The sequence below is a fragment of the Triticum dicoccoides genome, chromosome 5B (assembly GCF_002162155.2).
Source record: "Triticum dicoccoides isolate Atlit2015 ecotype Zavitan chromosome 5B, WEW_v2.0, whole genome shotgun sequence".
In the NCBI taxonomy this organism is placed as follows: Eukaryota; Viridiplantae; Streptophyta; class Magnoliopsida; order Poales; family Poaceae; genus Triticum; species Triticum dicoccoides.
Window position 1 is genome coordinate 652,723,443 of NC_041389.1, and position 69,105 is coordinate 652,792,547.

General features: G+C 45.2%; 3 protein-coding genes and 2 non-coding genes across 5 annotated transcripts; all 5 read left to right on the top strand.

Moving 5' to 3' along the window:
* Positions 1 to 28,259: 28,259 nt before the first annotated feature.
* LOC119313492 lies at positions 28,260 to 28,479 on the top strand. Its single transcript, XR_005151772.1, has one exon. It is a non-coding gene; the product is annotated as a small nucleolar RNA U3 (small nucleolar RNA).
* Positions 28,480 to 31,728: 3,249 nt separating this feature from the next.
* LOC119313489 lies at positions 31,729 to 31,948 on the top strand. Its single transcript, XR_005151768.1, has one exon. It is a non-coding gene; the product is annotated as a small nucleolar RNA U3 (small nucleolar RNA).
* A 7,111-nt stretch (positions 31,949 to 39,059) lies between these two features.
* Positions 39,060 to 40,428, top strand: LOC119306513 (putative D-cysteine desulfhydrase 1, mitochondrial). The gene has a single exon (XM_037582710.1). It carries the CDS (start codon positions 39,124 to 39,126, stop codon positions 40,327 to 40,329), a length of 1,206 nt encoding a protein of 401 aa, XP_037438607.1. The 5' UTR covers positions 39,060 to 39,123; the 3' UTR covers positions 40,330 to 40,428.
* A 10,871-nt stretch (positions 40,429 to 51,299) lies between these two features.
* LOC119306514 lies at positions 51,300 to 52,177 on the top strand. Its single transcript, XM_037582711.1, has 2 exons — positions 51,300 to 51,475; positions 51,633 to 52,177. The coding sequence occupies exons 1-2, from the start codon at positions 51,403 to 51,405 to the stop codon at positions 51,752 to 51,754; spliced, it is 195 nt and encodes a 64-aa protein (XP_037438608.1). The 5' UTR covers positions 51,300 to 51,402; the 3' UTR covers positions 51,755 to 52,177.
* Positions 52,178 to 54,709: 2,532 nt separating this feature from the next.
* On the top strand, positions 54,710 to 57,471 carry LOC119312360 (cytochrome b-c1 complex subunit 7-like). Its single transcript, XM_037588085.1, has 4 exons — positions 54,710 to 54,913; positions 55,018 to 55,175; positions 56,025 to 56,072; positions 57,090 to 57,471. The coding sequence occupies exons 1-4, from the start codon at positions 54,808 to 54,810 to the stop codon at positions 57,156 to 57,158; spliced, it is 381 nt and encodes a 126-aa protein (XP_037443982.1). The 5' UTR covers positions 54,710 to 54,807; the 3' UTR covers positions 57,159 to 57,471.
* The last annotated feature ends 11,634 nt before the right edge of the window (positions 57,472 to 69,105 follow it).

Consider the following 69,105-nt stretch of genomic DNA (forward strand, 5'->3'; position numbering starts at 1 on the left):
TATTTCAAAATTTTCTACGCATCACCAAGATCAATCTATGGAGATTCTAGCAACAAGAGAGGGATAAGATGAGTTGATCTTCGTACCCTTGAGGATCGCGATGCGGAAGCGTTACAAGAACACTGTTGGTGGAGTCGTACACGCAGCGATTCAGATCGCGGTCGATTCTGATCTAAGCGCCGAACGGACGGCGCCTCCGCGTTCAACACACATACAGCCCGGGGATGTCTCCTCCTTCCTGATCCAGCAAGGGGAGAGGGGAAGTTGAGGGAGAACTCCGACAACACGATGGCATGGTGGTGGTGGAGCTTGTGGTATTCCTGCAGGGCTTCGCCAAGCACTAGGAGGAGGGGGAAGAGTTGGAGGAGGGAGAGGCTGCGCCCAAAGCAAGGTCGTGGCAGCCCTCCCACCCCTCTAATATATATAGGGGAAAGGGTAGAGGGGGAGGCGCCCTAGGGTTTCCCCTAGGGGGCGGCGGCCAAGCAGATTGGATCTCCCTAGGGAAAATCCTAGGGAGACTTGCCCCCCAAGCCAAGCAGGTGGAGGATTGCCTCCCAAGCCAGGTGGAGGCGCCCCACCTCCCCAAATAACATGGGAAAGGGTGTGTGGGGGTGCACCACCCCTTAGTGGGCTGGTTTTCCCCTTCCCCTTTGTCCCATGAGGCCCTCCAACACTTGTCGGGGCTCCCGAAACACCTTTCGGTCATGCTGGCCATAGCCTGGTACCCCCGGAACACTTCTGGACTCCAATTCCCTTCGTCCAATATATCAATCTTCAGCGCCGGACCATTCCTGAACTCCTCGTGACGTCTGGGATCACATCCGGGACTCCGAACTACCTTCGGTAACCACTTACTATTTCCCATAACAACTCTAGCGTCACCGAACCTTAAGTGTGTAGACCCTACGGGTTCGGGAACAATGCAGACATGACTGAGACACCTCTCTGGCCAATAACCAATAGCAAGATCTGGATACCCATATTGGCTCCCACATGTTCCACGATGATCTCATCGGATGAACCACGATGTCGGGGATTCAATCAATCCTGTATACAATTCCCTTTGTCTATCGGTATGTTACTTGCCCGAGATTCGATCGTCGGTATCCCAATACCTCATTCAATCTCGTTACCGGCAAGTCACTTTACTCGTTCTGTAATGCATGATCCCATGACTAACTACTTAGTCACATTGAGCTCATTATGATGATGCATCACCGAGTGAGCCCAGAGATACCTCTTCGTCATACGGAGTGACAAATCCCAGTCTCGATTCGTGCCAACCCAACAGACACTTTTAGATATACATGTAGTGCACCTTTATAGCCACCGAGTTACGTTGTGACGTTTGGTACACCCAAAGCATTCCTACGGTATCCGGGAGTTGCACAATCTCATGGTCTAAGGAAATGATACTTGACATTAGAAAAGCTCTTAGCAAACGAACTATACGATCTTGTGCTATGCTTAGGATTGGGTCTTGTCCATCACATCATTCTCCTAATGATGTGATCCCGTTATCAATGACATCCAATGTCCATGGTCAGGAAACCATAACCATCTATTGATCAACGAGCTAGTCAACTAGAGGCTCACTAGGGACATGTTGTGGTCTATGTATTCACACATGTATTACGGTTTCCAGTTAATACAATTATAGCATGAACAATAGACAATTATCATGAACAAGGAAATTGCCTCTAGAGCATATTTCCAACAGTCTCCCACTTGCACTAGAGTCAATAATCTAGTCCACATCACTATGTGATTGTAACGAGTCCAACACCCATTGGGTTCGATCATATCTCGCTTGTGAGAGAGGTTATTAGTCAACGGGTCTGAATCATTCAGATACGTGTTTGCTTTACAAATCTCTATGTCATCTCCTAGATGCAACTACCACGCTCTATTTGGAGCTATTCCAAATAACTGTTCTACTATACGAATCCGGTTTACTACTCAAAATAATTCGGATTAGTTTCAAAGTTTGCATCGGCGTAACCCCTTACGACGAACTCTTTTACCACCTCCATAATCAAGGAAATTTCTTAGTCCACTAGTTACTAAGGATAACTTTGACCGCTGTCCTGTGATCCATTCCTGGATCACTCTTGTACCCCTTGACTGACTCATGGCAAGGCACACTTCAGGTGCGGTACACAGCATAGCATACTGTAGAGCCTACATCTAAAGCATAGGGGACGACTTTCGTCCTTTCTCTCTCTTCTGTCATGGTCAGGTCTTGAGTCTTACCTAATACCCACACCTTATAACACAGCCAAAAACTCCTTCTTTGCCGATCTATTTTGAACTCCTTCAAAATCTTGTTACGGTATGTGTTCATTTGAAAGTACTATTAAGCATTTTTTATCTATCCTTATAGATCTTGATGCTCAATGTTCAAGTAGCTTAATCCAGGGTTTCCATTGAAAAACAATTTTCAAATAACCCTTTATGCTTTCCAGAAATTCTACATCATTTCCGATCAACAACATATACTCATCAGAAATGCTATAGTGCTCCCACTCACTTCTTTGGAAATACAAGTTTCTCATAAACTTTGTATAAACCCAAAATCTTTGATCATCTCATCAAAGCGTATATTCCAACTTCGAGATGCTTACTCCAGTCCTTAGAAGGATTGCTGGTGTTGGGGAACGTAGCAGAAATTCAAAATTTTCCTACGAGTCACCAAGATCTATCTATGGAGAAACCAGCAACGAGGGGAAGGAGAGTGCATTTACATACCCTTGTAGATCGCTAAGCGGAAGCGTTCAAGAGAACGGGGTTGAAGGAGTCGTACTCGTCGTGATCCAAATCACCAGAGATCCTAGTGCCGAACGGACGGCACCTCCGTGTTCAACACACGTACAGCCCGGTGACGTCTCCTATGCCTTGATCCATCAAGGAGAGAGGGAGAGGTTGAGGAAGACTCCATACAGCAGCAGCACAATGGCGTGGTGGTGGTGGAGGAGCGTGGCAATCCTGCAGGGCTTCGCCAAGCACCTGCGGGAGAGGAGGAGGTGTCACGGGAGGGAGGGAGGCGCCAGGGCTTCAGGTGCGGCTGCCCTCCCTCCCCTCCACTATATATAGGGGCAAGGGAGAGGGGGGTGCAGCCTTGGCCCTTCCTCCAAGGAAGGGTGCGGCTAGGGAGGAGTCCATCCTCCCCAAGGCACCTAGGAGGTGCCTTCCCCCTTTAGGACTCTCCCTTTCCCTTATCTCTTGGCGCATGGGCCTCTTGGGCCTGGTGCCCTTGGCCCATATAGGCCAAGGCGCACACCCCTACAGCCCATGTGCCCCCCGGGGCAGGTGGACCCCTGGTGGACCCCCCGACCCCTTTCGGCACTCCCGGTACAATACCGATAATGCGCGAAACTTTTCCGGCGACCAAAACAAGACTTCCCATATATAAATCTTTACCTCCGGACAATTCCGGAACTCCTCGTGACGTCCGGGATCTCATCCGGGACTCCGAACAACATTCGGTAACCACATACAAACTTCCTTTATAACCCTAGCATCATCGAACCTTAAGTGTGTAGACCCTACGGGTTCGGGAACCATCCAGACATGACCGAGACGTTCTCCGGTCAATAACCAACAGCGGGATCTGGATACCCATGTTGGCTCCCACATGTTCCACGATGATCTCATCGGATGAACCACGATGTCAAGGACTCAATCGATCCCGTATACAATTCCCTTTGTCTAGCAGTATTGTACTTGCCCGAGATTCGATCGTCGGTATGCCGATACCTTGTTCAATCCCGTTACCGGCAAGTCTCTTTACTCGTTCCGTAACACATCATCTCGTGATCAACCCCTTGGTCACATTGTGCACATTATGATGATGTCCTACCGAGTGGGCCCAGAGATACCTCTCTGTCAACCGGAGTGACAAATCCCAGTCTCGATCCGTGCCAACCCAACAGACACTTTCGGAGATACCTGTAGTGCACCTTTATAGCCACCCAGTTACGTTGTTACGTTTGGTACACCCAAAGCATTCCTACGGTATCCGGGAGTTGCACAATCTCATGGTCTAAGGAAATGATACTTGACATTAGAAAAGCTTTAGCATACGAACTACGATCTTTGTGCTAGGCTTAGGATTGGGTCTTGTCCATCACATCATTCCCTAATGATGTGATCCCGTTATCAACGACATCCAATGTCCATGGTCAGGAAACCGTAACCATCTATTGATCAACGAGCTTGTCAACTAGAGGCTTACTAGGGACATGGTGTTGTCTATGTATCCACACATGTATCTGAGTTTCCTTTCAATACAATTATAGCATGGATAATAAACGATTATCATGAACAAGGAAATATAATAATAACCAATTTATTATTGCCTCTAGGGCATATTTCCAACAGTCTCCCACTTGCACTAGAGTCAATAATCTAGTTCACATCGCTATGTGATTAACACTGATAGGTCACATCGCCATGTGACCAACATCCAAAGAGTTTACTAGTGTCTAAACTAGTTCACATCACCATGTGATTAAGTCTCAATGAGTTCTGGGGTTTGATCTTGTTTTGCTTGTGAGAGAGGTTTTAGTCAACGGGTCTGCTACATTCAGATCCGTATGTACTTCGCAATTCTCTATGTCATATTGTAAATGCTGCTTCCACGCTCCACTTGAAGCTATTCCAAATGGTTGCTCCACTATACGTATCCGGTTTGCTACTCAGAGTCATTCGGATAGGTGTTAAAGCTTGCATCGATGTAACCCTTTACGCCGAACTCTTTATCACCTCCATAATCGAGAAACATTTCCTTATTCCTCTAAGGATAATTTTGACCGCTGTCCAATGATCCGTTCCTGGATCACTCTTGTACCCCTTGACTGACTCATGGCAAGGCACACTTCCGGTGTGGTACACAGCATAGCATACTATAGAGCCTACGTCTGAAGCATAGGGGACGGCCTTCATCCTTTGTCTCTCTTCTGCCGTGGTCGAGCTTTAACTCTTAACTTCATACCTTACAACTCAGGCAAGAACTCCTTCTTTGACTGATCCATCTTGAACACCTTCAAGATCATGTCAAGGTATGTGCTCATTTGAAAGTATTATTAAGCATTTTGATCTATCTTATAGATCTTGATGCTTATTGTTCAAGTAGCCCAATTCAGGTTTTTCTATTGAAAAACACTTTTCAAATAACCCTATATGCTTTCCAGAAATTCTACATCATTTCTGATCAACAATATGTCAACAACATATACTCATCAGAAATTCTATAGCGCTCCCACTCACTTCTTTGGAAATACAAGTTCCTCATAAACTTTTGTATAAACCCAAAATCTTTGATCATCTCATCAAAGCATACATTCCAACTCCGAGATGCTTACTCCAGTCCTTAGAAGGATTGCTGGAGTTTTGCATATTTGTTAGCGTTCTTCAGGATTGTCAAAACCTTCTGGTTGTATCACATACAACCTTTCCTCAAGAAAACTGTCGAGGAAACAATGTTTTTTGACATTCTATCTGCAAGATTTCATAAATAATGCAGTAACTGCTAATCCATTTCCAGCAGACTCTTAGCATCGCTACGAGTGAGAAAGCCTCACCGTAGTCAACTCCTTGAACTTCTTGGAAAACATCTTAACGACAAGTCGAGCTTTCTTAATGGTGATTCTTACCATCATTGTCTGTCTTCCTTTCTAAAATCCATCTGTACCCAACGGCCTTACGACCATCAAGTATTTCTTCCAAAGTCATGGATCATTTCTCGGATTTTATGGCCTCGAGCCATTCGTCAGAATTTGGGCCCACCATCGCTTCTCCATAGCTTGTAGATTCATTGTTGTCTAGCAACATGACCTTCAAGACAGGATTACTGTACCACTCTGAAATAGTAAGCATCCTTGTCACCCTACGAGGTACGGTAGTGACTTGATCCGAAACTTCATGATCACTATCATAAGCTTCTACTTCAATTGTGTAGGCGCCATAGGAACAACTTCCTGTGCCCTGCTACACACTTGTTGAAGTGATGGTTGAATAACCTCATCAAGTCTCCACCATCCTCCCACTCAATTCTCGAGACAAACCTTTCCTCGAGAAAGGACCCGATTCAAGAAATAATCCCTATTGCTTTCGGATCTGAATTAGGAGGTATACCCAACTATTTTGGGTGTCCTATGAAGATGCATTTTATCTGCTTTGGGTTCGAGCTTATCAACCTGAAACTTTTCACATAAGCGTCGCAGCCCCAAACTTTTAAGAAACGACAACTTAGGTTTCTCCAAACCATAGTTCAAACGGTGTCGTCTCAACGGAGTTACGTGGTGCCCTATTAAAGTGAGTGCGGTTGTCTCTAATGCCTAACCCATGAACGATAGTGGTAATTCGATAAGAGACATCATGGTATGCACCATATCTAATAGGGTGCAACTATGATGTTCGGACACACCATCACACTATGGTGTTCCAGGCGGTATTAATTGTGAAACATTTCCACAATGTCTTAATTGCTTGCCAAAGCTCGTAACTCAGATACTCATCTCTATGATCATATCATAGACATTTTATCCTCTTGTCACAATGATCTTCAACTTCACTCTGAAATTACTTGAACCATTCAATAATTCAAACTTGTGTTTCATCAAGTAAATATACTCAACATCTACTCGAATCATCTGTGAAGTAAGAACATAACGATATTCACTGCATGCCTCAGCACTCATTGGACTGCACACATCAAAATGTGTTACTTCCAACAAGTTGCTATCTTGTTCCATCTTACTGAAAACGAGGCTTTTCAGTCATCTTGCCCATGTGGTATGATTTGCATATCTCAAGTGATTCAAAATCAAGTGAGTCCAAACGATCCATCTGCATGGAGTTTCTTCATGCGTATACACCAATAGACATGGTTCGCATGTCTCAATCTTTTCAAAAATGAGTGAGTCCAAATATCCATCAACATGGAGCTTCTTCATGCGTTTTATACCAATATGACTTACATGGCAGTGCCACAAGTAAGTGGTACTATCATTACTATCTTATATCTTTTGGCATGATAATGTGTATCACTACGATCGAGATTCAATAAACCATTCCTTTAGGTGCAAAACTATTGAAGGTATTATTCAAATAAATAGAGTAACCATTATTCTCCTTAAATGAATAACCGTGTTGCGATAGACATAATCCAATCATGTCTATGCTCAACGCAAACACCAAATGACAATTATTCAGGTTTAATACTAATCTTGATGGTAGAGGGAGCATGCGATGTTTGATCACATCAAACTTGGAAGCACTTCCAACACATATCGTCAGCTCACCTTTAGCTAGTCTCCGTTTATTCCGTAGCCTTTTATTTCGAGTTACTAACACTTAGCAACCGAACCGATATCTAATACCCTGGTGCTACTAGGAGTACTAGTAAAGTACACATTAACATAATCTATATCCAATATACTTCTATCGACCTTGCCATCCTTCTTATCTACCAAGTATCTAGGGTAATTCTGCTCCAGTGGCTGTTCCCCTTATTACAGAAGCACTTAGTCTCAGGTTTGGGTTCAACCTTGGGTTTCTTCACTGGAGCAGCAACTGATTTGCCATTCCATGAAGTGCCCCTTCTTGCCCTTGCCCTTCTTGAAACTAGTGGTTTCACTAACCATCAACAATTGATGCTCCTTCTTGATTTCTACTTTTGCGGTGTCAAACATCGTGAATATCTCAAGGATCATCATATCTATCCCTGATTTCTTATAGTTCATCACGAAGCTCTAGCAGCTTGGTGGCAATGACTTTGGAGAAACATCACTATCTCATCTGGAAGATCAACTCCCACTCGATTCAAGTGATTGTTGCACTCAGACAATTTGAGCACAAGCTCAACGATTGAGCTTTTCTCCCTTAGTTTGCAGGCTAAGAAAATCGTCGGAGGTCTTATACCTCTTGACGTGGGCACGAGCCTGAAATCCCAATTTCAGCCCTCGAAACATCTCATATGTTTCGCGACGTTTCGAAAACATCTTTGGTGCCTCAACTCTAAATCGTTTAACTGAACTATCACGTAGTTATCAAAACGTGTATGTCCGATGTTTGCAACATCCACAAACGATGTTTTGGGGTTCTGCACACTGAGCGGTGCATTAAGGACATAATCTCTCTACTGATCACATAATCTCTACTGTCAACTTTCAACTATATTTTCTCTAGGAACATATCTAAAACAGTAGAACTAAAGCGCGAGCTATGACATAATTTGCAAAGGGCTTTTGACTATGTTCAGGATAATTAAGTTCATCTAATGAACTCCCACTCAGATAGACATCCCTCTAGTCATCTAAGTGATTACATGATCCGAGTCAACTAGGCCGTGTCCGATCATCACGTGAGACGGACTAGTCATCATCGGTGAACATCTTTATGTTGATCGTATCTACTATACGACTCATGCTCGACCTTTCGGTCTCTTGTGTTCTGAGGCCATGTCTGTACATGCTAGGCTCGTCAAGTTAACCTAAGTGTTTTGTGTGTGTAAATCTGGCTTACACCCGTTGTATGTGAACGTAAGAATCTATCACACCCGATCATCACGTGGTGCTTCGAAACGACGAACTTTCGCAATGGTGCACAGTTAGGAGGAACACTTTCTTGAAAATTTAATGAGGGATCATCTTATTTACTATCGTCATTATAAGCAAATAAGATGTATAAACATGATAAACATCACATGCAATCAAATAGTGACATGATATGGCCAATATCATTTTGCTCCTTTTGATCTCCATCTTCGGGGCTCCATGATCATCATCGTCACCGGCATGACACCATGATCTCCATCATCATGATCTCCATCATCGTGTCTTCATGAAGTTGTCTCGCCAACTATTACTTCTACTACTATGGTTACCGGTTAGCAATAAAGTAAAGTAATTACATGGCGTTGTATAATGACACGCAGGTCATACAATAAATAAAGACAACTCCTATGGCTCCTGCCAGTTGTCATACTCATCGACATGCAAGTCGTGATTACTATTACAAGAACATGATCAATCTCATACATCACATATATTCATCACATTCTTCTTGGCCATATCACATCACATAGCATACCCTGCAAAAACAAGTTAGACATCCTCTAATTGTTGTTTGCATGTTTTACGTGGTTGTTATGGGTTTCTAGTAAGAACGTTTCTTACCTACGCAAAACCACAACGTGATATGCCAATTGCTATTTACCCTTCATAAGGACCTTTTTCATCGAATTCATTCCGACTAAAGTGGGAGAGACTGGCACCCGCTAGCCACCTTATGCATCAAGTGCATGTCAGTCAGTGGAACCTGTCTCACGTAAGAGTACGTGTAAGGTCGGTCCGGGCTGCTTCATCCCACAATACCGTCGAAACAAGATTGGACTAGTAACGGTAAGCATATTGAACAAAATCAACGCCCACAACTACTTTGTGTTCTACTCATGCAAAGAATCTACGCAATAGACCTAGCTCATGATGCCACTGTTGGGGAACGTAGCAGAAATTCAAAATTTTCCTACGAGTCACCAAGATCTATCTATGGAGAAACCAGCAACGAGGGGAAGGAGAGTGCATATATATACCCTTGTAGATCGCTAAGCGGAAGCGTTCAAGAGAACGGGGTTGAAGGAGTCGTACTCGTCGTGATCCAAATCACCGGAGATCCTAGTGCCGAACGGACGGCACCTCCGCGTTCAACACACGTACAGCCCGGTGACGTCTCCCATGCCTTGATCTAGCAAGGAGAGAGGGAGAGGTTGAGGAAGACTCCATCCAGCAGCAGCACAATGGCGTGGTGGTGGTGGAGGAGCGTGGCAATCCTGCAGGGCTTCGCCAAGCACCTGCGGGAGAGGAGGAGGTGTCACGGGAGGGAGGGAGGCGCCAGGGCTTCAGGTGCGGCTGCCCTCCCTCCCCTCCACTATATATAGGGGCAAGGGAGAGGGGGAGTGCAGCCTTGGCCCTTCCTCCAAGGAAGGGTGCGGCTAGGGAGGAGTCCATCCTCCCCAAGGCACCTAGGAGGTGCCTTCCCCCTTTAGGACTCTCCCTTTCCCTTATCTCTTGGCGCATGGGCCTCTTGGGGCTGGTGCCCTTGGCCCATATAGGCCAAGGCGCACACCCATACAGCCCATGTGTCCCCCCCGGGGCAGGTGGACCCCTGGTGGACCCCCGGACCCCTTTTGGCACTCCCGATACAATACCGATAATGCGCAAAACTTTTCCGGCGACCAAAACAAGACTTCCCATATATAAATCTTTACCTCCGGACCATTCCGGAACTCCTCGTGACGTCTGGGATCTCATCCGGGACTTCGAACAACATTCGGTAACTGAGGGAGTCCCGAATTAGGGGGTGTCTGGATAGCCGGACTACCATCATCGGCCAAACTATCATCGGCCGGACTATCATCGTCATCGACCGGACTCCAAGACTATGAAGATACAAGATTGAAGACTTCATCACGTGTCCGGATGGGACTTTCCTTGGCATGGAAGGCAAGCTTGGCGATACGGATACATAGATCTCCTACTATTGTAACCGACTCTATGTAACCCTAGCCCTCTCCGGTGTCTATATAAACCGGATGGCTCTAGTCCGTAGGACAACAACAACAACCATTACAATCATACCATAGGCTAGCTTCTAGGGTTTAGCCTCCTTGATCTCGTGGTAGATCCACTCTTGTAAACATCCACAATATCAATATCAATCAAGCAGGACGTAGGGTTTTACCTCCATCAAGAGGGCCCGAACCTGGGTAAAACATCGTGTCCCTTGTCTCCTGTTACCATCCGCCTAGACGCACAGTTCGGGACCCCCTACCCGAGATCCGCCGGTTTTGACACCGACATTGGTGCTTTCATTGAGAGTTCCTCTGTGTCGTCACCGATAGGCTTGATGGCCTCTTCAATCGACAACGACGCAGTCCTGGGTGAGACTTTTCTCCCCGGACAGATCTTCGTATTCGGCGGCTTCGCACTGCGGGCCAACTCACTTGGCCATCTGGAGCAGATCGAAAGCTACGCCCCTGGTCGTCAGGTCAGGTTTGGAAGCCTAAACTTCACGGCCGATATCCATGGGGACTTGATCTTCGATGGATCTGAGCCACAGCCGAGCGTGCTGCGCTGTCACGATGGGCACGACCTAACTCTGCCGCCGAACAGCACCTTGGAGGCCGCACACGAATCCGCCCCGACCCATAGTCCAGAGTCGATTGCTCAGATCGAGGACGGATGGCTGGACACCGCCTCGGGAGCTGCAACTTCTACGGTGATGGAGCCGAACACTTACCTTGTCCCGCATAAAGCTCATGACTCCGAGGTGCCGGACTCTCTGCTGGACTCCGAACCTCCAGCGCCCCTGCCAGTCGAATCCGACTGGGCGCCGATCATGGAATTCACCGCTGCGGACATCTTTCAGCACTCATCCTTCGGCGATATCTTAAATTCGCTGAAGCATCTCTCGCTATCCGGAGAGCCCTGGCCGAACTACGGCCAGGATGGTCGGGACGCGGACAATGAAGAAATTCAGGGCCCACCCACCACCCACTTCGTAGCCACCGTCGACGATCTAACCGACGTGCTAAACCACGACTCCGAAGACATCAACGGTATGGACGATGATGCCGAAGACAATCAAGAACCAGCGCCTACAGGGCACTGGAAGGCCACCTCGTCACATGACATACATATGGTGGACACCCCAAAGGGAAGCGATAACAAGGAACAACGGGACGCGGCAGAGGATAATCCCGCCGATAAACAACCAAAACGGCGACATAGACGCCGCCCTAAGTCCCGCCTCGATCAAAGCAGCATTCCTAACGACCCAGTGATAGAGCAGGGCAAACCAGCGAACGACGAACATACAACCAAGCAACCATCCGAACAAGACGAACCGGATAATCAACCACTTCACGGAGCAATCAACAGTCCGGACACAACACCGGAGCATAAGAACCTTCACAAAAGACTCGTCGCCACTGCAAGAAGTTTGAAGAAGGGAAAAGGGAAGCTCGAAAAAGCGGAAGACATACTCAGAATGAAGTGGAGCAAAGTAATCAAGACCGCAGACAAATATGGCAATGGCCATCAAACAAAGAGCTACCCGAAGCGCAAGTTGCTGCCAGAATTTGACGAGGAAGCCGTAGAACCCTCACAGTCAAAAAATAAAGAGGCCGCCTGGCCGGATAGACGGCCAGATGACAGGCCAAAAGCGACAAGCGGCGCCGCACACAAACCGACTTATGATCCTGGGAAAACAGACGGCCCAACTAGGTCCATCTACGGGCCAAAAAAAGGGGCCCCAGGAAGTAACACAACACGACAAGTGTTCGAAGACAGGGGCACACCCAAATACAGGGGCGCCGCACACCCGCTATGTTTTACCGATGAGGTGTTGGATCATGAATTTCTAGCAGGGTTCAAACCCATAAACATAGAGGCATACGACGGCACAACAGACCCCGGAGTCTGGATAGAAGATTACATACTACACATACACATGGCTAGAGGAGATGATCTCCACGCCATAAAATACCTACCCCTCAAGCTCAAAGGGCCAGCTCGGCATTGGCTCAAAAGCCTCCCAGAAAACACTGTTGGAAGTTGGGAAGAGCTTGAGGACGCGTTTAGAGCAAATTTTCAAGGGACTTATGTCCGCCCTCCGGATGCAGATGATCTGAGTCATAACCCAACAGCCCGGAGAGTCAGCGCGCAAATTCTGGAACAGGTTCCTTACCAAAAAGAACCAAATAGTCGACTGTCCAGACGCGGAAGCCTTAGCAGCTTTTAAACACAACGTCCGAGACGAATGGCTCGCCAGACACCTCGGCCAAGAGAAGCCAAGAACAATGGCCGCGCTAACAAGCCTCATGACGCGCTTTTGCGCAGGAGAAGACAGCTGGCTAGCAAGATGCAGCACCAGCGACCCGAGTACATCCGAGATCAGAGATGGAGACGGAAAATCACAGCGCAGGAAAGATCAGCGTCGGAATAAAGAACAAAGCCCAAAGGGCATGGCGGTCAACGCCGGATTCAAAAGCTCGGGGCCAAACAATAAAACACTCCCTCTTAAGGACAACAGCGACGAGCTATCAAATTTAAACAAAATCTTAGATCGGATATGTCAAATCCACAATACCTCCGGAAGGCCTGCAAACCATACCAACCGAAATTGTTGGGTTTTTAAACAGTCCGGCAGACTCAACGCCGGACACAAGGGGCTCGATGCGCCAAGCGGGGACGATGATGAACCCCACCAGCAGAGCTCCGGAAGTCAAAAGACTTTCCCACAAGAAGTCAAAATAGTAAACTCGCTTCATGTGATAGTATGGAAAACCAACACGGCACTCGCCAAGACAAGTGTCGCACGGTCCACCCCAGCGGAACACCGAGATTGGATGTCAAAACCAATCACTTTCGACCATTTGGATTAGTCCAGAAGTATACGAAATGCAGGATAGACTGCCCTGATATTGGATCCCATAATAGACGGACTGCAATTCATGCAGGTTTTGATGGACGGCGGCAGTAACTCAAACCTGCTATATCCGGACGCAATCCGCAAGTTGGGATAGACCCTACTACAATTCGGCATAGCCGCACTTCCCTCAAAGGAGTGGCGCCAGGCCCTTACGCCAGGTGCACAGGTCCATTATTACTAGAAGTTGTGTTCGGGTCACCTAACAACTTCCGACGAGAAAAGCTAACCTTTCATGTCGCCCCATTTAAAAGTAGCTATCAAGCATCACTGGGACGGGAAGCTTTCGTCCGCTTCAATGCAATACCACATTACGCGTCTCTTACGCTTAAAATGCCTGGTCCACGTGGCATCATTTCATTAAAAGGTCGCCTGAGACCCCGGACACGGCAGGACGAGTCCGGAACAAATAAGCTAGGGGCTACCTAGCCGCACACCCCTTCACAAGGGTTTGTACATATAAGCCATAATGAGCTAGCATAGGCTCAACTTTATTAATCTATATTTCAATTTTTTATGCACTTTCTCGCACGGTTTCTTTTCAAACTAAGTTCCTCTCCTTTTACAGATGAACAGCGTGCACACCCGTCCAAGATACGGCACAACGGAGACACAGGCGCAGACGTGCAGTAGGGACCCGTTGCGAGGACTCTTTTCAGACTAAGACCCTACGTAAACCTTTCTTACTGTCTCTTGTTGCTATAATCCCCTGGTTTCTCATTATAACCAGAGTGGAGCCTGGCGTTTTGGCATCGGCCGCGCCAGAAGAACTTGCCCGTACCTGGACACAAGGGGCTTAGGGCATTGTTTTGCCCGCTATTGTAAAGACCGAACACCTTCGGGAGTGTTCGGCGTCTTGAGTTAGGCCTTATATGCATCAGCTTCGAATCATGTCTTTGGTCAAATGTTGGGTTTGCCCGGCTCCTGTGTTTTGCTGCCTTACGTTCCGTATCACCGGCTAACGCGGCACCAGGAGAACTACTGCGATTGTGCCCCAGTTCGGCTGGGCGAGCGCCTCAGTAGAGAAAGCCGAAAACTGACTGTCATGATACAGCGAGAGACTGGTCAACCACTCGATCGACCATGGGAATGTTTAGAATTCCTCCGCTTTGACGAAGGGCCGTTTCCCGGTCAGGCACATACGCGCCCCAAATTCGGAGAGCGCGGTGCCCCCAGGGGCTATGTCGTAGCCCCACCCTCGAACTCCATGGCTAAGTGAAAGTGATAAAGCATTATAGTCCGGTTGCCTCGTTTGCTATGCTACCACCTCCTTTACAGGACCGAGACGTCGGATTAAGTGTGAAAACGTGCTTTTTTGCGAACACCCCCGCACCTTGTGCGTGGGGGCTGAAGCCGACAACTGCCATCTTTCAGGTTATACACACGTATACATGAACGGCCGCATAGGAGATATTTTATTACTTGAACGCACAAGTATAAAAGGCGCTTACATCATAAATATTGTTTTACATCATAAAAACGTTCATTCGAACGTAACATTTTTTGAGCAGTGCGACTCTATTACACGAGCACCACACAGCACTTCGCCAAAATAGTGCTCGGTGGGTAACCGGTTATCGTCCGAACCCGGGGTCGCAACAGCGGTGGCATCCATCTCTGTCCAATGTGTCTTCACACGGGCGAGTGCCATCCGCGCACCCTCTATGTAGGCCGACCGCTTCATCGCCTTGATATGCGGCACCGCCCTAAGAAATTGCTGCAATAAGCCAAAGTAACTCTTCGGCTCGGGCCTCTCCGGCCAGACATGGGTCACTATATCCGTCATAGCAAGCCCGGACAACCTATTTAGCTCAGCCCACTTGGCCAAACGGTCGGTCAGCGGAAGTGAACACTCCGGACTATGGAATTGAGACCAAAACAGCTCTTCCGTCTTGTGATCCTTCTGGCTTCGAAAATGCACAACGGCATCCGCCGCACTCGCTGCTAAGTCCATATAAGGGTCCTCTGGACCCCACAGTTGGCCCAGCTGAGCATACTTTGGATCCGTAAACCTTCGGCGCAGCAGAAAAGGCTTGCCAGCTACAATATCTCTGGCCTGGCGCAGCTCTTCCTTTATAGCCCGCATTGCAGAGCGGGCATCCTTGGCTTTGGCGGTGGCCTTCCCCAGGTCTTCTTGCCCCGCTAGGCGCTCCTTCCCAAGAGCCTCATTGCGGTCGGTAGCATCTTTTAACTTAACGGCCATTTCGGCCATCTCTTCCCTGCTCCGGCAGTGTGCGACCCTTTCGGCTGCTAACTCCTCGGCCGCCCTCGAGGCCACCGCATTACTCCTTCTGGCCTGCTCCTTGGCTTGAGAAAGTTCGGTCCGAAGGCTCTCCACAGCAGCGGCACTATCTGCATTTCACACACATGTTGTAAGGAGCTGGCTTCGGCTCCCTTACCAAGTGACCGCATTGAAACACTTACCTTGCGACTCATCAAGTCGCCTGTTGACCAGCGTGATGTCCGCATCCGCAACAGCGAGTTGCCACTTTAGTTCAGCAACTCCATCAGTCCGGCTGGCCCCCGGACGACCCGCCACCTGCATCGGCATGGCGGAAATTTATACCTGCGATTTTGATCCTCGGCACGCTGTCGATTTCGACAACCTACCGAGTCTCAGGGGCTACTATCTATACAGGGCGCATTCTATATGCAAAACTGTTAAAAGGTGTGTCATTTTTACGTACCTCAAACCCCGCCAGCAAACTCCTGACGGCATTATGCAACCCGCCTTCGGCGGACGAAATCCTTTCAATCACCATGCTCATCAATGCGTGGTGATCTTCTGAGATAGACGCCTTCTTAAGCAGATCCTTCAGCCGTACACCAGTTGGCGCCGCACTATCCAGCTTTGCCAAACCAGGGGGCTCCCTCCGTGATGACACTTCAGGCTTGTCCTCCCTATCCGACGGCGCCCCGGACGGAGCCGTCTCGCTCTCCATCATCTCCGGACAAAGGTCCCCCGAAGACGAGCTCATTTGCAAAGGACGGAGATCCGAACTACAAGGTAAAAACTTTAGTTATCCTCAGAAGCACAAATAGGGATGTCCCTTATTATAAAACTCCTTTCTTTCTACTTACGGCTCGTTGGAGGGCTGATTCTTTAAGGGAGATTGTGCGGCCGGGGCCTCCCCGGACGCAGGACCCTCTGGCGAAGATTTCTTCCCCCGTTTAGGGGCTTTTGCCCCCGGGTCCTCGGAGGCAGTCCTCTTCTCCCCTTGGAGGGAGGGATTCTCGATCCCCCCTCTTTCAAGAGCCTCCTTAGGCAAGGCAGTAGCTTTCCTGCTTTACCCTTCGCCTTCCTCTGGAGGCGCAACCTCAAGCATCCGGACCAGCACGGAATCCGGCGCGGTCTCGGGGAGGGGGGCCGGACACCATATCAATTTTGCTTCCGCTATCCACTCCTGTTTAGAAGGAAGTTGATCATAAGGCGAATCATCGAAAGGCAAACAAACGGTATGTCCGGACTTGGAACTACTTACTTGAGTATCCAGGCGATTGCAGCTTAGGCCAGCATCCTCGGTCAATTCCGGACGCGCCTCTTGCGATCCGAAGAATAATTTGTACATCTCCAGGGGTGTCATACCCATGAAGTGTTGAAGAATCCATGGGCCCTCCGGATTGAACTCCCACAGCCGGAGAGGGCGGCGTTTGCAGGGCGGGAGACGCCTAATCAGCATAACCTGCGTTACCACCACCATATCAACCTCCCTCGTTTGGAGATCTCGAATCCGGCCATGTAGTAGGGGCACGTCCTTTAACGGCCCCCAGTTGAGCCCTTGGTTGATCCACGACATCAACCGTCATGGAGGTCCCGGGCGGAATAAGGGCGGCGGCTTTTGTCTGCGGCCCCTCGGAACGGTAATATAGAACCACTCTTGCTGCCACGGGCCGAGCTCCTCTTGGAAGGAGCCAGCGGGCCACGGGGCATCGGCCCTCCTACTTATGGCCGCCCCGCCGCACTCCGCTTGACGCCCCCCGATCATCTTCAGCGCCACATTGAAGGTCTTCAGCCACAGGCCGAAGTGAGGGGTGACGCGGAGGAAGGCTTCGCAGACGACAATAAATGCGGAAATATGGAGGATGGACTCTGGAGCCAAATCGTGGAATTCCAACCCATAGTAAAACATGAGCCCTCTCACAAAAGGATCCATCGGGAAGCCTAAACCCCGACGGAGGTGGGATACAAAAATGACATACTCGCCGGGCTCGGGGGTGGGGATGGCCTGCCCTTCGGTAGGCAACCTGTGCGAAATCTCACAAGCCAGGTACTTGGCCTCCCGCAGCTTTAGCACGTCCTCCTCCGTGACGAAGGAGGGCATCCACCGGCCCTGGAGGTCAGAACCGGACATCGTTGAAGGTCCGAAGCGCTCGAATCTGGAGCTCTAGGTGCTGGAACTTGGAGCGGGGAGAGGATTCGATGGAGGATTGAAGAAAAGAAACGAGCCTTGGTCCCGTTATAAAGAGGGAGAATACCGAGAGCCGTCTCTGTGACCGTTTGGAACTCACCTTTGATAGAGGGGGCGTGGCGACGGGCGCGGTTGGGTTACCCACGTCCGTATTGATGAGAATCCTGGATTAAGGGGGAACATGATCTCTGCTTCGACAAGACGTGCCAAGGAAACCGCTTCGCTAAATGCGCTGAGGTGGTAGAGTAAAAAATGATTCAAGTAATGGCTTGGTAGTGGCGTGACATCATGCCGCAAAAAACGTCAGCAGATTGAACTTGTGTATATATTATTCTCTCTACGGTGCAATGTGGAATTTATTTTGCAGAGCCGGACACTATCCTGGTGTTCACAATCTTCTATCATTCGGAGGAGGAACCCGCCTTGCAATGCCAAGCAATATACGCGCCGGACTTATCGTCATTGAAGCCTGGTTCAGGGGCTACTGAGGGAGTCCCGGATTAGGGGGTGTCCGGATAGCCGGACTACCATCATCGGCCGAACTATCATCGGCCGGACTATCATCATCATCGACCGGACTCCAAGACTATGAAGATACAAGATTGAAGACTTCGTCCCGTGTCCGGATGGGACTTTCCTTGGCATGGAAGGCAAGCTTGGCGATACGGATACGTAGATCTCCTACTATTGTAACCGACTCTATGTAACCCTAGCCCTCTCCAGTGTCTATATAAACCGGATGGCTCCGTAGGACAACAACAACAACAATTACAATCATACCATAGGCTAGCTTCTAGGGTTTAGCCTCCTTGATCTCGTGGTAGATCCACTCTTGTAAACATCCACAATATCAATATCAATCAAGCAGGACGTAGGGTTTTACCTCCATCAAGAGGGCCCAAACCTGGGTAAAACATCGTGTCCCTTGTCTCCTGTTACCATCCGCCTAGACGCACAGTTCGGGACCCCCTACCCGAGATCCGCCGGTTTTGACACCGACAGTAACCACATACAAACTTCCTTTATAACCCTAGCGTCATCGAACCTTAAGTGTGTAGACCCTACGGGTTCGGGAACCATGCAGACATGACCGAGACGTTCTCCGGTCAATAACCAACAGCGGGATCTGGATACCCATGTTGGCTCCCACATGTTCCACGATGATCTCATCGGATGAACCACGATGTCAAGGACTCAATCGATCCCATATACAATTCCCTTTGTCTTGTACTTGCCTGAGATTCGATCGTCGGTATGCTGATACCTTGTTCAATCTCGTTACCGGCAAGTCTCTTTACTCATTCCTTAACACATCATCCCGTGATCAACCCCTTGGTCACATTGTGCACATTATGATGATGTCTTACCGAGTGGGCCCAGAGATACCTCTCCGTCAACCGGAGTGACAAATCCCAGTCTCGATTTGTGCCAACCCAACAGACACTTTCGGAGATACCTGTAGTGCACCTTTATAGCCACCCAGTTACGTTGTGACGTTTGGTACACCCAAAGCATTCCTACGGTATCCGGGAGTTGCACAATCTCATGGTCTAAGGAAATGATACTTGACATTAGAAAAGCTTTAGCATACGAACTACGATCTTTGTGCTAGGCTTAGGACTGGGTCTTGTCCATCACATCATTCCCTAATGATGTGATCCCGTTATCAACGACATCCAATGTCCATGGTCAGGAAACCGTAACCATCCATTGATCAACGAGCTAGTCAACTAGAGGCTTACTAGGGACATGGTGTTGTCTATGTATCCACACATGTATCTGAGTTTCCTTTCAATACAATTATAGCATGGATAATAAACGATTATCATGAACAAGGAAATATAATAATAACCAATTTATTATTGCCTCTAGGGCATATTTCCAACAGCTGGAGCTTTGCATAGTTGTTAGCATCTTTCAGGATTAACAAAAGCTTCTGGTTGTATCACATACAACCTTTCCTCAAGAATATCATCGAGGAAACAATGGTTTTTGACATCCTATCTACAAGATTTCATAAATGATGCAGTAACTGCTGATACAATTCCAACAGACTCATAACATCGCTATGAGTGAGAAAGTCTCATCGTAGTCAACTCCTTGAACTTGTCAGAAAACATCTTAGCGACAAGTCGAGCTTTCTTAATGGTGACACTTACCATCATTGTCCGTCTTCCTTTTAAAATCCATCTGTACCCAATAGCCTTACGACCATCAAGTAGTTCTTCCAAAGTCTACACTTTGTTTTATACATGGATCCTCTCTTGGATTTTATGGCCTCGGGCCATTTGTCAGAATCCGGGCCCACCATCGCTTCTCCACGGCTCGTAGGTTCATTGTTGTCTAGAAACATGACCTCCAAGACAGGATTGCCGTACCACTCCGAAGCAGTACGTGTCCTTGTCGACCTACGAGGTTTGGTAGTGACTTGATCTGAAGTTTCATGATCACTATCATCAGCTTCCACTTCAACTGGTGTAGGCGCCACAGGAACAACTTCTTGTGCCCTGCTACAGATTGGTTGAAGTGATGGTTCAATAACCTCATAAAGTCTCCACCATCCTCCCACTCAATTCTTTCAAGAGAAACTTTTCCTCGAGAAAGGACCCGTTTCTAGAAACAATCACTTTTGCTTCCGGATCTGAAATAGGAGGTATACCCAACTATTTTGGGTGTCCTATGAAGATGCATTTATCCGCTTTGGGTTTGAGCTTATCAGGCTAAAACTTTTCCACATAAGCTTCGCAGCCCCAAACTTTTAAGAAATGACAGCTTAAGTTTCTCTAAACCACAATTCATACGTTGTCATCTCAACGGAATTACGTGGTGCCCTATTTGAAGTGAATGTGGCTGTCTCTAATGCCTAACCCATAAACGATAGTGGTAATTCGATAAGAGACATCATGGTATGCCCCATATTCAATAGGGTGCATCTATGATGTCGAACACACCATCACACCATGGTGTTCCAGGCGGTATTAGTTATGAAACAATTTCCACAATGTCTTAATTGTGTACCAAACTCGCAACTCAGATATTCATCTATATGATCATATCATAGACATTTTATTCTCTTGTCACGACGATCTTCAACTTCACTCTGAAATTACTTGAACCTTTCAATAATTCAGACTTGTGTTTCATCAAGTAAATATACTCAGTATCTACTTCAAGTCATCTCTGAAGTAAGAACATAACGATATCCACTGTGTGCCTCAGCACTCATTGGATTGCACACATCAAATGTATTACTTCCAACAAGTTGCTTTCTTGTTCCATCTTACTGAAAAATGAGGCTTTTCAGTCATCTTGCCCATGTGGTATGATTTGCATGTCTCAAGTGATTCAAAATCAAGTGAGTCCAAATGATCCATCTGCATGGAGTTTTTTCATGCGTACATACCAATAGATATGGTTCGCATGTCTCAAACTTTTCAAAAACGAGTGAGTCCAAAGATTCATCAACATGGAGCTTCTTCATGCGTTTTATACCAATATGACTTACATGGCAATGCCACAAGTAGGTGGTACTATCATTATTATCTTATATCTTTTGGCATGAACATGTGTATCACTACGATCGAGATTCAATAAACCATTCATTTTAGGTGTAAGACCATTGAAGGTATTATTCAAATAAACAGAGTAACAATTATTCTCCTTAAATGAATAACCGTATTGCGATAGACATAATCCAATCATGTCTATGCTCAACTAAATAACAATTATTTAGGTTTAACACCGATCCCGATGGTAGAGGGAGCGTGCGATGTTTGATCACATCAACCTTGGAAATACTTCCAACACATATTGTCACCTCGCCTTTAGCTAGTCTCCGTTTATTCCGTAGCCTTTTATTTCGAGTTACTAACACTTAGCAACTGAACCGGTATTTATTACCATGGTGCTACTAGGAGTACTAGTAAAGTACACATTAATATAATGTATATCCAATATACTTCTGTCGACCTTGCCAGCCTTCTCATCTACGAAGTATCTAGGGTGGTTCTGCTTCAGTGACCGTTCCCCTCATTACAGAAGCACTTCGTCTCGGGTTTGGGTTCAACCTTGGGTTTCTTCACTAGAGCAGCAACTAATTTGTCGTTTCATGAAGTATCCCTTCTTGCCCTTGCCCTTATTGAAACTAATGGTTTTACTAACCATCAACAATTGATGCTCCTTATTGATTTCTACTTTCGCGGTGTCAAACATCGCAAATAGCTCAAGGATCATCATATCTATCCCTGATATGTTATAGTTCATCACGAAGCTCTAGTAGCTTGGTGGCAATCACTTTGGAGAACCATCACTATCTCTTAAGGAATATTAACTCCCACTTGATTCAAGTGATTGTAGTACTCAGACAATCTGAGCACATGCTCAATGATTGAGCTTTTCTCCCTTAGTTTGCAGGCTTTAAGAAACTCGTCAGAGGTCTCATACCTCTTGACATGGGCACGAGCCTGAAATCCCAATTTCAGCCCTCGGAACATCTCCTATGTTCCGCGACGTTTCAAAAACCGTCTTCGGCGCCTCAATTCTAAACCGTTTAATACTACTGAACTATCACGTAGTCATCAAAACGTGTATGTCAGATGTTCACAACATCCACAGACGACGTTCGAGGTTCAGTACACCAAGCGGTGCATTAAGGAGATAAGCCTTCTGCGCAGCAATGAGGACAATCCTCAGTTTACGGACCCAGTCCGCATAATTGCTACTATTAACTTTCAACTAAATTTTCTCTAGGAACATATCTAAAACAGTAGAACTAAAATGCAAGCTATGACATAATTTGCAAAGACCTTTTGACTATGTTCAGGATAATTAATTCATCTAATGAACTCCCACTCAGATAGACATCCCTCTAGTCATCTAAGTGATACATGATCCGGGTCAACTAGGTCGTGTACGATCATCACGTGAGACAGACTAGTCATCATCGATGAACATCTTCATGTTGATCGCATCTACTATACGACTCATGTTCGACCTTCCGGTCTCTTGTGTTCCGAGACCATGTCTGTACATGCTAGGCTCATCAAGTCAACCTAAGTGTTTCGCGTGTGTAAATCTGGCTTACACCTATTGTATGTGAACGTTAGAATCTATCACACCTGATCATCACGTGGTGCTTCGAAACAACGAACTTTCACAACGGTGCACAGTTAGGGGAACACTTTCTTGAAATTTTAGTGAGGGATCATCTTATTTATGCTACCGTCGTTCTAAGCAAATAAGATGTAAACACATGATAAACATCTCATGCAATCAAATAGTGACATGATATGGCCAATATCATTTTGCTCCTTTGATCTCCATCTTCGGGGCGCCATGATCATCATCGTCACCGGCATGACACCATGATCTCCATCATCATGATCTCCATCATCATGATCTCCATCATCGTGTCTTCATGAAGTTGTCTCGCCAACTATTACTTCTACTACTATGGCTAATGGCTTAGCAATAAAGTAAAGTAATTACATGGTGTCATTCAATGACACGCAGGTCATACAATAAATTAAGACAACTCCTATGGCTCCTGCCGGTTGTCATACTCATCGACATGCAAGTCGTGATTCCTATTACAAGAACATGATCAATCTCATACATCATATATCATTCATCACATTCTTTTGGCCATATCGCATCACATAGCATACCCTGCAAAAACAAGTTAGACGTCCTCTAATTGTTGTTGCATGTTTTACGTGGCTGCTATGGGTTTCTAGCAAGAACGTTTCTTACCTCGCAAAAGCCACAACAGTGATATGCCAATTGCTATTTACCCTTCATAAGGACCCTTTTCATCGAATCCGATCCGACTAAAGTGGGAGAGACAGACACCCGCTAGCCACCTTATGCAACTAGTGCATGTCAGTCGGTGGAACCTGTCTCACGTAAGCGTACGTGTAAGGTCGGTCCGGGCCGCTTCATCCCACAATACCGCCGAAACAAGATAAGACTAGTAATGGTAAGCAAATTGCACAAACCAACACCGACAAGTACTTGTGTTCTACTCGTGCATAGAATCTACGCAATAGACCTAGCTCATGATGCCACTGTTGGGGAACGTAGCAATAATTCAAAATTTTCTACGCATCACCAAGATCAATCTATGGAGATTCTAGCAACAAGAGAGGGAGAGGATGAGTTGATCTTCGTACCCTTGAAGATCGCGATGCGGAAGTGTTACAAGAACGCGGTTGGTGGAGTCGTACACGCAGCGATTCAGATCGCGGTCGATTTCGATCTAAGCATCGAACGGACAGCGCCTTCGCGTTCAACACATGTACAGCCCGGGGACGTCTCCTCCTTGATCCAGCAAGGGGAGAGGAGAAGTTGAGGGAGAACTCCGACAGTAGGGCTGGACTAACGAGCAGCTCGGCTCGTTAAGCTCATACTCATTAAGCTCGTGCTCGTTAAGGCTCGGCTCGTTAAGCTCGATAAGATTAACGAGCAGAAAACCCTGCTCGGCTCGGCTCGTTTGAAGCTCGTTAAGCTCGTGAGCGCTCGCGAGCGCTCTTTAACAGATTATAATGTGTTACGATATACATGATGAATGTGTAGGTATGTTTTTCAATATGAAATATGGTGACTACAAAAAGAAATAAAGTAGTTTCTTGCCTCATATGTCGATTAGATTAAATAGATGGGTTGAGGTGCTACAAAAAGTTTGTCACGTAATATGAAAATATGTGTTGTGTTGTTACTAACGAGCTTAACGAGCTACTCGTGAAACTCGTTAGCTCGCTCGTTAAGCTCATTAAGCTTAACGAGCTAAAATCAATGATTGGCTCTGTTCATTAAGAAGCGAGCTACGAGCTTAACGAGCTGAACTATCGAGCGCTTGTTAAGCTCGCAAGCTACGAGATTTTGGTCCAGCCCTATCCGACAGCACGACGGCATGGTGGTGGTGGAGCTCGTGGTATTCCTGCAGGGCTTCGCCAAGCACTACGGAGGAGGAGAAAGAGTTGGAGGAGGGAGGGGCTGCGCCAAAAGCAAGGTTGTGGCAGCCCTCCCACCCCTCCACTATATTTAGGGGCAAGGGGAGAGGGGGAGGCGCCCTAGGGTTTTCCCTAGGGGGCGATGGCCAAGCAGATTGGATCTCCCTAGGGAAAATCCTAGGGAGACTTGTCCCCGAAGCCAAGCAGGTGGAGGATTGCCTCCCAAGCCAGGTGGAGGCGCCCCACCTCCCCAAATAACGTGGGAAAGGGTGTGGGGGCGCACCACCCCTTAGTGGGCTAGTTTTCCCCTTCCCCTTTGGCCCATGAGGCCCTCCACACTTGTCGGGGCTCCCGAAACACCTTTCGGTCATGCTGGCCATAGCCTGGTACCCCGGGAACACTTTCGGACTCCCATACCCTTCATCCAATATATCGATCTTCATCGCCGGACCATTCCGGAACTCCTCGTGACGTCCGGGATCACATCCGGGACTCCGAATTACCTTCGGTAACCACATACTATTTCCCATAACAACTCTAGCGTCACCGAAACTTAAGTGTGTAGACCCTACGGGTTCGGGAACAATGCAGACATGACCGAGACACCTCTCTGGCCAATAACCAATAGCGGGATCTGGATACCCATATTGGCTCCCACATGTTCCACGATGATCTCATCGGATGAACCACGATGTCGGGGATTCAATCAATCCCGTATACAATTCCCTTTGTCTATCGTATGTTACTTGCCCGAGATTCGATCGTCGGTATCCCAATACCTCGTTCAATCTCGTTACCGGCAAGTCACTTTACTCGTTCCATAATGCATGATCCCATGACTAACTACTTAGTCACATTGAGCTCATTATGATGATGCATCACCGAGTGGGCCCAGAGATACCTCTCCGTCATACGGAGTGACAAATCCCAGTCTCGATTCGTGCCAACCCAACAGACACTTTTGGAGATACATGTAGTGCACCTTTATAGCCACCCAGTTACGTTGTGACGTTTGGTACACCCAAAACATTCCTACGGTATCCGGGAGTTGCACAATCTCATGGTCTAAGGAAATGATACTTGACATTAGAAAAGCTCTTAGCAAACGAACTATACGATCTTGTGCTATGCTTAGGATTGGGTCTTGTCCATCACATCATTCTCCTAATGATGTGATCCCGTTATCAATGACATCCAATGTCCATGGTCAGGAAACCATAACCATCTATTGATCAACGAGCTAGTCAACTAGAGGCTCACTAGGGACATGTTGTGGTCTATGTATTCACACATGTATTACGGTTTCCAGTTAATACAATTATAGCATGAACAATGGACAATTATCATGAACAAGGAAATACAATAATAACCATTTTATTATTGCCTCTAGGGCATATTTCCAACAGCGGCGGCTACGGAGGGGAGGGGGGTGGGTGGGGGTGGCGGCGGCGGGGATTAGGTTTCCGCCCGGGCCGCTCGCGGGAGCGGCACGAGGGTCGGGTTTTCTAAATTGTTTTCAAAGTAATGTTCTGCATATATCTCCTACATTTACTCAAGATATTACAGAGCACTAGAACTAATATTTGGTGCAACTGAATGTACTACTGCCATTGATTTGCACCAGGACTAATATATTTCTTGGACAGGTTTTGTTCATGCATATACTTTTTTTTGCGGGGAAAAAAATTCCATTACTCAAGGAGGCATCTCAACCATAACCAAGTTTACAAGAAAGTCCGGCCCTCCTGCGAACCAGACTGCAGTACAGGGGGTACTACGGCCATACGCAGCCAACACATGACTAGCATTGTTCTGCCAATGGCTACATTGCGCAAATACAACCTCTCTAGCCTCAAGGGCTGCTAGACTACTAATCTCTTCAACGAGAGACCGGTGTTGCGATCTATCTGTCGTGGGTGCCTTGAGCATCGCCACAGCCTCCGCACTATCCATCTCAATAATGATAGGCATCGTCGTCCTGTGTAAGACAAGGTCTAGGCCTTCTCTACACGCCGAGAGCTCCTCCTCCAGCGCACTCTCACATGTGCGGATTTCTCTGCATGCGCTATATATGATATACCCTCTATCATCTCGAAGGATCATGCCTCCTCCCGCTGCTCCTGTGGCTGCAACAAAGTTGTCGTCTGTGTTAAGTTTGGCCCAGCCCGCACTAGGGGGGCCCAGCTCGGCCGCGCCGTCACTATCCTGCAGGGCTGCACGCGCGGCGGGCCATCGCAAACCACCATCTTCCCCTTCTCCATATTGGCATGTGGATGTTGCTGGATGCATAATAGTGAAGTAATGTAGCCATGTAAGAATCTACGATAGCCCTCAGTAGGAGGTGGCGGTTTGTCATGGTTAATCTCATTGCGAACATGCCATACTTTCCACATGATCATGAGGACCACCAGCCTCGCCGTCTCATCCATGGGTTCCTACAGGGCGAATAGCCACTCTGGCCCCGTGTCCCGTATGGTCTCCACCTTGGGGTATGTTCCAGTCCATCGCCATGACCCTCCATAGCTCCTTTGCCAGTGGGCACCTGCAAAGCGCGTGGAATTCATCCTCGCGTTCAACACCACATAGGGGGCATACGTCAGTATCCTTGAGGTGCCGTGAAGCCTTGTTGGCCCAAGTAGCAAGTGAATTTGTGACAACCCTTCATGCATATACGGTAGTTTTATTTATTTTACTCTCTACATTGTTCTCATGATATTCTTCCATGCAGCCTCTCTTTCCTGGGGAAAATTCAGTTGATCAACTGGTTGAGATTATCAAGGTGAAATCTTGTAGTATGTACGACATTTGGAACTGCTTTCTCCTGCGACATGCATTCTTTACAATGACATGTTCAGCCATAGTACTCCAAGAAGGGAAGAGACCAAGTGCATGAATCCAAACCACACGGAGTTCAAATTCCCACAGATTAAGGCTCGTCCGTCGCACAAGGTAATGTGTGAATATTATACCTGTCGTGCAAAATTGCCTGGCCTGCACAATTGCTGTTATAGTTGGCGGCAGGGAGAGTTTTAACATTGACTAGCGTGCTGATAATTTGTGAGAAATAATAATTGACAAGTGGATACTGACATTTGAGAAGAGCTTCTGAACTGTTATTAGTAACAAAAATGGAAAGCTGATGCACGGAAAAAGGAAAGAAAAAGCCATACTTTTTTTTAGGTAGGAAAAGAAAAAGCCATACGAGACTGATGTCTCTCAGATGGGCCGGGATCTGTCTATCTAGCAGGCAGCAGCCCACCAACCTCACGGGCCAGCAATTACGAGTCCTAAAAGCTCCCGCCGAGGGGCGCTGGCGCTGCTGTGCAGCAGCACGCCTAACATTAGTCCCACCTCGCCAGTTTACAGGGAGCACAACCAGCTTATAAGCGGAGGCGCGGCACCAAGAAGCACGACCTTACTTGAACAGGATCTGTTCTATAGGCTCGTACCGCTGCATCCTTTGCCAATAAGGAGGCAAGCACTTCACTCTGGTTGATGCATTCTGACCTCTGGGCCAGAGCGTGATTAACGGTCAGGATTCCCCCAGATGGGGCAATCCACGGCTGTAGAGGATCGTTCCTGCCTTGCTCATGCCTGTGCAGGGTGGCCCAGAGGTTGTCTGACAGACTACAACATCTTTTTTGTCCTTCTGTTTTTTTAGTCAGTCTCTTTTTTCAGAAGTACTCTATGATGTATCGTTCTGGGAATTGTCTGTCTGTCTACAACCCCATAATCTATATTTGCAATCACACATCTAATATTCTCTGTGACAAGTACAGCCGAACAAACCAAATGCTTCTGTGGCTCTATCAGACTGCAGTTGCCTCTGTAATCTATCTGCCAGAGCGAGCTTGCACTTACCTTCTGGAACACAATGTCCGGCGGCGCGAGCTGCAGCTTCAGCGCGCATCTGGCATGGAACTTGCACTTCGTGTAATGTGACCTCGCCCGACAGAGCCACCTCCATCTCGAACTTCCCATCGCATTCTCCTTTCTGAACTCGGCGTCGCCTATCGACATAATGAACAAAGATCAAACTGAAGAGTAATTCAGTATATACAGAGGGGGCGATAACTGAAGATTGAGGGATGAAGGATACACATAACCAAGGACGCAAGGAATGAGTAAGAGTGGAGAACTAAAAATGAAAGAGCGATCACCATCCACCTCTTCCTCCTATACCCCTTCAATGTCTCGTGAGTGATGGCTAAAAGAGTGATAACTAAGTAAGGAAAAAAAAGTGATGGCTAAAAAAGGAGAGTGAAATCTGAAGAAAAGACTGGGGACTAAACAGTTACCAACTTTATGCACATGCGCTAGCTCGGTTTTATCAACAATTCTTGTAAAGTATGACAAGTTTTTTTAAACTAAAAGTCTAAAAATTGATCCTAAAACTGAGAAAAATAAAAATGAAGGTCTGAAGACTACTCCCTCCGTTCAGAATTACTTGTCTCGGAAATGGATGTATCTATAACTAAAATACGTCTAGATACATCCATTTTTGCGACAAGTAATTCCGAACGGAGGGAGTAGTAGAGAGCTAAACTCTCATGACTGAACACTGAGAAGACTAAGGACTAGTAATTAAAACTCAGAGCACTAGCTACAATTGGTGGGTGGCTGAACTCACCCGACAGTGCCACCTCCACATCAAACTTCTATTTTTCTCTTAGAAAAATAGTATATAAGTTCTCCATGTTGGATGCTGCCATATTGATAATCGACCTAGCGCTGAGTAGATAGTATAGCTGAAGAAGAATAGACTGAAATCTGATATGACTAAAATACGTCTAGATACATCTAGATACATCCATTTTTGCGACAAGTAATTCCGAACGGAGGGAGTAGTAGAGAGCTAAACTCTCATGACTGAACACTGAGAAGACTAAGGACTAGTAATTAAAACTCAGAGCACTAGCTACAATTGGTGGGTGGCTGAACTCACCCGACAGTGCCACCTCCACATCAAACTTCTATTTTTCTCTTAGAAAAACAGTATATAAGTTCTCCATGTTGGGTGCTGCCATATTGATAATCGACCTAGCGCTGAGTAGATAGTATAGCTGAAGAAGAATAGACTGAAATCTGATATGAGTGTTGCTGTTTCTAGAAAATTATAGCTGATAGAAAAGCAAATGGATATTAGTAATGAAAAGCAAATGAAATTACAAAGGTCTGAAATCTGAGCTGAGCCTTCAAGTTTCTAAATAAAATTATAACTGGCAGAAGAAGAACAAGAAAATGCAATGACTGGTGACCAAAAGGCCAAAGAGAGCAAAAACCGCCTACTGGCTAGTGATTTTTTCAACACAAGACTACTCACTAATGGTGCAAAAGAAAAGCTCCCCTTGTAATGAACTAACAATAGGCAAATGAAGCAAAGCTGCACAAAAATACTATAGCATAGATGGTTGTACTAAGCCATCAAAATGAAAAGCAGGAAGCAAAACCTAGCAATAAGCACCAAGCACCGCTTGAAAGATTGTGCACTAATCCATACAGATGTGTTTCTTCACAGAAAAAGGACAGTAATAATCTTCAGAAGACATTATTTAAAAAAAACAAGTATATATTCCGTTAATAGAGTTTACTAGCAACTATGTATCGAAAAAATGATTCGACGGTAAAAATGGTGAAATTATCCAAAAAGGCTAAAATTGCATCACCAGCCATAGGAGTAGGACACTTCAGAACTTGATTAACACTAGTTATTCACTCCAGAAAACAAAAAGAACCCCACACAACTAGTTGGCAAGATGAAAAAAAAATAGCCTCATGAGCACTAAACTACTTTTACACTTTCACATCGCCATAGCAGCAATGCAGCATCAACAAGACAAAAATGAGCTACTGTCGGCGCGATGAACAAGATGAAATGAGCCGACAAAACACCACCACTAGCCACAATATGTTAGCTTACTTCTGCCTAGCTCTCTACCAAAAAATCTTTTTTTTTTCGATAATCAGGGGCTCTCCTCCCGGCTCCATTTATATAAAATGAAACCACAGCCATACACCCCACCTCGGTTTTTTGTAGCAGCAGAGAGTAACACAGCAAACTCTCTGACTCTCACTCAACTCTGCTCTAAGAACAGCACTCTCCAGATACAGGACCCATACAGTACAGACCATATTTTCAGCAGTTATGAACATACTAAATAAGCAGCAGGAATCAAACACGCGGAGGGAACAGATTACAACACTCAGGCCTGATCACATGAATTCTATCATCGAGCTCTAGAGTCTGGATGCAGCCTTAGGAACTCTGCAAAAATTTCATGTCTGCCTCAATTAAAATGGACCCATCTTATCTTAGGCAAAGAAAGGCAGGAGCAGGGTACGTGGGCAACCTTGCAAGGATCTGAAACTGAGTCACAAAACCGAACAGAGGAGCAAGGTTCTGAAACAAAGCTCCCGTCCTGAATCGAACGGAGAACCAAGCACACGACTGGGAAAATCAAGCCATGGTGCTCGTCAGAATGGGTGGCGCGCCTCCGGCCGCGGCGACGACCGGCGGATGAGACGAGGCACTGAGCGAATATGACATAAAAAAAGGCGGAGCTCGCCGTACCTGCCTCGCCGGCGACTCACCACTAGCTCCAGACTGATGGACCGAAAAAGGAAAGAAAAAGCCATACTTTTTTTGGGGGGTAGGAAAAAAAAGCCATACGAGACTGATGTTTCTCAGATGGGCCGGGATCTGTCTATCTAGCAGGCAGCAGCCCACGAACCTCACGGGCCAGCACTTACGAGTCCTAAAAGCTCCCACCGAGGGGGCGCTGGCGCGGCTGTGCAGCAGCACGCCTAACATTAGTCCCACCTCGCCAGTTTACAGGGAGCAGAACCAGCTTATAAGCCGAGGCGCATCCTGAGATAGCACGACCTTACTTGAACAGGATCTGTTCTATAGGCTCGTACCGCTGCATCCTTTACCAATAAGGAGGCAAGCACTTCAGTCTGGTTGATGCAATCTGACCTCTGGGCCAGAGCGTGATTAACGGCCAGGATTTCCCTGATGGGGCAATCCAATGGCTGTAGAGGATCGTTCCTGTCTGGCTCACACCTGTGCAGGGTGGCCCAGAGGTTGTCTGACAGACTACAAAATATATTTTTTCCCTTTTGTTTTTCAAGCCAGCCATTTTTTTCAGAATAACTGAAGACTGCTGGAAAACAAGATAACCGAGGAGGAAAGAATGAGTAAGAGTGGTAGACTAAAAATGAAAGCCTGATCGCCATCCACCAACTTTATGCACATATGCTAACTCGGTTTTATCAATAATTCTTGTAAAGTATGACAAGCTGTTTAAACTAAAAAGTCTAAAAACTGATCCTAAAACTGAGAAAAATGGCTGAAGACTAGCAGATAGCTAAACTCTCATGACTGAACACTGACAAGACTAAAGGACTAGTAATTAAAACTCAGAAGCACTGGCTACAATTGGTGGGTGGCAGACCTCGGCCGACAACGCCACCTCCACTTCAAACTTCTATTTTTCTCTTGGAAAAACAGGATATAAGTTCTCCATGTAGGGTGCTGCCGTATTGATAATTGACCTAGCGCTTAGTATAGCTGAAGAAGAATAGACTGAAATCTGATATGAGCCTTCCTGTTCCTAGAAAGTTATAACTGACAGAAAAGCAAATGGATATTAGTAATGAAAAGCAAATTAAATTACAAAGGTCTCAAATATGATCTGAGCCTTCATGTTTCTAAATCAATTATAACTGGCAGAAGAAGAACAAGAAAGTGCAATGACTGGTGACCAAAAGGCCAAAGAGAGCAAAAACCGCCTACTAGACTCGTGATTTTTTCAACAGAAGACTACTCACTAATGGTGCAAAAGAAAAGCTCTCCTTGTAATGAACTAACAATAGGCAAATGAAGCAAAGCTGCACAAAAATACTATAGCATAGATGGTTGTACTAAGCCATCAAAATGAAAAGCAGGAAGCAAAACCTAGCAATAAGCACCAAGCACCGCTTGAAAGATTGTGCACTAATCCATACAGATGTGTTTCCTCACAGAAAAAGGACAGTAATAATCTTCAGAAGACACTATTTAAAAAAACAAGTATATATTCTGTTAATAGAGTTTACTAGCAACTTTGTATCGAAAAAATTGATTCGACGGTAAAAATGGTGAAATTATCCTAAAAGGCTAAAATTGCATCACCAGTCATAGGACACTTCAGAACTTGATTACCACTAGTTACTAGTAGAAAGCCCGTGCATTGCTACGGGCCTTTTAAATATTTTTTTCTGATTGCATATACATATTTAAAAGATGGTGAGATTTTGGCCCCTTCCAATATGTCGACATGGACGCTTGTTGATGGATTGTATTTGAATGCCGGACATAACCGTTCTTCCATTTTATTGTACTGCACACATTAACTTATGGTGACTTGCGTTGTGGTACAAATTAAGTACAACACATGGACAAATATTGTACCAGGCATCTTCTAATTATCAAAGGTTCCAATTATGGACATGGGCGGATGCCATACATAATTCAGGCGCGTTGCAATGCTGATTTCGTACTTGAAGTGTTACTACCTATCAGTTATCGAGACAATTGTTGGAAGGACAGCTCCATCCTCATCATCATGTAATTGTGAAACCTGAATCAAGCAAAGGCTAGAATTTAGAAACTAACCAATTTTTGTGAGAGAACAGTGTATGGTGCGTAAAATATCATGTATGCTAATGACATTACCACATGGATTAAGAAGCAAGTAAAGTTGTATATCAAAACTGTATCTCCGCCAAAAGTTTCATCTCAGGCATACTATTAACCTAAAGGAATTCAATATTTAAAGCTTCAAAATCATAGAAAAATAGTAGGAATTCAACAACATTCGTTACAGGTTCTCGGATGGACACGACGCAACTCCAAAAGGACAAGCAAACCATAGTAGTTTGTATGAAAATGATTACCATCAGGAAAGAACAATTTTCTTGAAAATTTCCTTTTGTTGGTACTGACATGCACTTTACTATAAATCTAAAATAACATGCACTTTACTCAGATATGAAAAATTATGATACTGCCATAAAACTCTATAATTGAGCAGAAAATGCCCAAAAAGGAGTTCCCCATGTGCCTACATGACTCTTAGTTTTTAGGTATGTCACAAGCTACTTTATAAAATGTGAAAAACAACTTACCTGCTAACATTAAAAAATAGCATCTGCTATATTATGGGTGTTTGGATTACAGAGCTCACCAACATATGCATTCAACTTTACGGCTAGCATCAATGATAGGAACTCCTCGTGTGCTTCAACTCAAATCTCTAGTTTAGAACATCCTGTTACTAAACAACTTCGTGCCACCAACATCCCTGCCACTGGAGCAAACAATAGATTCTTCACCTGAAGGTCGTCCATGGATGTTGCGTGATTTATATGTGAGGAATCATTGTCAATGGATATCAAAAAAGTTTGGGGCATCTGCCATGACGTACAAGATTGATTTGACTCGCCTTGTGCCGATCCCATCAGCAATGATGAACCGGGCGGCGACGTCCTCATGCCTCAGGTATGGCGATGTGCAAATGTCGATGGCCATCTCAGCGCCCATTTCAAGAGGTACCACAGTCAGTATAAAACACGAAGTGCGACGATAAGTACAAAGAATCTGTAAGCCAAATATAAATGTATGTCTTGTACATAGCAATGACAAGCGAATAAAGCATAGAGCAAATTCCAAGACACTAATATACTTAGTTCCAACGCAAATACTCAATCAATGAGACACACAAGAAATACATCGACTGGAATAAAAAAAATGAGCATTATTTCTGGACATGATTGGCAATATTCCCGTACCTCCCCTTCAATTTTTAGAATATGAATTAAGTTCTTGGTCACTGGAATTACAAGCCATATATTCAAAAATCCTGACCAATGAATCAAGCTGAATAATACACAGCTTTAAATTGACGTCCATTCCTCCATCATCACACCAGTTTTTCAGTAAGAGTTTATATTACATCCATTAAGGTGAAGCAATGAACACAGTGGCACAAAGGTTTCAAAATTAGAATGCCGGAATAAATCCATGTATCAAAGTATTGTCCTAAGACATTGGCACCTAATAAACACCAAAAGAAAATAAAGGTGCACAAGGGGCCTAAAGTGGGAAGGAAGAAAACATAAAGAAGCTTAACTGCAGTAACACATAAATAAAAGATAGTAATTATGGGATGAGAAAAAACTGAAAAATCCAAGGTAAACTGACGAACTATGGGCATGCATCTTCCTGTTTGTACCACTCATGACCCCATGCTGGCCAACTTCTCCCTCTCTCCTGCGAACCATACAAAAGTCAGTACGGACAAAAGTTTGACCTTCATTACATTAAATACGAATTTGAGTTCAATGGTAGAACTTAGCAGAAAAAGGAACTAACCTGGTTGATTTTTCTTGTTTTGTTTCGTTATCGCTTTCGATAGTAGAACCCGGTCCAGTTTTTTGATAGAATGGATAAAAGGCACTAACCACACTCTCGTTGAACTTGAGAAATTGTACGTGTCCACCAGCTTCCGCACCTTAGTCAGAAATGACTCCTAGCTTTCCCTCCTTCAAGAGGTACCACAGTTAGTATAAAACACGAAGTGCGATGATAAGTACAAAGAATATGTAAGCCAAATATAAATGTATGTCTTGTACATTAGCAATGACAAGTGAATAAAGCATAGAGAAAATTCCAAGACACTAATATACTTAGTTCCAACGCAAATACTCAATCAATGATACACACAAGAAATAAATTGACTGGAATAAAAAAATGAGTATTGTTTCTGGACATGATTGACAATACTCCCCTACCTCCCCTTCAATTTTTAGAATATGAATTAAGTTCTTGGTCGCTGGAATTACAAGCCATATATTCAAAAATCCTGACCAATGAATCAAGTTGAATAATACGCACCTTTAAATTGACGTCCATTCCTCCATCATCACACATGTTTTTCAGTAAGAGTTTATATTACATCCATTAAGATGAATGCAATGAAGACAGTGGCACAAAGGTTTTGAAATTAGAATACCGGAATAAATCCATGCATCAAAGTATTGTCCTAAGACATTGGCACCGAATAAACTCCAAAACAAAATCAAGGTGCACAAGAGGCCTAAAGTGGGAAGGAACAAAACATAAAGAAGCTTAACCGCACTAACACATAAATAAAATATAGTAATTATGAGATGAGAAAAAACTGAAAAATCCAAGGTAAACTGAAGAACTATGGGCATGCATCTTCCTGTTTGTACCACTCATGACCCCATGCTGGCCAACTTCTCCCTCTCTCCTGCGAACCATACAAAAATCAGTACGGACAAAAGTTTGACCTTCTTTCCATTAAATACGAATTTGAGTTCAATGGTAGAACTTAGCAGAAAAAGGAATTAACCTCGTTGATTTTTCTTGTTTTGTTCTGTTATCGCTTTCGATAGTAGAGCCCTATCCATTTTTTGATAGAATGGATAAAAGGCACAAACCACACTCTTGTTGAACTTGAGAAATTGTACCATTGGAGAAAAGCAAATAGATTCATGTACAAGAGAAAAAAGAAGACTCCTTGCACACAACTGATGTGGAAACAAACTAAAAGAACCTGATAATCCATAGTACTCGGAGGTCGAACACATGAGACTGCTCTGCGGTATGCATTTGTGTCCTCAAGTAATCATAACATGAGCATCAAAATAAAGCACGACAATTACCAAACATGCCTTGCCCAGTTTGTTGTGTAGTAGGGACGACATCCAGTACTGATGGTAAATCAGACGGGAGGAAAAGCGTCGTCTCGAGTAAAATCATTTCCATCGACCTTCACTGTAAAATTAATATACATTGTTCAACATCAAAAGCAGTAATTTCCTATGAACTGAGACAACTCTCAAATGTATCCATAAAAAAGCTAGCAAGCAGGAACACAAATGACGATTATCTTACGAAAATTTTGCAGTTCGGATGGGCTTGAACCTGAGATCTCCGCGAGAGACACTGTGGCAAATGCCTTCCTGTGCAACCTCGTACTGACCTACACATCGTCCAAACTATCAGTATCTGCCTTGACACAACCAAGTGAACCGTAGTTAGTGCAGAAAGATTAGTACCAAATCAACCACAGGGCAAAGGAGACCGACGGTGTGGCTGTGCGGTTGGTGGAAGAAGGGGCTCTGACGGCATTGAGGTGGCGGAGCTCATCCACCGTCCATGTGGGGTCTTCCGGGTATCCTAGCCACTTCAAAGTTGAAACACATTGTGACGAATTGTTCCACTTCACTCCATGCCATAGCCTGGCACATACAGAACAACACGACGATCTCCCCCAACGCAAGCCATGAACTTCCCACCGTCCTCCCGGACACCGTCCTCGCCCTGCAATATAACCTTGCTCACGCATGGCGCTGGACCCATCAACAATGGCGGTCACATGCACGAGGCTGAGCGGGGCGCACACGCCTTAGATTCACGAACCACAGGCATGCCAGGCAGGGGGACGACACTGCTGTCTTCGGCCACGATCAAGATGGAAGGAGGCGGTGTCCGACTCGGCTAGGACATGGAGATCGTGAACTTCGCCGGACTTGGCAAGGATGCCGCTATCTCTCTCATGCCGGACTCCGCCTGTACATCGAGTAGGGACACGATGTCCCCAACAAGGTCGATGACAACTACCTCAATTTCATGGCGGCCGGAGAGGATCAGGGACGATGGCCTAGATGGGGAGGCTAGCGGGGACGATGGTGCGGTAGACCAGGAGCGGCAGAGTTGGAAAATATCGCTAAGAAAGGGATCTAGGGGCAGATTGCAGCCTATACTGGGAAATAGGAAAAAAACTAAACGCAAACAGGAAAGAGATCAGTACCTTCCTATCCTTGTGCACGAGCGAAGGTGCCTCCCGTTTTTCTTTTGCTTTTCTTTTAGCGTGGAAAACAAAGGAGGTGCGCAAATGGAAGGTGTGTTTTATTAATGAAAATCGGAGGGATGATTTTCTGGTCGGTGGGAGAGGGATTTCCTTCGATGGGTGGGTAACGAACGAACGAACGACCTACGGACTCGTCAATTAGGAGTAGAGATTCACTCCAGAAAACAAAATGAACCCTACACAACTAGTTAGCAAGATGAAAAAAAAATAGCCTCATGAGCACTAAACTACTTTTACACTTTCACATCGCCATAGCAGCAATGCAGCATCAACAAGATAAAAATGAGCTACTGTCGGCGCGATGAACAAGATGAAATGAGCCGACCAACACCACCACTAGCCACAATATGTTAGCTTACTTCTACCTAGCTCTCTACCAAAAATTCTTTTTTTTTTCGATAATCAGGGGCTCTCCTCCCGGCTCCATTTTATATAAAATGAAACCACAGCCATACACCCCACCTCGGTTTTTTGTAGCAGCAGAGAGTAACACAGCAAACTCTCTGACTCTCACTCAACTCTGCTCTAAGAACAGCACTCTCCAGATACAGGACCCATACAGTACAGCCCATATTTTCAGCAGTTATGAACATACTAAATAAGCAGCAGGAATCAAACACGCGGAGGGAACAGATTACAACACTCAGGCCTGATCACATGAATTCTATCATCGAGCTCTGGAGCCTGGATGCAGCCTTAGGAACTCTGCCAAAAATTCATGTCTGCCTCAATTAAAATGGACCCATCTTAGGCAATGCCAACCTTGCAAGAATCTGAAACTGAGTCACAAAGCCGAACAGAGGAGCAAGGTTGTGAAACAAAGCTCCCGTCCTGAATCGACCGGAGGGCCAAGCACACGACCGACTGGCAAATCAAGCCATGGTCCTCGCCGACAGTCGACTAGGTGGCGCGCATCGGCGCCTCCGGCCGCGGCGACGACCGGCGGATGAGACGAGGCACTGAGCGAATAGGACACAAAATGGCGGAGCTCGCCGTACCTGCCTCGCCGGCGACTCGCCACTCGCTCGTGGCAGGGCCAATGGGGGAGCCCCCTCCGTGCTCCTCTCCATCCCCTCCATTTCCTGCCTCGTTCCCTCGCCGGCAGCTCGCCTCCCCGCCCTCGTCCCGCTGCGCTGTGACAGCGATGAACTGACACGTGCCTCCGCATATAGGAAAAAACAAACGCGTGGACGCCCTGGAAACTGGGCCAGGCTTCAAACCCGGTAAAAACCGACGCCCGAAGCCCACATGAGCGACAGGCCCGACGGACAAACCCACGAGAACATCGCTCAAGGATTTCAATCCGCCGCCGTCGCCGCCGCCACCGGAGCAATGGCGCTCAGCACCTGTATCCTCCCTTCGTTCTCCCCGCAGGCCGCCGTCCTACGCCGTACGTCCACCGTCGCCAACGCCGCCGCAGCCCAGATCGGCGGCTTCCTGTCCAGCAAGCCCTACGCGCCGCCGCCCTGGGCGTCGGGCCTCTCCCACGCCCCGTCCCACACCTTCTCCCTCGGCCACTTCCCGACCCCGATCCACAGGTGGAGCCTGCCCGACCTGCCCAAGGGCACGGAGGTGTGGATCAAGCGGGACGACCTCGCCGGCATGCAGCTGAGCGGCAACAAGGCGCGGAAGCTCGAGTTCCTCGTGGCGGACGCCGCCGCGCGGGGCGCCGACTGCGTCGTCACCGCCGGCGGCATCCAGAGCAACCACTGCCGGGCGACCGCCGTGGCCGCCAAGTACGCCGGCCTCGACTCCTATCTGATACTCTGCACCTCCAGGCTCCTCGTGGACCAGGACCCCGGTCTCGTCGGCAACCTGCTCGTCGAGAGGCTGCTGGGCGCGCACGTCGACCTGGTCTCGCAGAGAGAATTTTTGAAGTTCGGGAGCGTGGCTCTGACTGAACTGCTGAAGAAGAGGCTCCTGGAAGAAGGCCGGCGGCCGTACGTGATCCCTGCCGGCGGATCAAACGCACTGGGGAATTGGGGATACATCGAAGCAGTCAGGGAGATTGAGCAGCAAATTCAGTTATCCGGGGGCGATGTTCAGTTCAACGACATTGTCGTCGCGTGCGGCAGCGGCGGGACCGTCGCCGGCCTCGCTTTGGGGTCGCAGCTGAGTGGCCTGAAGGCCAAAGTCCACGCCTTCTCTGTCTGCTATGGCCCTAAATACTTCTATGACTGTGTTCAGGGTCTGATCGATGAGCTTCAGTCTGGTCTAAACTCACATGATATAGTCAGCATTGAAGATGCCAAGGGCTTGGGTTATGCCAAGAGCACGGGTGATGGACTTAGATTTGTGAAGGATGTCGCTGCGGCAACAGGCATCGTGCTCGATCCGGTCTACACCGGGAAGGCGGCGTACTGTATGGTGAAGAACATGTCAGACAATCCAGGCAGGTGGGAAGGGCGAAGGGTCCTCTTTGTGCACACCGGTGGTCTCCTTGGGTTGTATGATAAGGTGGATCAGTTGTCGTCTTTGGCCGGGGGCTGGCGCAGAATGGACCTTGAAGAACCTGTGCTCCATGCAAATTTCAACTAGGACTGGCTGTTTATCTTTTGTGGGATGTGTTGCTGATTTTGTGCACCCACGACCATAGCAATTGAATACTACTTATGGGAATTGATTTGTGTTTTTTTCTGTCAGGATGATCTGATTTCCAGTGATAGCTTTTAACAAATCGATACTGAGGTTTAGCTTCGCGAATATGATTGATTTCCCATGCTTTATTTCTGGCCACACATATGCTCGATCAGCTTCAAATCAATAACCGCGCCCCGCTATCTGATAAAATGGCTGTTGTTCTAGCAACCAATGCTACAGATTCCTATATGCCGGGCAACTCAGGCCAACCATCTCTTTGATCAGATAAATTTGCCATGCCATTAGTGCAGGATTCCTTCACATATCCAGAGATTGAAATAAAGAGGCTGGTAGATTGGCAAAAGGAAGCGATGATTGGAAATAGGAAACCTGTAATTTTTATGAATTCAGGTCATGCTTCCTGCTCTGTTTTCTTTTGTTCTGTATAATCAGCCTTATGGCATAATAATCATGCATGTAACATACATGTTTATCTAATCAATGAATACCCCTGAGGGTGTTTTCCTTAAAAAAAACAGTGTGTTTAGAAACTTGCAAATTTTACACATACCATTTGCTGTCTCAAATGAAGGTTAATTTGTACTGAATGCTGGGTTGAGCTCGCAAGCGTAACACAGCATTAAGAGGGATTTACTACATTGTACTCCTCTGTAAAGTGTGATCTAAACGCTCCGTCCCAAAATAAGTGTTTTAACTTTGTACTAACTTAATACAAAGTTGTACTAAGCTTGAGACAGTTATTTTGGGACGGAGGGAGTATTAAATTCTCACATAAGGAGAGTATAGGCTTGCAGTTGCAGTAGTGAAAAAGTTTGGCTACTAGACATAATGTATCTAAAAATTAGATGTTAGTTTAAGTTTAACACAAAATTAACTAATCTCAACTTACTATCATACTATTGGTAAATTGCGTGCGTGAATTGCAACTCTCCTAAAAGTAGGTAAGGTCATGTTTCATACTTGTAAAACTGCACCACCCAAAATCAGCAACCATTTACTTGTACTGAAAGCTAAGAATACTGAACCACCATGATATACCAAGACCAGCCACCAGTTTTCTAGCGTATTCTGGTGAACTCTTGTGCTACAAGTTAAGCACATTTAGTTCATGGGCTGCTATTCTAGAAAAAGGAAAAGCTCATGTGCAGTCTTCATCATTATTTAGATATATTAAAACTGAGCACCCTCCCAACCCTCTCAAGCCATTAGCGTTTGCAGCCATTGGATCCTTAATTCAATGCATTTATGGCCGTTGGATATGCTCTGGATCGCCCTCAGTTCATTGTTAACATCTGCCAGGTGTTATGGGCCGCTGCTCTGGTCGCATTTTTCGGCCTATGTGGTAAACTTCAGCCTAATGGGCCGTTGTCCTCTTCCGGACCCGTAGCAGCATAAGTGCCTTTTTCCAAAAAAAAATACATTATCTCAATCGGCAGAGTCGCATGCCTCCCATCTATACCTGGCCAAACCTCGGGCCGGGCCGGGCTTCGGGCTAGGCCTAGCCAAGCCCGACACAAAAAACCCAGGCCCGGGCCCGGCCCGGCCATCGGGCCTGTGTTTCTGGGCCCGAGCCCGGCCCGAACACCTAAAAGCCCGTCGGGCTTCGGGCCGGCCCGGCCCGACCTTCACAAAACTGCAAAAACGACAGGCCTGGGCCCGGCCCGGCCCGGCCTTCGAGCTCAAAAACTAGGCCCGAGCCCGGCCCGGGGGCAGCGTCGGGCCGGGCTTCCCATGGCCAGGACTACTCCCATCCCTTCGCTCGGCGGCTCTCTCCAGATGCGATCGGCCTGCATGACGACCGATGCCGCCATGCCGGACTAGAGCGACGATCCATGGCGACCGCGCTGGTTCGTGAAGCGCCTCGCCGGGCGATGGGGCACTGGGTTGGCTCGATCCGTTCGATTGCACAGCACGGGATGATGGTCTGTGGCGGCAAACATGCATCCGTCCTTTGAAGTTCTATTGCCAACTGACGATGATTGATGGAGAGTTTATTCGGCCATTACTACCAGTCAATGTGCGGACTGCTGGTTATTGTAGGTCAGTTACAGTTGGTGATTCATAATTTTCATTCAACTTATACACGCCTATATCATCCCAACTGTGCCGCTGCTCGTTCCCCACTCTCCTCACTCCCGAAAACCAATCTCAAGCAACAATATGTTATTCTCATGTCTCCTTCCTGCATCTCCTCTTCCCTAATACTTCCTCCAACTTTGGAATTTGTTTTGTTTACTGATGTTGTTCTTCGTGCCCACGAAAAAAACGCAGGTTCTGTACAAGACGAATCAGGCACACACTATTGGCTTTCTTACCTTTTTTCCAGCTGAATCTGTCGATATCCAATGGTTACCGGACAGGTTAGTATGAGTTTGCTCTTATGTCTTGTTTAACTAAATTTATGCCTAAACTCAATATATGTGCCTATGTACTTTCTAATCGTATGATGTGATGTTACTCTAACTATTTAAAATAATTGCATCCTATCGAGCAGGTTATTTAGCAAGTGAAAAATGCGAGAAAGAATTGTACAAGGCGTTGATGCGTCGACATCACACTGTGAATCAAATGAAAATATTGTGGGTCACTCTGACGTTGTTGCTCGCCGCCGTCGCACTAGCTTTTGCATGTGGTGTTCCTCTCCTTGCTGTACTAGGGAGGAGGGACCATGGTTCTTGTTGCATCCTACTCACTTTTTCTGATTGACTTCTGGATCAACTTGAAACTGGGATGTTAGGTTTCATGCTTTTCCTCATGACAGTCGTTTTTCTGTCAGATGAGATCTCACATTAGTTCTGTGTTGCATCTGAGAGACATAGTAAGATTTTTGAAGCTCTGATGTTTACTATAGACGGTGTGGGGGGTAGCTGAAAGATTGAGAATCTGTACGTAGCTGTGGCTAATGAAGCTGACTTGCACTCCCCAATTGTGTTACCATATGCCATGTCATATACTCTATTTTTTGTGATGAGAATTGCTCTGAATATACATCCACGTTAAAGATCTCAGTATAAATGTGGCGAAAATTATTTATAATGTGATTTATTCTGAATATACTGATAGATTGCTTTGGATCGGATAGGTTAGATCTTTCGGTACACCTACCTTCTCCTGGTGTGGATGAACTCGATCCAGCGCCGGCCATGGTGGTGTGGAGACGGCGGCGATGTGGACTGAGATGGTGGCGGCGGAGCTTCCCGTCGGCCTAGCGCAAAACCCTAGATCGGATTGGTGTGTCGGTGGTGTTGTGGTGCACGGTCAACCTCTTAATCCGTGCCCCGGCACCCCACCTCTTTATATTGCGCTGGCGACAGGGGCCCACCAACCATGGTTTGGTTGGGCGCCCCCGATCAGGGCGCGAGTCAGGGGCCCGTTCGACCCGTTGGGTTCGAACGGGATAGAGATCAACCTAACATTCCCCCCCTTGATCTCAACTTTACTTTTAACTTTATACTTTCTAGTTTATTTGTTTCATCACATATTGGTACATAGAGCATGTTTCATCGTTACAGCTCAATTGCCGATAGAATCATTCAGCTACAACATACGTTTTGTTCAGAAACAAATTCTGTTCCTTTTGGGCCTATCCAGGAATCATAAGGCTTTCCCTTAAACCCATGCTGGCTAAGTGTTCCTTGAACACATTGGGTGGTAAGCCTTTCGTTAGCGGATCCGCAAGCATATCTTTTGTCTTTATATGCTCAAGACTTATAGTTTGATCCTGGATTTTATCTTTCACAACATAATACTTTATCTCTATTGTTTTGGCAGCATTACTCGACTTGTTGTTGTGAGCGTAAAATACCGCGGGCTAATTGTCGCAGTACATCTTTAGTGGTTTGTGAATACAATCTACCACTTTCAAGTCGGGTACAAATTTCTTTAGCCATATCGCCTGCCCCGTGGCTTCGAAGCATGCTATGAATTCTGCATACATCGTGGATGATGCAACTGTCGACTGTTTGGAGCTTTTCCACGAAATAGCTCCCCCAGCGAGGGTGAATACGTATCCTGACGTGGATTTTCTATCATCTTTGTCCCCCGCAAAATCTGCGTCTGAATACCCTTTTATCTCTAGGGAATCAAATCTCATGTATGTTAGCATGTAGTCCTTCGTGCCTTGCGCATAACGCAATGCTTTCTTTACCATCTTCCAGTGCTCTATGCCTGGATTCTCTTGATATCTACCGAGTACCCCGGTGATAAAGGCTAAGTCAGGGCGAGTGCACACTTGTGCATACTGTAAGCTGCCAACTGCCGAAGCATATGGTACTCCTTTCATTTGATCGATCTCATACTGATTCTTGGGACATTGAAATTTCCCAAAATTGTCGCCCTTAACTATAGGAGCAGGTGTGGCTTTACTCGCATGCATATTATACTTTTTAAGAACCTTTTCTAAATATGCTTTCTGCGATAGTCCTAAGACTCCATTGTTTCTATCTCGGTGAATTTCTATGCCCAAAACATATGATGCTTCACCAAGATCTGTTATGTCAAAATTCGAGGATAAGAACTTCTTTGTTTCTTGTAGTAGACTAACATCACTGCTAGCAAGCAGAATGTCATCCACATACAAGATTAGGAAAATATATTTCCCATTTTTAAACTTTGCATAAATGCAGTTATCCTCAATATTTTCTTTAAATCCAAAGCTTTTAATCGTTTGATTAAACTTTAAATACCACTGCCTAGAGGCTTGCTTTAATCCATAAATGGATTTCTTGAGGTGGCATCCCATATTTTCCTTGCCTTCCATGATAAAACCCTTGGGCTGTTTCATGTAGACATTTTCCTTTAAATCTCCGTTGAGAAATGCCGTCTTTACATCCATTTGATGTAACTCTAAATCAAAATGAGCAACTAATGCCATTATGATTCTAAAGGAATCCTTACATGAGACCGGAGAAAATGTCTCTTTGTAATTTATCCCTTCTCTTTGTGTAAATCCTTTTGCTACGAGTCGTGCTTTATATTTTTCTATATTCCCTTTAGAGTCATACTTAATTTTGTAGACCCATTTGCAGCCTACTGATTTGGCTCCTTTAGGAATTTCCTCTAAGTCCCAAACATCTTTGGAACTCATTGATTTCATCTCGTCTTCCATTGCCTTCATCCACATCGATGAATGAGGGCTTCTCATGGCTTCTTCATATGAGGTGGGATCTTTTTCCATATGAACCATTTCTGTGTTATAAACTTTAAAGTCAGTAGAAATAGCTGACTTTCTTGGTCTTGTAGACCTTCTAAGGGCCTTAGTTTCTGGCACATTCTGTGCCTCAACTTCTGGCACTTCTTCTAAAATTTGCTGCTGCACCTCCCTTTCATGCTCAACAACGGGTTCAGTCGGCTTCTGACGGATAGGTTCCGGGTCTGCCCCCATAGTTGTCATGGGTGGAGTTGCAACTGGTAGTGAGAAAAATGGCTCCTGAATCATCGGATTAGGTGCATGCACCCTCTTCTCCTCAAGATCAATTTTTCGAGCTACCAAGCCCCCCCTCATCATTTCGTCCTCTAAGAAGACTGCATGTCTCGTTTCTACAAACTTTGTATATCTGTCTGGGCAGTAGAAACGAAAACCCTTTGATCTGTCTGGATAGCCAATGAAGTGGCAACTCACTGTTTTGGGATCTAACTTTCCAATGTTTGGATTAAACATTTTGGCTTCAGCAGGGCACCCCCACACCCTGAAGTGTTGTACGGATGGCACCCTTCCTGTCCATAGCTCGTACGGTGTTTTGGGCACCGACTTGCTTGGTACTCTATTGAGAATGTGAATGACGGTTTTAAGCGCCTCCATCCATAATCCCAATGGCAAGTTGGAATAACTCATCATGCTGCGCACCATATCCATAAGTGTACGGTTGCGCCTTTCAGCTACTCCATTTTGCTGAGGTTCGCCCGGCATTGAATACTGGGCAACAATGCCAGTCTCCTACAAGAACTTTGCAAAAGGTTCAGGGACTTGGCCATATGAAGTGTGCCGACCGTAGTACTCTCCCCCACGGTCGGACCTAACTATCTTTATTCTTTTATCATGCTGATTTTCAACTTCAGCTTTGAATATTTTAAATTTATCCAACGCTTCAGATCTTTCTTTGATTGGATAAATATATCCATAGCGAGAGTAATCATCTGTGAATGTTATGAACGAGTCATATCCATCCACACTTTTCACCGGAAATGGTCCACAAATATCAGTGTGGATGATTTCTAGTGTGCTTGTGCTATGGTTTGCACCTTTTTTGATTTGTTTTACGTACTTTCCTTTAACGCAATCTATGCATTGTTCTAAGTCTGAAAATTCTAACGGAGGAAGAATTTCACTTTTGACTAATCTTTCTATTCTCCCCTTCGAAATATGGCCCAAGCGACAGTGCCATAATTTCGATGAGTCAAATGTTCTTTTTCTTTTCTTTTGCTCTTTATTCGACACGGAAACATTTTCTTTCACATTGCAAACGGAATAAACTTTTTCACGAAGTGATAACAAATAAAGCTCATCATGTAGTAAAGCATCACCCACATAAGCATTATTATACCAAATGGCACACTTGCCATGTCCAAAATGACATTCATAATTATCTTTGTCCAAACAAGAAACACTAATTAAGTTTCTATGACATGATGGAACAAATAAAACATCTCTAAGTAGAAGATTGAATCTGCCACTAACTCCAAGGAGATGTCACCGACAGCTTCAACTTCTGCTTCAACTCCGTTTACCACTTCAATGCGTCTTTCGCTTCTTAGCGTAGTTCGCGTCGAATGAAATCCCTGTAAAGAATTTGCAACATGAATAGTTGCTCCTGAATCAATCCACCAAGTGGATTTTGAAAACTGTGTATACAAGGATTCATTTACAAATGAAACTATATTGTTACCTCTTTTTGCCATGACTGACTTCAGCCAAGCAGCGCAGTCTTTCTTGTAATGCCCTTTCTGTTTGCAGTGGAGACACGTGTCTTTGTCCACTGAGAAAGGCTGTTGCTGATGCTGATGCTGATAGGGGGCTTTTCCATTCTTTGAAGGAGAACTTTTGTTGTTTTGATTGTAGTTCTTTTTCTTGTAATCCTTCACATAGTTGATTGAACCACCATGTGCGGCTTTGAGTCTGTCCTCTTCTTGGACACACATTGCTATTGTCTTTTCAATGTCCCATGTTCCAGGTGACATATTATAGTTTACAACAAAAGTTGCAAACTCCTGTGGCAGTGAAGCCATGACTAGGTGGACCAGGAGCGCTAGTTTGATCTCCAGATCCGCATCCATGGGCTTAAGCTTTGCTGCCATATTACTCATCCTGAGGATGTGCTCTCTTATTCCACGACTACCACCCGTGTAGCGTTCTGTCACCAGTTGCTCTAACACCTGGGTGGCATAGATTTTTGAAGAGCCAGTGAATTGGCTCTTTATCTTTGTAAGCAACTCCCCTGCGGAAGTGCACTCTGCAATGGAGCCCACAATGGCGCTCTCAATTGTATTCTTTATAAATGTCATGCACTTTTTATTTGCATTGACCCACTTTTGGTTATTTATGAGGTAGGACTGCTCCAAAGGAGCATAGTCCCCCTTCTTTTTAGCCCATGCAGCATCATCATCAGTGGCCTCCCTTACTGGCTCTGTGGGTCTGATCGCCTGTGGTTTCTCCACAACCCAGTCAAGATCAGCACAAACAAATGCCAGTTCAACTTTCTTCCTTCACTCAGTGTGGTTGTCACCTCTGAGTGTCGGAACTTCTTTTAGGCAACTCATCAAGTGAAAGCCTCCTGAAATCACAATTTAAGTGACATCAATAAAACAATCATATGCAATAATCTAACGTTGGTCAAATTAAAACATACAATTGTCTATGCAATTAAATCTATATTACTGTTGGGCAAAATATTAGAAATAAATGCACCTCTAAATTTCAATGATAAAACATGATCATGTTATTAACAATGTTGGTCATAAAAAATAACATAATCATATCATTTCAATAATTACTTTAACATGCTCTTAAAAAACATAATTCTATCGAAACTTTTATTTTCTTTGTAAAAGAGCACTATCAATTATATACGTAGCGGAAAAACATGAATAAAAAATTCATGAACTTTTCTTTTCTGAAAAAAAATTCTATTCTTCTCTGAAGAAAAAAAATTGGCTGCAACACAGCCTAGCGCGCGGCTAAGCTGCGGCCTCGGCCCAGCGCGCCCGCGGCGGCTCGCGGCCTCGCCCAGCACGCCCGCGGCAGTTGGTGGCCTGAGCCCAGTGCGCGAGAAGGCCCGTAGCGGAGGAAGCGGCCCATGGCCTGCTCCCCGCGCCACGCCCAGCGCGAGCCGGCCTGCCTCGGCCTCGCCCGCGATTACTTTCAGCCCAAAAGGCCAGTGGGAGGCTAGGGTTTTCATCTAGACCGTTCAACACGATCGTACGACTGTCCGCTGGTTCCGCTGGAACAAAACAGGGAGTCCAACCCCAGTCCAACCCCAGTCCAACCGTAGCGCCCCCACACTCGTCTCAATCCCCTTGTTCACCCGAAAATCGGCGGAGGCAGAAGCTGCTCCCCGGCCGCCCGGTCCAGCCGCCGGCGACGGCAGCGGTTCCACCGCGCCACGCCCGCGCCTCCTTTCCCTTCCCCGCTGTTCTCCCCTTTCCCCCGCCTTTCCTTTGACGAAGAGAGAGCGAGACGCCTGCAGCGCCGTCCTCTGTTCCCCTTGCGTCATCTCTCTCTGTGCTGCAGCCGGGTCGGGGCTCCGCCGGCCGCCGGCGACGGCGTAAGGCCACCGTGCCGCGCGAGCCGCGCGCGAGCATCTCCCTTTCCCCGCTCCATCTCCACCTACTCTGACAGTGAGGACGAGGCTACTTTGCCCCTTGTGCTCCCATTCGTTTTCGACGAGGGCAGAACACTCTACGGTGGCGTCGTGATCATCCCCCTCGCCGGCTGCGCGTCCACCTTGCGGTGAGCGCGCCGCCGTCGAGCGGTTTGTTCGCGATGCCCTTTTCCCCGTGTGGGGTAGTTCTTCGTCCGACGCCTCGGCTTGCCGATGCGCGTCCGGATCGAGAGGAACGGCGCGGCGTTGCGGCGGCGCTCTTTGCCGGCGAGGCCCGAGGCCCTAGTCCGGTGAACTTTTGGGGATCCTTTTTTTTGTTTGCTTTTCTCTGTGCCCTTCTAGGGTTCTTTGGGGTTTAGGGATCAACCTTTTGCTTTGAATTCTTTCTACTGAAAAGGTCTAACCCGATCTGGCTACCTGATACCATTGATAGATTGCTTTGGATCGGATAGGTTAGATCTTTCGGTACACCTACCTTCTCCTGGTGCGGATGAACTCGATCCAGCGCCGGCCATGGTGGTGTGGAGACGGCGGCGATGTGGACTGAGATGGTGGCGGCGGAGCTTCCCGTCGGCCTAGCGCAAAACCCTAGATCGGATTGGTGTGTCGGTGGTGTTGTGGTGCACGGTCAACCTCTTAATCCATGCCCCGGCACCCCACCTCTTTATATTGCGCTGGCGACAGGGGCCCACCAACCATGGTTTGGTTGGGCGCCCCCGATCAGGGCGCGAGTCAGGGGCCCGTTCGACCCGTTGGGTTCGAACGGGATAGAGATCAACCTAACATATACAAGTTGTGAGCATTAAGAAATATCCTCCAATTTTGCGTTCAAATTAATAAATATCCGGTAGACCAATAGGTCGTCAGCTTTGTAGTCCTATTGCCCCGATTCTTCAAGAGTTCATGTGTGCTATTATGATAACATATTATAGATTTGTAAATGATTATTACAATCATATTTAAATAGGAAACCCTTTTACATATATGGGTACATGTAGCTAGAGGGAAATCAAAGCAGGTTCTGACATGTTTGTCTAATGAAGTCTAACACACGCAGAGTTCAGGCTAAGAGAACGACGAGTAGGTCAGACATGAAAATGATGGTGAAGGACTTTTACAGATCATCTGTCCGTTGATTTTCCATAAGACTCAAACCAACTTCACAATACATAATTCAGTTCATGCCAAATTGCAAATCTAACTTTTGCATGTTTCGTGTCTCCACGTATTTACATAATATCCTATATAACTTCCATTTTCATGTCTTCGTATACTTGCAAAAATTCCTACCATTTGATAGCAATAATGGACGGACGCAGCAACGCACGCCGGTATGATCTAGTATAATATATAGTACCACGATAGTGATGATGCCGGAATGCAATTTCTTTTGTCTTGGAAGTGGGGATTTCAGATTTGGCAGCACTCACTCACATTATTCTTTGTCATGTTGCATACTTGTAAAATGTGCTCCTAAAAGTAGGTAGAATCATGTTTCATACTTGTAAAATTGCACCACGCAAAATCAGCAACCATTTACTTGTACTAAAAGCTACCAATATTGAACTGCCATGCTATTCCAAAACCAGCTACCATTATTCAAGTACGCTCTTGCACTACAAGTGTAGCTGCCGTTACAAAAAAAATTAAGAATAGTTGATTTAGCTACTATTCTATGAGAAAAAGAAAGTTCATCTGCAGTCCTCCACCAGTGTAGATTACATAATATAGTACCATGATAGCGATGATGCCGGAATGCAGATTTTTGTTTGTTTTTTGCTGTGGAGATTTCAGAATTGGCAGCACTCACTCACTCAGATTATTCTTTTTCATGGTTAGGTTTGGGGCCGGCCACGGCCTTGTCGAAAGGGGGAGGAGGTAGGAAGAGTAAGAAGAGGAAAGGGACAAGATACCAGAACAAAATGGCTGAAAAGCACCATGATTGGGTCGCAAGGAAGGAAGCCCAAGACATGTGGCAGGAGTGGAGGGGAAGAAGGGTACAGTGCACTGAACTTCACCTCGTGCCAAAAAGCAGGGCCTGATTGATGGTTACTTCCTCTCTAACCTAGACCCCTTTTTGTTTCCTCTCCTCTGCATACATAACATCCCTACCTTGCAGCCTCTGCTCTGCTCCCTCATTTCACCCCCACCCCATGAGGCCATAACCCTCGGGCTCTATCGTCAAGGCTTCCTCATGGGGTGGCTCCGCTCCCTCTTCTCCCCTCTGAGGAAGATCATGGTCCGCGCGCATTCGGCGCGCAAATACCGTAAGATCGACCGGCCTCTCAACTTCTTCGCTTTGTTGTGGAAGTCTTGGTTTCTTCTTTTGTGGCATTGTGGACGGTTGGGGGGAATGGGGCTCTGTTTCTCTTCCTTGTGCCATTGCTGTTTGCTAGGCACCGACATTGTTGTGCTTCTTGGCAGGGAGGGGGATGAGGATCCTGTACAAGGACGTCAAGTCCTGCGAGGACGAAGACGTGCACGTCCTGTGGTCCATCCTGGTCGACTCGCACCGCCACCCGGCCATGGTGAAGCTGAAGCTCTAGGACGGTCATGGCGGCGGCGCGCGGTTTTCGCCGTCGAGCCGGCGGCCATCATCTTTCGTGTGGAACTGCACAGTTTCAACGGCAATGCCGTCTGGGAAAAGACGAGCAGATACTTTCCTTGTGCGTGTGCGTGTGTGACACCAGTCTGATGTGTGCACCTTGTGACTCTGTGGGTGAGGTTGAGACGTCGCCTTTGCTTTGATGTGAGTGTGAGGTTGAGCTGATGTATCTGTATATATAGAAAGCTCTTGGTGCCTTACCTAATGGTATTGAGTTTGGTTTCCTTTTCCATTGTTTTTTGCTCAGTCATAATTACTCGGTTGACTTGTGTGTTTGTGTTTGTATTATGTGTTTGTGTCTGTGGATATTTGTATTGTATATTGCTGTGTAAGGTTTTATATATAGCAGAGACATTGATGTCAAGACTGTAAAATAATGCGGTGGTTCTACCCATTTTTGTAATTTATTCAATAGCTACCTGACTAATCGACCGACATATCTTGCATAATCTAAGAAGTAACAGAATAAAAGCGTTAAAGGATTTTAAAAGCTTGTTCAGGACAAAAAGAAAAGCGATCTAAATAGACAAGTTTGAGAACTTCCACGGCACATCGCAATTTATCTCCTTTTAGAGCTAAAGTCATATACATTGTTGTAAAGGACACCAATACGGCGCGACGCACGCGCACGTTGCCATCACATCAGCATAGACGACATCCGGCGCACATGCGCAGTTTGGTACGGCGGACTAACGGCCCATCACGCGCTATAATCAGCTCACTCATGTTTGCGCTTTACCTTTGTTGTGTTGTAGATTCATCAATCTATGGTAAATACAAAGAGCATAAATCTGTTTTTTCTAAAGCATAATCCATCCTTTCTTAAAAAAGAGCATGTTTTACATAAATGAATCTTCTCTAATCCAAAGAGGCCTTACAGAAAAAAAAACTTCTTTAGTCAAAAAATATATTTTTTAGAGCAACCGAGAAAGCTTCATTGCATAATGTTCAAAGGGATACAAGCTATGTTCGGAGGGAAGGCGAGCCAGATATTTCACCCACACTCCAAGCTACAAGCAACCTTAACTAAATTATGAGCCAAATATATGCATATCAACATTCGTAACATAATGCACTGAATCTTAACCATTTTTTAATTTAACACTGTAGCTAGCTAACAAATCAACCTACCCGTCCTGCCTAATCTGAGAAGTAACATAATAAAATAGTTAAAGGTGGTCTGTATGCGATTGCTACGTATGTGGTCTATGTTACAACGACCGGAGGACCAACCGCTGTTCAAGGCGGTCTGTATGCGATTGGAGCAGGTGGCTATGGAGGTTTTTTCCCAACATGGGTGGCAACATAACCTTCGGATCGATCCACCACCTCCTTCGACATAGGCATAGTGTCGGTCTATAGGGCTCTACTGTTGCCGTTTTGTCGGTTTTTTTCATCAATTTTTTGTCAGACCTTCATATTGGGCTGTGTGCATCCTAATTATGCAGAGGCCGGATGTTACTCATAATGCTTTGTATCTGCTTGATGCTACATTTGAGATAATAAAATCGCCCTTTATCGAAAAAAAATAAAAGTGTTAAAGGAATTTAAAAGGCAGTTTGCAACAAAAAAAAGCAATTTAAGAATATAAGTCTGAGAACCTCCACGTCACAATTGGAATTTTGCCTCTTTTAGAGCCCAAATCATGTACTTCCTCTGTCCCATAATATAAGAGCATTTTTTGCACTACTATAGGGTCCAAAACGCTCTTAATTTATGGGATGAAGGGATTACATTATTGTAAATGACACCAACAGTGTGCAATGTACACGCACATTGTCACATTAGTGCACGTGCGTGCACACACACCATCTGCATGGCGTGCGCGCGGTTTTGCACGGCAGACCAACGACCCGTCACACGCTATGACCAGATCATTCACTTTTGCGCTTTGCTTTTACTGTGTTGTAAATTCATCAATCTATGGTCCCCGCAAAAATCATCAAGCTATGATAAAAACTAAGAGCATAAACCCGTTCTTCAAAAAATAGCATAAATCCATTCTTTTGAAGAAAAGCGCATATCTCACATAAATGATTTTCGCTATAATCTAACTAGGCATTAAAGGGAAAAGCAACTACTCTTTTTTTTGAAAGCCAACTACTCTTTTTAGTTGAAAAACAACTTTCTAATAGCAACTGATAAGCTTTATTGCACACAAGGATACAAGCAAGCCGAGGGGAGGCGAGCCGATATTTTGCCCACGCTTAGAAGCTACATGCAGCTTTGACTGAATTATGAGTTTTCAAATTAAGCAATGTGGATGTCAACACTAGTAACATAATGCACTGGTTCTTGCCATATTTTTAATTTAATAGCTGGCTAACTAATCGACCTACACGCCGCACAATATGAGAAGCATAACAGAGCAAAAGTGTTAAAGGATTTTAAAAGCTAGTTCACAAAAAAAAGCGATTTAAAAAGATAAGTTTGAGAACTTCCACGACACGTTGGATTTTTGCTCGTTTTAGAGCCGAAATCGTATACATTACTGTAAAGAACACCAACACATGACGCGACGCGATCCAGGAGCACATTGTCACGTCGCGGTCACATCAACACACACACACAACATCTTCACGGCGCACACGCAGTTTTGTACTGCAGACCAACGGCTCGTCACGCGCTATGACCAGCTCACGCACATTTGCGCTTTACCTTTGCCGTGTTGCAAATGCATAAATCTTTGATAAAAAATAAGAGCATAAACCAATTGTTATATAAAGAATAAATCCATTCTTTTGAAGAAAAGAGCATATATCTCACATAAATGTTTTTTTTTCTGTAATCCAAAGAGGCTCTGAAGGAAACCACAACCCTTATTCCGGCCCATTTCACTCTCTCTCTCAGTCTCTCTCCTACGACCCCGGCCCAAGAGGGAAACCACAACCACAACCACCCCCACCTCCGCTCCTCCCCTCCCCAAATCACAAACACCCAAGAAGAGAGGAGACGAAAGGGGATCGCCGCCGCCGCCACCGCCCGCCGCCGAGGATGACGTCGATGCTGTCCGCGTTCTCGGCGTGGTTCGTGAACCCGCGCCGCAACCCGCTGGCCCGCATCCACATGCTCACCATCTCCAACCGCCTCAAGAACTTCGGTAATCTCCGATCCGATCCCATCCTTCGTCGTCTCAATCATACTGTAGACCTGATCTCCGCGCGAGGCCGGGTGACCTGAATGTTCATGTGATGGTGGTTCCAGGCCTGAGGTACGACGATCTGTACGACCCCTACTTCGATCTGGACATCAAGGAGGCGCTCGGCAGGCTGCCCCGCGAGGTGGTCGACGCCCGCCACCAGCGCCTCAAGCGCGCCATGGACCTCTCCATGAAGCACCAGTACCTCCCCGACGACGTCCGGGTCCGTCCCTCTTCCTGCCCCCCTCCCCCACCCTCTCATCTGCGCGGATCTCTCTCGATTCGCGTGCCCGCGTGTTTCCGGTTTGTTGGATGTGGGGATGGCGTACGGATTTACCCGATCGATTCTGGCCCTCTCGAGAGCCTGTGCGGTAGCCGTGATTTCTCTGTGTGTTATGGCTGATGGTTGCGCGTCTAGCGAAATGAATGGGGAAAGTGAGGTGCATAATGCATTTCGGCTGCATATGTGGTCTAGATGAATCTATTGGGCTGGTGTCTTGGATGTCCCATTCGGTTCATCCACGCAGCAATCATGGAATTCATATTTGAGTGAGAAATGGTCATGGTTTAGGTTTGATAGAATTTTGAAATGTCACATGAGAATAAAGGACTAGGTTTGATAAAGCATAACATTGTTGAAATCTATTATGTTATACTAGCGAGTCAGATTATTGCTCACATTTTTGCACGGTTTAATTAGTCCTGCGATCTTATCGTGTCATTTTTCAGTATGTAGTTTGAATCGCTATTCATGATGCTCCGGTTGTTTTGAGGTTTATATGTATTTTGGTGTACAGAGTTCTTTCTCTGGATGCATTTTGCTTAGATGGGTTTGAATGAGTGCCCAGCCTGTTGATTTATTCTTCAGTGCTGAAAATGTTTTAGATTATTTCCCCCCTGAAGATCCATCAACTCATATGACCTGTGAAGTGTTGATGTGTGAGAAACAAGTCATTATGAACTAACAATTCTTTCAGGTTCAGTAATAAGCCGTTGATTACCATTACACTAGCTATTATCAAACATATGTAATAAACACAGGTCTTCTGAAACCTTTATTTTCTCTGTACAGGCACTGCAGACACCATTCAAAAGCTATTTGAGCGACATGCTGGCTCTGGTAAGTGTATTTGCTGATGCTTGTCTTTTGTATTTTCATGTACTACCCCCGTCCTGGTTTATTGGTCCCCATTGTATTTTGTGCCATATTTTGACCATAAATTTAACTAACAAAATGTTCATGCATGTCACAAAAAATTATATCTTTGAAAACTATGTTCAAATACAAATTCAACGATATATTTTTTGTTGACGTGCATTAACATATTGTTAGTTAAATCTTTGGTCAAACTTTGACAGAAATTATAAACAAGGAGTATAAACAAGTTATAATATTCTATATGCTGCTTAGAAATATTTACAAGTACAGGCGTGCTACATTTCGGTCATGCTGTAGACTTCAGCCCTTGCGCTTTTCTGCATCAATGTATGTATGCAACATGTATAGATTAGCTTCAACTGGCAATGGGGACGGAGAATGGACCTTCTGATACAAACTCATTTGTCTGATTTGATGAATGGAGTGGGTTGATCCGTCATCCCAAAACCATTGGATGGCCCCATGATTGGGCAATCCATCATAGGATGAGGTGTGATGCCTCAAATTAAACACCCTATGTGTTTTATGTAAAGCAGTTTCATCAAGTTCCTCCCTAAACCATGCTATCTTGTAGTTTTCTTATCCTTTTTATCTTTGACCCTAAACATTAATCTCGCTCCTTACTTTTTTCTTGGTCATTTTGCATTTAGAGCATGTTTTGTCAGATGAGTAGTTAGGTACAAGATGGTACAGGCGTATAGCCATAAAATTTGTGAAGTCATGATCTATGTATGTAAGGTGGGACTAATGTGTAGCTTCCTTCTAACACCTCTGCCAACTTAGCTTGGCAGTTCCTAGAACTAATTATTATTTCTACATACAAGTATTTCTCCAAACAGGACTGGTGTTAACCTAAATAATTCCTGGGCTTCAAGCCGATGATTTGATATTATCTATCCTGTGAAGCTATTTACCATTTCAAAACCATCAAGATCTGTTCCAAGTTGGCTAATGTTTTGGTCTCACATTCTATTGCAGGTGAAAAAGGAGGCCGCAGAGCGTAAAGCACTGGGAGCCCTTCCTCTCTACGAGAGAACCCTTCCTTGAAGACATTTTCCTTGATATGCGCCACAGTTTTTGCTCCTCGTAGCATCACAATGCATGAAATAAAATGCAGATTATGACACTGTTCCTCCTTCCGGTTTCATGTCCATGGCCTGTAGCTCGTGCCCCTTCCCAAATTAATTGCGACAGAATTTCTGTTGCTGTTGCTGATATAAAAGTTTATTTTGGTTGATGGACTTGTTGCTGTAGAAGTCTGAACAACTCTCTGCTCTTGGGACTTTTCTGTTGAGCAACTGTTTTGTTGTTTGCATCCGGGTTTACGCTTCCCATTTCTACAGAGCTATGGTGCTAGTGATCTGCTATGTTCCCTGAATTGTTCTTCTGAGCTTGCATAGAGATGTTTCTCTCTCAAAGTTCTACAGACGCGTTAACCAACTACAAGTTGTCCTAGTAAGAACTTGAAAGAAAATCCAAATATGGAAATCACCCTGTTGCAGTACGTTATGTTGTTTCCCTCAGTTGTTTTTTCACGTATGTTCTTCCATCTCTTGAAGGAAGCCGTGCTCTTCCGCATGGCCAATGCTTGTTCTTTACGTCTTCTATGACTGATGTGCTTTCCCTATTCAGGATCATGCACTCATCAACATTTGGTGTGTTGAAACAGAAATCTGAGAGAGAATCGAGAGATGTAAATGAATCAACTGTCTCTTTATTGATGATGATGTTATATATATACTTACAAGGGACACGAAAGGGATGTGTCTCTCTGAAGAGATAACCGCATGATAGTTGCTAAACTAAGGCGGTTGTTAATTAAGCAGAGATTATTAGGATCAACCTGTGGTTGAGTTGGTTAGGTGGACAGTGGTATCTCCAACCCATCAGGGTTCAAATCCTGGTGCTCGCATTATTCCTGAATTTATTTCAGGATTTCCGGCGATGCGCTTTCAGTGGGAGGAGACGTTCCCGTCGACGACGAGGCGCCTACGGTGACTTTGTAAATCTCAAGATGATATGCCGGGTTAGTCTCTCAGAGGTGCTCATAGGGGTAGGGTGTGCGTGTGTGCGTTCATAGGGATGAGTGTATGCGCGTGTATATGAGCGCTTGTGTCTGTACTGATGCTCAAAAAAAGAGATTATTAGGATTATAATTAATCCTTAACACTTCTCTTAATCTATGCTTGTTTTGTGAATGCACATCATCTTGATAAAGACTTCTTCTTGTATGTTTGTACTTGAGAATGTTTATCGTCATCAACTTGAGAAAGTCTCCTTGAAAAATCCCGTGGGAAAAATGTGAGGAGATAGGTGTTTGATATGTTGCTAAAACCCCTTCAAATCGAGTGGAAATAATAAGAAGAAAATGATGCAACATATAATGCTTATTGTCTCTTTTAACTCAATATGAGAAACTCATAGAATTTAGAGGACAATAAATATGTTGTATATACTTTCCTAAAAACCCCGAGGGGAAAAGAGAAAGTATGACATATTATCTTGTGTTGATATTACCTCATTAAAAATCTTTATGAGAACCTGTATAATAAACTCATGAAGGGAAAAAAGTATAATATGATGCATTGAACATGAACAATTTAGAAAGATACCCCCTAATTCTTACAAAATTAGAAGCCGTCACATACCAATTTCATGAACATATTTCTGGAACATAGAAGTTGGTAGGGACTTCGTGAGCAAATAAGTCACATGCAGGGGCAGGCCCACTTCAATTCATGGGTATTCAATTGAATACCCATTATTTTTGACAAAATTATATATGTACACTGTGTATGCCATGTATATACACGGGAAAAACGAATATTGAAGAAACTAGCAAACTACCAAGCATTTTTGAGCCCAAAACAAGGAGTAACCCACGTCCTCTTGTTCTCTCTCCCACCACCCGACCTGGCCCATTGGCCCAATATTTTCTCCCAGCCCAATTGAGAAACCGCTGCAGGCCTACAGCGCACGGCACGCAGTCCATCGATCAATCCCCACGTGACACGAACCAACAATAAACCGTCGTGACGGCGCCTTCCATCCCCAGTTTGATCGGGCAGAGCACAACAAGCCGGCATGGCTGATTGCCTGATCGTGCCGGCGTGCACGGCACGGGCACACAGCGGAAATGACAGGCGTCCAAGAGCGACGGGCATCCAGATGCAGGCAATCCGGCGGCATCCTACCCTCGCCGGCTCGTCCGATTTTTGCTCGGGCCGGCAGGCGTGTAATGAGCTTGGTTTCCAAAATTCAAAGCCACATGTTCAAGGTCTAATTGATCGCTTAATTTTCTCATGTATCCTAATACATTAATTCTTCGACTGTTCAAATTGGACTCACTCCTCTTATGTTGAACCCTAGTTGAGTTAAAATGCTAAACTCACATCTACATGTATGGCTGCAGGTGTCACCTTCTTCTCTTATTGTTTTCATCTATGGTTTCAAAGCATCAAGGGTCAAAATGTTATCTTGTGACATGTAAGTTCTCTTATGATTTTACTATTTTCTACCCTTTTTATATCTCAGATGTTGTCACTTCGCTGTGTCGAACAATTAGCACTTCTATATCTTTAAGAATTACAAGTTATGGTAATTCTATGAATATATGACGTTATGTTTGGTTTTGTGTTATATACTTATGTCTTCTACTTCCTCCTATCAAAAAAAAAAAGAGTCGTGGTATTAGTTCAGTACAGAGTGTACAATATGATGCTATATATACATATGAAAAAAGGCTTTAGACTTGTAAAAACGAACTTTGAAATCTTGAATACACGCTCTTCAAATCCTGGGCCCGCCCCTGGTCACATGATTTGACTTGCAAGATATGCAATATAGTAATAAATTGCTTATTGCATAACCTGTTTGCATCCAGACAACACAAGAAACATTATCTTTGAGATAATGGTTGGTGGATGTAGCCACAAGGTCTGTTTTTGAAGACTCTCATGATATGGCTACCACACCTAGCAGGACCACAAACCTTGTCTACGATCTGACATAATGGGATCTGATCGGTGTATCCAATGATATTGGCATCGAAAGATTTCTTTGAAAATGAAAGATTAGGACAAGATGTTTGATGCATTAGAGATATCGAAAGATATTCTTGAGTCTCACCAATTGTGTTTGGTGGATCTAATGCATGCACGGTGATATGGAACCTTAGGTTCCAACATCTTATTTCCATCTCCTCATGGTCTAAATGAATCTAGAATGGACAACCATGGAGAATTATGGATGGATAACACTTGTCCACAATCAATTAATCCAATATTATGGATATAGACAACATGGTGTACCATAATGCATGAGTGAAGGTGCTCGAGGTTTACCGAAATCCTTCATCTCAAATTTCGTCATTTAGATGATCCCACGATTCGTCATTGCAGGAGTAATCCTTGTATATGACGATCATGCATGGATAACCATCGTTGTAGGAGTAATCCTTGCATGTAAGGAACTCACTACATCAGTTGTACCAAATGTATCGACAATAATAAGCCATATGGTAACTTATTGACTTTACACAATGTATGTTGCGTTTTGCATTTCGATTCAGAAGTAAGACTCCATAGGGCCCATCTATGTTTGAATCTAGTGATCCACATGTATATGTAATCACTACATCTATCAAGTGCAAGATAGATGATTTTGTACTGCCAATTATATAAGTTATCGGAAAAAGATTACGTGTTGAAATAGAAATATGAGAGAGAGAATCAAGAGATGTAAATGAATCAACCGTGTCTCTTTATTGATGATGATGCTATGGGAAAGTATCAGGTACTCCCATCCATGGGGTACTCCCGGTGCTCCAAGTTTAAAAACAACATTCATAAATGTTTCAAAAAATTCCGAAAAAAATTGTGAATGTTCGTAAGGAATGTAACTACAATCCCTAAAAATTTCAGGTCCAAACTTATAAAGTGCATTGAGAAACAAAATTGTGAAATCTGGCATGAATAGTATAAAAAAAGATTTTTAAGGCTTGTAGTCACATTCCTTTCGAACGTTCACATTTTTTTCCAGAATTTTTGGAAACATGTAACATTTGTTTTTGAATTTGGAGCACCAGGAGTACCCCAAGAATGGGAGTACCAGATATTTCCCCGTGATGTTATATATATACTGTTACAAGGGACACGAGCAAAGGGTCGTGTCTGTTTGAGAAGGAATGCGTCTCTCTGAAGAGATAACCGCATGACAGTTGCTAAACTAAGATGGTTGTTAATTAAGTAGAGATTATTAGGATTATAATTAATCCTTAACAGTGTGCGCGTCAGGCCATGGTGCCCTAGCGAGGCTTCATTACGTGGATTGATGATTGGACAGATGGATCAGCCCTTTGGTAAGAGCTGCATGGCGCGATGGGCATGTTTCTCATCACCGGTTAGAGAGGGATCTGGGCTGTGGTTGCCGGAGATGGGTGTGGAGTCAACTGGCTCGAGGTAAGCCAAGCTTAAAAGATACTCCCTTCATCTCAAAATTTTTGTCCGGAGATGGATGTTGAGTCAACTGGCTGGAGGTAAACCAAGCTTAAAAGATACATTAGTGCAAAACCGGGCAATAGCACCGGTTTGTAAGGCCCTTTAGTGCCGGTTCCATAACCGGCACTAAAGTGTGGGCACTAAAGCCCCCCCCCTTTTAGTACCGGTTCAGCATGAACCGGTGGTAAAGAGCAACCACATGGCACGAGCCAGCTCCGGGGGCCTGGAGCCCTTTAGTACCGGTTGGTAATACCAACCGGTACTATAAGGTTTGGTTTTTTTTAGTTTTATGATTTCTTTTTCATTTAATTTTGTGTTTCCATTTTAATTCTTTTTCGTTTGCTGGTATTTTACCATACTACACATTGTACACGTTATGCATATATATATATATATATATATATATATATATATATATATATATATATATATATATATATATATATAGGACAATTTTATCTACAAGCAGTGGTAGTTACCACCTAATTGTATGGCCTCCACGTGTCCCTCAAACTGTAGCACCAATTGGGTTGGTGGGTGCCAAAAAACCCGTTAGTGTTCAAGCCTAATTTAATCATTTAGTTAAAATGTTTACCAGCCAACGTATTAGCAACAACCTGCTAATTTCAGGGCTGCATGCAGCGGACCTCACCGAATGGATAAGTGCGAGGCTATCCACTAGGAGACATTGATTTTAAAACAACCTAGCTGGACACGTACTGCCCATACAATGTACGTACACATGATGTAAAAAATGCTTATTATATGCGTGCTCCTTAAATCCAAAAAAATCATAGTTCTATATACGCTCCAAACCTTAAAAGTATATACACAATATTTTTCCAGTGTTCTTATTGTCCATAATGTATACTCAAAAATTTAATCCTAGAATATATACTTGCTATTTAGATGGAGTATGAAGTTCTGGAGTATGGAGTATGGAGTATGAAGTATCAGGATGCATGTACTTTATAGTAAATGAGTGTGCAAAAAAGCATAGAGTATGCCGAAGAGACAAGAATATAGTATGGAGTAACCCTAAAAAAATATAGTATGGAGTATGAAGTACGTGGTATCTACTTAATAGAAAAAAAAATATAGTATGGAGTACCCCCGCAAAAATAAAATAACAGTATGGAGTATCATAAAAGAGGAGTATGTCGTATATCTCATAATACAAAATATGGAGTATATTTTTTTAGAAAAGGAAATATAGAGTATATATACATAACAGTATGTCACGTTGATGGATACGCTAAATACAAATACATTCATGGCTTCAAGGACTCCTGAGCGGTTGGACGTATATATGTACATCGCCGTTGTTGTCGCCGCCGCCGCACATGTCGGCCATAAACAGTATTGCACTGCAGCCGCCGCTCGCCTCGCCGGTCAGCCATCCGAGATGTGCAGTAGTATGTAGTCGTCTCTGCTACTCCCTCCGTTCGGAATTACTTGTCTCGCAAATGGATGTATTTAGAACTAAAATATATCTAGATATATCCATTTCTGCGACAAGTAATTCCGAACGGAGGAAGTACCTCATAGAGTAGTCGCTCGTCGGCGTGTGCAGCCGTAAATCGTTGTCACCATCGCCGCACCATAACAATCTTATATTGGTGGTCGTTGCGCATCGCAATCTTGCACGACAGATGTGTTTTTATAGATGCATGGTTGATGTATCGGCTAGATGAACGCCTTGGAACATGGTCCTAATCCACGATCACAAAAAATCTGATTATATTATAAATCGACTAGGAGGAATATTGAAGATTGGGTCCTCTGGATGAATACGTCGGAACATACATCCATGCTCCTAATCCCATCAGCCATCAACGTTGCCCGCGACCCCTGTATAAGAATGGAAACTGGAACAATTAACAATCAATTTACAAGATGTGTGTGTAGAAGCATGTCGCATACCTTCTATCTCTAATGATTTTTCCCGATCCAGCTTCACGTGAAGATTTTGACCGTGAAACATGGAGAGAGAGAAAGAGCGCTCTGAGAGAGAGAAAGGGATTAGCATTGCATGGTTTTATGTCAAGCGATATACGGGGCTAGCGCAAGAAAATAGGAAGGTGGAGATCCGAGCGGAAAATATATCCTGCTTTATTTTACCAGCAACCCGTTAGGAGCCGCACACATCTCAAGTAATCAGACGGCAAAAAATATGAAGGTAACTACCACCTAATGGTAGGATGTATTTTCCCTATATATATATATATATATATATATATATATATATATATATATATATATATATATATATAATTTTTAGTAGAACCAATCATGCATATATATATCATCAATGTCTCACAAACCACCATATTAATTAATTCACACATACACAAATGTATAGCTATATACAATTTCTCCTACATATGCATGTTGCCTTCGGAGCCAGTGGCATTAGCCTAATTGGTGCCTTCGGAGTACGATGACAATTGGAAGTGGTTTTCATGGGGGCGGTAGCGGGTAATAGTATTCTCCCTTCGAATTTATGACCCGGTCGAGCAAAAATCCCGCTATTTCCTCTTAAAGTGCTTCTACGCGCTCCGTTTCTAGGAGCTTCTCCCGCACCTCTCTGAACTGTTAAGAAGGAGATCAATATGCATGTGTATTAGTTGTGTGACTAGATATCGATAATGGTGTAAAAATTATGAATAGTGTTCTGACAAGCGTACCCATTCCTGTCTTTGAGATCTGCTCCTTTCGGTCGCCATCATGCGAATGTTCTCGCAAACGCAGAATGCAAACAGATCAGTCCCCTGCGCCTGCTTCAGGGCCTTTACGAGAATGAAATTTGATCAGATAATAATTAATCAAGCATGATAATTAAAGAGATGGCAGCTAGCTAGCTAGCTAGTACTACTTAATTACTTACCTTGGGTCGAAACCATTGAAGCTTTTTTTTCCATTCGCCATCCGTGACGCTGATGAACCTTGCCCAAGCCCTGTCCGCCGACAAAGAAAATGAATAAAGGGGTTATTAAATAGTTCATATCATGAAATGACGAACTAAATAGGCCGAGATATATAGTTAATAATGATTGAAATTACCTGCTGACTATCCCAAACAAGATGTTATAGTCAGTTTTAACATTGAGTAGTGAGTCCAGTATTTCAATTGTTCCGGCGTCAACTTTAATGATACACAAGATCCAGTGAAATCTGCATGCACACACGTTTGCATGTCTTAATTAAGCGGGCATATGTAAGCAAAAACATGTAGCTAGCTAGTAGGCAAAAACAGAGAATTTGTAGTACAAGACAGTGTGACTCACTGGAAGTTGTAAGGAAGTAGTATATCTTCATTGTATTTGAGGCGCTTCAAGAACTCTAGCATGTTGTCCTCTACGTCCTTTTGATGATGTGGATTTATCCGCCATGTGTATTCATTAACGGTGTTTGGGTCAATGAACCCAATGCCACAGCGTCCACCTTTTCTCATTTCATACATCTTCATCCTGCATAATACCATAGAAAAGAATATAGTAAGGATAATTACAGGTAATGATTGATCAAAAGGATCACTACAGCTAGCTTGAGACTTAAATTACAGAAAGAAATCACTTACAGACAATAGCAACTGACGATAGATTTGTCGAGTGCGTCTTGATTGTATAACTGAAACAGTTCAGAATACTCAACGGACAGAGCTTTCTCATGGAAGTAATGCTCCTCGACATTCACCATGAGGGACAATCGATCTGAAATCTTGGTAATGTTCATGTACCATTGATGCAATTCATACATTCTCGTTGGGAGGTTCTTGACCTTGTCTGGCTCGACCAAAGGTTGGCCCCGGACATATTTCCGTTTTATTTCATCCTCTCTAAGCACAGGCATGGACTCAATCTCGAGGAGTTGTCCAACAGTGATGTTGAGAACTTCAGCCTGCATTATATGGTCGTTGGTTATTACCACATTGCCCACCTCGGGAACGTAAACTGTTTGCCCTGGGCGCGCGTACTGTCACGTGTTGTTGTCACAACAAGCGAGGGGATCGATTGCGCCGCCTGTTCTCCCAGCTGGGGAATGGTTTTCCCGCATTTTTTGACAGCTGCTTGTTGTTTGCTCGATCCCGAGCTCGCCTCCTTACGTAGACGTGCTCGATTTAACTTCTTGATGTGGCGCTCATAGTCTGTGTCAACATGCTTGGGAGCTGGTGGTTGAGCCATACGAATGAAGTGGTCAATCGTTTCCTCAGGAACTTTCTCCCTTGGCGGCGGTGGCGGTTTCGGTGCAAAATGGGCTTCCACCCCGGCCTTCGATATGTCTGCGTTTTCCTCCTTGGACTTGTCATAAGCCCTCTGCGGAAGAGGCGTGAGGCTTGGACCATATTTATATCGCTTGCATCCGCCTGTACTTCCTGTACTACCTCGACTCGTACCGCTACGCATCATAGCTGCGGGGTGTCTCTTTTGCGATTGCTGAGGCGGCGGAGACGCCTGACGGGGCTGAGTTGGACGAGGAGGAGTGGCCTGAAGCTGTGCCTGACTTGGAGGAGTGGCCTGAGGTTGTGCCGGACTTGGAGGAGGAGTGGACGTCTGACGCTGTGGCGGACTTGGAGGAGGAGGAGTGGCCTGACACTTTGCCAGACTTGGAGGAGGAGTGGCCTGACACTTTGCCGGACTTGGTGGACTTGCAGGAGCGGGAGTCTGCTGACTCGGTGGTGGACTTCGATGAGGAGTCGGCTGACGCGGTGTCGGTGGCCTTCGAAAGATGATGCAATCCTTTTTCCATAGGATGATACGATGTTTGGTCTCTCCAAGAAAGCGCTCGTCGTCACCTCCAGGAATGTCAAGCTGTAGCTTCGAATATGGTGGGTCCACCACCTCATCAACCAAGACACGAGCATAGCCCACTGGAATCGGGTTGCAATGGAAGGTTGCCTCGGGGGGATTTGTAAAAGCAACGGCGTCCGCCACCTTCATGGATATGTTCATTATTTTGACGTGTAGCTCGCAGTTAGTGTTCTCCGTGATGTCATCCACGGGGTATCTACCCAGCATTGCATCGTCCGGGGCGGAACCCATGCTGCTTCTCGGCATGGATGGGGCGGTGCTATCCAATGCTGGATCATCCGCTAGAAGCTGCAGCTGCTGAGACCCCCTTTGCTGGGTAAGTGAGTCGATCTGCTCCTGCTGCCGCTGGAATTTGACTGGCAATTCCGCTTGACTTGCTTCTAGGCCTTGAAGGCGTTCATAGTCCCGCTTCCTCTGCTCCTCCTCCATCTTCCTCTTCTTCTCCCCCGCAATCTTCTTTCTCGCACGGGTTCTGTAGTCGGTGTTCCAGTCTGAAAACCCCTCATACCACGGAATAACGCCCTTGCCTCGTGTTCTTCCCGGGTGTTCAGGATTTCCCAGGGCATGCGTAAGCTCGTCGTTCTCTCTGTTGGGCTGGAACACCCCCGATCATGCCTCTTCTATTGCAACAAGTATCGCATCGTCGGCTCCCTTCAGACTTGCCTTCGTCGAAACATTGCCTGTCTTCAGGTCCAACTCCCCCCCGTGCGCATAGAACCAAGTCCTGCACCTGGGGGGCCAGCTTTTAGTAACCGGAGTGACACCCGCATCCTCCATCTCTTTCTCAGACTTATCCCACTTAGGCATTGCCACCGCATAGCCACCTGGCCCCAGCTTATGGAACTTATCCTTTTTTTGGCATTCTTCTTGTTTATTCTCAACCGTTCCTTAGCTAATTCCGAATCCTTGAATTTCACGAAATTGTCCCAATGAGCATGTTGGTTCTCTAGTGTTCCCTCGAATACTGGAGTCTTCCTTCCTCCCTTGACGTACTTGTCCCATTCACGATTCTTGTGGTTCTTGAATGCAACCGCCATCTTTCTAAGAGCAGCGTCCTTGACTTTCTGCACATCTGCTTTTGTGAAATGATCTGGTAGGGTGAAATGTTCCATGAGAGTATCCCAAAGCAGATCTTTTTGATTCTTGTCGACAAAAGTAACATCTGGACGTGGCTTTGCTGGCTCTCTCCATTCTTGAAGTTTGATCGGGAGTTGGTCCTTCACAAGAACTCCGCACTGACGAACGAATTTGTCCGCAATCTTCTTAGGCGCTAATGGTTCGCCATTAGGTCTGACTGCCTCAATATTGTACTTTATACCCTCCTTCAACTTTTTGTTCGGGCTCGTTTCATCCTTTTGCCTGAAGATTTGCTCAATCCGGATGGCTGAAAGAACAAAGATCGATTCGTTAATATATCTTCAAGTCATTTAAAACATGTGATGATCACCAGATGCCTGCTTATATAAATATACCTCGCCGGTCTTTGTTGTTTCAGGATCAACATGTTCTTCGTCATCGTCATAATCGTAGTTCATGACTTCATCAATTCGGTCGTCGCGATCGAATATCATATCACCCTCTCCGGTGTTGTTTAGAAATTCGGAGCCGTCATAATCTTCTTCTTCATTCTGATCATCATCTGGCCCGCGTATCATATCGAACATGGTCTGTTCTCCCTCTCTGTCGGTATTGTCTGCCATAGCTTTTATTTAACTAATCCAAAAGAAATATAAAACAATTTAGTATTCAAATTACATCGTCTCGAATAATAGATATAATCTCAAATACATCGTCTAGAATAATAGATATAATCTCGAATACATCGTCTCGAATAATATATAATATTGAATAGTACATCACTAGCTAGGTAGCTAATTAAAGATCGAATACTACAGAAGAATCTAGGACACTCGCGGTTCCTGCGGCGCGGGCGGTGGACACCCAAAGAGAAGGAACCCTCATAGGATCATAGGTGAAGTGAGATCCCCGAAGAAACTGCCAGGTATTGGAGAACCTGCCGCCTTCTAACGCAACCATGTAGCGATGGACGTGCTCGTCCTCCTCCATGACACGGCGACGTACCACCTCCAGCGGGGCCGGGCCCCTCCGCACCGAAACTGGCCCACGCGAACGCCACCAAACGAGATCAGGGTCGACGACGGGACCCGGGGCCGGGTTCCTCATCAAGCGGCGCGCCCCTCCAGGCAGCACCTCCTAGTGCCAGCCCGGCGGAGCCCAGTCCCGGACATGGGTCAGTCGGACGTCGTCGCGGACGGGTCGACGGCGAGGATGCGGGCCGGGCATCGTCGAGAACAAATACTAGCTATATGCCCGCAAAAAGTAACATTTTTTTAATGATTGGATTTTGATAACTAAAATTTCTAACATTTCTATATAACACTAATTACGCTATCATTGCATATGTCAAAAATCTATATACTATTTCATACTAATTAAGCATCTAACACTAAAAACAGAAAACACAACTTCTATACATCCATTAAAAAACTGAAAAACAACATTATATAAAAAAATTCCATACTAATTAAACACTAATTATATCCATCTAACATGCATTCATACATATATAATAGTGAAAAAATAATAATCTAAATAATCTAAACTAATTAAACATACAAAATACGTATATACTAATATATACATGCATTAATTCATACATATGTA

Coding starts and splice junctions, on each gene's coding strand:
- LOC119306513 (XM_037582710.1), top strand. CDS start 39,124: ATGGCGCTCAGCACCTGTATCCTCCCTTCGTTCTCCCCGCAGGCCGCC.
- LOC119306514 (XM_037582711.1), top strand. CDS start 51,403: ATGGGGTGGCTCCGCTCCCTCTTCTCCCCTCTGAGGAAGATCATGGTC. Junction 51,476..51,632: donor GCATTCGGCGCGCAAATACC/GTAAGATCGACC, acceptor GCTTCTTGGCAG/GGAGGGGGATGAGGATCCTG.
- LOC119312360 (XM_037588085.1), top strand. CDS start 54,808: ATGACGTCGATGCTGTCCGCGTTCTCGGCGTGGTTCGTGAACCCGCGC. Junction 54,914..55,017: donor CAACCGCCTCAAGAACTTCG/GTAATCTCCGAT, acceptor TGGTGGTTCCAG/GCCTGAGGTACGACGATCTG. Junction 55,176..56,024: donor ACCTCCCCGACGACGTCCGG/GTCCGTCCCTCT, acceptor TTCTCTGTACAG/GCACTGCAGACACCATTCAA.